Source organism: Bufo bufo, chromosome 6 (genome assembly GCF_905171765.1).
Source record: "Bufo bufo chromosome 6, aBufBuf1.1, whole genome shotgun sequence".
Taxonomy (NCBI): Eukaryota; Metazoa; Chordata; class Amphibia; order Anura; family Bufonidae; genus Bufo; species Bufo bufo.
In genome coordinates, this window is record NC_053394.1 from 399,945,191 (window position 1) to 400,011,253 (window position 66,063).

The 66,063-nt window shown below is 44.4% G+C and overlaps 1 protein-coding gene and 1 long non-coding RNA gene across 2 annotated transcripts; both read right to left on the minus strand.

The window, feature by feature from the left end:
* Positions 1 to 36,964: 36,964 nt before the first annotated feature.
* On the minus strand, positions 36,965 to 39,987 carry LOC121004523 (gastrula zinc finger protein XlCGF71.1-like). The gene is made up of 3 exons (XM_040436791.1): positions 39,933 to 39,987; positions 39,443 to 39,545; positions 36,965 to 38,441 (listed from the first exon to the last, which is right to left on the minus strand). The coding sequence occupies exon 3, from the start codon at positions 38,161 to 38,163 to the stop codon at positions 37,492 to 37,494; it is 672 nt and encodes a 223-aa protein (XP_040292725.1). The 5' UTR covers positions 38,164 to 38,441; positions 39,443 to 39,545; positions 39,933 to 39,987; the 3' UTR covers positions 36,965 to 37,491.
* Positions 39,988 to 40,441: 454 nt separating this feature from the next.
* Positions 40,442 to 45,061, minus strand: LOC121004548. The gene is made up of 3 exons (XR_005779744.1): positions 45,029 to 45,061; positions 40,626 to 40,743; positions 40,442 to 40,496 (listed from the first exon to the last, which is right to left on the minus strand). It is a non-coding gene; the product is annotated as an uncharacterized LOC121004548 (long non-coding RNA).
* Positions 45,062 to 66,063: the final 21,002 nt, after the last annotated feature.

The following is a 66,063-nucleotide window of genomic DNA, read 5'->3' on the forward strand; positions in this document are numbered from 1 at the left end:
GTGTTTGCAAAGTTGTGAATATTTATTGAAGGTGCGGCTGTATACAACGTGACGTTTCGGCCTCACTTGGACTTTATTAAACTACACCAAAAAATAAAATAAATCACATACAGTAAGTGAATAAGGATACAACAGGTCATATGGTTATATGCATGCACAAATGTTAAACAAAATTAATGGAAAAAATAATAGAGAAAATAATAATAGTCAATTTTTATCTTGGTGTTTAAAAGTCCGATCCCCCATGGATACTTCAAGTCAGGTAAAGTTGAGTTAAATTGTAAAATCCATAGGATGAATCCGCATGAGTGACGAGAATAATCCGTAAAATAGTCTAAGCTTATGATGTTTGCTTGCTGCATTTACAAAGTGCTTCTTTTATAAGTGCATTGGAGATATTCAGGAGATACTCAGGAGGTAATCTGGAGGTGGATACAATCTAAAAAAGTAAGATTTATTTGTTTAAAATCTTTCCCCTCTTTAAAATGGCAGACCTGGTTCTGTGCAGGAATTGTTGTGCTTTTATTTCAGGTTCCACTCTTCAGAGGTTTGGATACTGTCTGATCAGTATACAGCTCTCCATAATGCAGCAGGAAATTGCATTTTTGAAATCTGAGATTTGTAAATTAACTGTTAAACTCAGGCTGGGAACGTTGCAATGCCACTGCCACAGAGGCCCCCTAGAAAAGGAAGATGGGTTATTGCAGGTTCTGGTAGACTGAGAGTTGTGGATAGAAGACAAGTCCCACAGTCTGTGGCTCTCCATAATTTATTTGCAGCACTTTCAGAGCGCAAGAGCAACATGGAGGATGGCTCAGGCACTTTGGGTGAGGAACAATCCTCTCCCATTTCTAAAGTATGCAAGACTGCAGCCAAAGACAAAAAGGAGAAGGTGAGGACTGATAGTAAGCAGCTGTTGGTGGGCGATTCTATCATAAGAGGTGTTAAAACTTGAGGAAAATTGTTTTGTGAGATGTCTCCCTGGTGCTACCGCTAGCAGGGATAGACGACGTATCCTTAATATTGTTAGGCAAGCAAAGCCGGAAAGGGAGGTGGATGTTATTGTCCATCTTGGGACAAATGATCTGGCTTGCAATGAGGTTTCAAAGGTGAAGGAAGCTTTTCACACACTTGGAAATGATATACGGGAGGTTGCATCAACTGTTTCATTCTCTGCAGTTTTGCCTGTGCCTAACCTTCAGCATGACAGGAAGATGCGCATTAAGGAATTCAATGTATGGCTTGGTGAATGGTGTCTGAACCAAGGGTTTGGCTTTGTGTCTCATGTTAGCTCTCGTTGGAATGGAAAAGAACTGTACAAGAAAGATGGTTTGCATCTTTCTCTCAAGGGAACAAATGTCCTCAGTGAACAGTTCCAAGTGTAAGAAATATGATTATTGGCAATATTAACGTTAAATAAGATGACAATAACATTGAACAATAAAAATATTCTCACGTAAGTTCTAGGGGACGGTCGGCAAAGAAAGCACACAAACAATAGTGTATATTGAAAAAGAAAAAAATATATTATATACAGAGACAAATGCGCAACATTAGAATTGATACGACGCAAATAAACCAATTATAATACCATAAAGACCACAATAAACAATATAACAGATATTAACCAACCATAGCCTCACATAAATCTTAGGGACAAAACCACAATTAAATCACAAACTTTCAGAAATTCCTGACCAAAAGAATACTAAACGTACATTACAATAACAACCTGTTAACACATCAATATTCTGCAGCCTAACAACAAGACATAATAACCATTCAATAATGTAAAGTCATAGAGGTATAGCTACCAGAATAAGGTTCCCTTGGAACTCTAAAGCCTCCTTCCCCCAGAAGGCTCTCTTTCTCCCTGCCCCCTCTTGACAAATTCTGCCCAAGTTTTATACAAATTTTTTACTCCTCAAACTCACTCCCCCCTCTCATTACCAAATATTATCTACTTCAAAGGCCAGTTTTGATCTCTACCAGGAGAACAAAAGGTGTCACATGTTCCCACACATTGCATATTATGACAGCTCTATTCTCCCAAATGCGCAGGTGTTTCACCTTGTAGCCAAACAATCGGTTACCAGAGGCTGGTGCACTCACGTACACCTGCACCCTAGAGGGAAGTTATAACACAAATAGTGAAGTTCCACCAGGTAATTCCGCAATCAGCAGGTTTTATTCTACTTTCAAAAGGACAGAAAATTTCATCCTTAAAATCAATATGCTTTCATGAAAAGTCCACCCGACCCGGGTTTCGCCAGTCCAGCTTCATCAGGGGCGATGGTATCCTCTCTCACAGGTGCGGTATTTATTAGACCAAGATCTCTTCATTGGACCGCCCATTGATACAAAACTTTTTCCTTTTTTATATTGGACACTCATCCGAACTCAAGCCATAAAGAATAGACAAAGTTTTCTAAAGCCTGCAAGGGCCAGCGGTATTCTAACACAAAATAAAATACTTTCCCTACTTTACAGAGCGTATAATTCACACATAACAAATAACCCTCTATTTTCTATTCATAAAAAAGTCACATGGTGACACTTCGATCACATGGTTCCCCCAAACCAATCACAGCCCACTTTATTCTATTCATTCACAATATGCGGCACAGGTATCCAATGACAGCGGCAATACAGCACTCCCCCCACTTGCAACTCGATTTTACTAGACAACAGTTCAAAGAGAACTTGGCTATTACCTTGCATAATAATCCTAAACAGGTCAGTGACGGCAGCAATACAACCCCCCGCTAGCAACTCTTCCTCATTCCACTAAGCACGGCTTTAGATCAAACTCAGCATTTAACCCTGCTGGTTTCAAGGTCCCCAATCTGTATATCCATCCAACTTCCTTGCGGTTGATGTTGGCAACAGGATCCCCTCCTCTCCAGTTCCCCTCCACCTTTTCTAAACCTCAAGCCCGTCTGATTATTTTTTTCATGCGCAAGCTTGAAGTGTAGTGGAACACTATGATCCTCTTTACCTTTCCTAATATTCCCTATATGCTCCTGCAGTCGGGTTTTCAGTTTACGAAGGGTTCTGCCCACATACTGGAGCCCACAAGGGCACTCCAGCATGTAGACAACCCCCATCGTCTCACACAACATTTCACCTTTGATCTTATGTATCTGCCCTCCTTTCGATACAATTTCCTGCTGGTTTATTTTCTTCTTGTCCTCTCTGTTGCGGTTTCTGCAAGCACCGCAGAAACCGCACCAAGTGAACTGGTCCCTACTTGGTTTTTTGTTTTTCACTATGCAGCTATGTACCAATGCATCTCGCAGGTTTGGTGCTCTTTTATACAATACTCTCGGGGATAACCTGTCCCAGCACTGGGTCATTTTTTAAAATGATCCAGTTTTTCTGCAAGGAGTTCTTTAAAGGTCCTATCTGCGTGTTGTATTGGGTTTTCGCTAATCTGTATATGGCTACTTGTGAAAGGTTAGCGATTGGCCCCCTTTTAAAAACAGTAGGAAGAAGGAGGCACGTTGATTTTGTGGAAGCTCTTTATCGACGATTGCCTGATTATGTGGGAAGGTGAAGGCTGGGGCTTGGAAAAATTTATGAATAGTTTAAACGAGAACACCTACAATCTAAAATTTACAAATGAAATGAGCCCCAGTAGCATCAACTTCTTGGACTTGACCATTTTTTTGGAGGAAGGTCAGCTGAAGACAAAAACATACTTTAAACCAACAGATGTGAATGGCTACATTGATATGCAGACCTGCCACCATGCCCCCTGGAAAAACAATATTCCGAAGGGACAGTTTATACGTGTTCGTCGAAATTGTACTGAGGTCAGAGACTACAGGGAACAAAGTAGTGTGCTTCAGAAGAGGTTTGAAGAGAAGGGATATAACCCCGAGGCTTTGGAGAAGATCAGGAAAGAAGTGGAAGAATGGGATGGGGGGTTTAAAAATTCCAATAGAAAGAAGGAGAATAAAATGTTGGATTTTAAATTTACCTGTCTCACCCAATACAACAAGCAGATAGGACCGTTAAAGAACTCCTTGCAGAAAAACTGGTTCATTTAAAAAAATGACCCAGTGCTGGGACAGGTTATCCCCGAGCGGCCGAGAGTATGGTATAAAAGAGCACCAAACCTGTGAGATGCATTGGTACATAGCTGCATAGTGAAAAACAAAAAACCAAGTAGGGACCAGTTCACTTGGTGCGGTTTCTGCGGTGCTTGCAGAAACCGCAACAGGGAGGACAAGAAGAAAAGAAACCAGCCGGAAATTGTATCGAAAGGAGGGCAGATACATAAGATCAAAGTGAAATGTCGTGTGTGACGATGGGGGTTGTCTACATGCTGGAGTGCCCTTGTGGGCAGAACCCTTTGTAAACTGAAAACCCGATTGTAGTAGCATATAGGGAATATTAGGAAAGGTAAAGAGGATCATAGTGTTCCACTACACTTCAAGCTTGCGCATGGAAAAAATCCGGCGGGCTTGAGGTTTAGTGGTTTGGAAAAGGTGGAGGGGAACTGGAGAGGAGGGATCCTGTTGCCAACATCAACCGCAAGGAAGTTGGATGGATATACAGATTGGGGACCTTGAAACCAGCAGGGTTTATAGCCGGGTTTATTATGCAAGGTAATAGCCGAGTTCTCTTTGAACTGTTGTCTAGTAAAATCGAGTTGCAAGTGGGGGGAGTGGTGTATTGCCGCTGTCATTGGATACCTGTGCCCGCGTATTGTGAATGAATAGAATAAAGTGGGCTGTGATTGGTTTGGGGGAACCATGTGATCGAAGTGTCACCATGTGACTTTTTTATGAATAGAAAATAGAGGGTTATTTGTTATGTGTGAATTATACGCTCTGTAAAGTAGGGAAAGTATTTTAATTTTGTGTTAGATTACCACTGGCCCTTGTGGTCTTTAGAAAACTTTGTCTATTCTTTATGGCTTGAGTTCGGATGAGTGTCCAATATAAAAAAGGAAAAAGTTTTGTATCAATGGGCGGTCCAATGAAGAGATCTTGGTCTAATAAATACCGCACCTGTGAGAGAGGATACCATCGCCCCTGACGAAGCTGGACTGGCGAAACCCAGGTCGGGTGGTCTTTTGATGAAAGCATATGGATTTTAACCCCTTAAGGACTCGGCCCTATTTCACCTTACGGACTTGGCCATTTTTTGCAAATCTGACCAGTGTCGCTTTAAGTGCTGATAACCTTAAAACGCTTTGACTTATCCAGGCCATTCTGAGATTGTTTTTTTCGTCACATATTGTACTTCATGACACTGGTAAAATGAAGTAAAAAAAATTCATTTTTATTTATAAAAAAATACCAAATTTACCCAAAAGTTTTTTAAAATTGCAAATTTCCAAGTTTAAATTTCTCTTCTTCTATAATACATAGTAATACCTGCAAAAATAGTTATTACCTTACATTCCCCATATGTCTACTTCATGTTTGGATCATTTTGGGAATGATATTTAATTTTTTTGGGGATGTTACAAGGCTTAGAAGTTTAGAAGCAAATCTTGAAATTTTTCAGAAATTTTCAAAAACCCAATTTTTAGGGACCAGTTCAGGTCTGAAGTCACTTTGCGAGGCTTACATAATAGAAACCACCCCATTCTATAAACTACACCCCTCAAGGTATTCAAAACGGATTTTACAAACGTTAACCCTTTAGGTGTTCCACAAGAATTAATGGAATATAGAGATACAATTTCAAAATTTCACTTTTTTGGAAGATTTTCCATTTTAATAATTTTTTTACAGTTACAAAGCAAGGGTTAACAGCCAAACCAAACTCAATATTTATGGCCATGATTCTGTAGTTTACAGAAACACCCCATATGTGGTCGTAAACTACTGTACGGGCACACGGCAGGGCGCAGAAGGAAAGGAATGCCATACGGTTTTTGGAAGGCAGATTTTGCTGGACTGTTTTTTTTTTACACCATGTCCCATTTGAAGCCCCCCTGATGCAACCCTAGAGTAGAAATTCCTAAAAAATGGCCCTATTTTAGAAACTACGGGATAGGGTGGCAGTATTGTTGGTACTAGTTTAGGGTACATATGATTTTTGCTTGCTCTATATTAGACTTTTTGTGAGGCAAGATAACAAGAAATAGCTGTTTTGGCACCGTTTTTATTTTTTGTTATTTACAACATTCATCTGACAGGTTAGATCATGTGATATTTTTATAGACCAGGTTGTCACGGATGCGGCGATACCTAATATGTATACTTTTTTTTATTTATGTAAGTTTTACACAATGATTTCTTTTTTGAAGCAAAAAAAATCATGTTTTAGTGTTTCCATAGTCTGAGAGCCATAATTTTTTCAGTTTTTGGGCGATTACCTTGGGTAGGGTATGATTTTTGCGGGATGAGATGACTGTTTTATTGGCACTATTTTGGGGTGCGTGTGACTGTTTGATCGCTTGCTATTACACTTTTTGTGATGTAAGGTGACAAAAAATGGTTTATTTAGCACAGTTTTTATTTTTTATTTTTTACGGTGTTCATCTGAGGGGTTAGGTCATGTGATATTTTTATAGAGCCGGCGATACCAAATATGTATACTTTTTTATTTATTTATGTAAGTTTTACACAATAACAGCTTTTTTAGAACAAAAAAAATGGTGTTTTAGTGTCTGTCATGGTCTTACCTTCCTGCTGTTCTCCTTCGTTTGACATGTGCTGGCGGCCATCTTGGTTTCTGGGTTTCTTGTAGCCTTCCACCCTGCGGCTCCTCCTTCCCACTGGGAGGAGCTGGATGCCTAGCTCATATATATAGGAGGTCTGTGGCTTCAGTTCCTTGCTTGGTCCTCTTGTGTTCACATGCTTCTAAGACTGCTGCTGCTTCTGGTTCCTGATCCTGGCTTCGTCTGACTACCCTGCTGGTTCCTGATCCTGGCTTCGTCTGACTACCCTGCTGGTTCCTGATCCTGGCTTCGTCTGACTACCCTTCTGGTTCCTGACCTCTGGCTTCGCAAAGACTCTGCTCGGTTTCACCATCCGTTTGGACTTTTGCTTTACAGCTTTATTTTCAATAAAGCCTTCTTATTTTCACTTATCTCTTGTTGTACGTCTGGTTCATGGTTCCGTGACATTAGGACCAAGCCCTGAATTCTGATGGTACAGGGCCATCCTCGCTACCCACGCTGGTTGCCAGACTTGATCAGCAGGATCACCTGTTGGGTCGGTTCGCTGTGGCGTTGCAAACCCTGCTTGAACGCACGGCTCATTTCGCTCCCGTTGCCGATGGGTCGGTTGTCGCTCCTGGGCTCGCTCCTACTGCCGCTCCGGTTGTTGCGCCAGAGTCTACCCCGACACCTGTTGTTGCGCCTGCGGTGTTTCGGGGTATGACCGGTTCTGCCCCTCTTCCACAGCGCTTTGGGGGAGAGCCAACTCAGTGCCGAGGTTTCCTTAACCAGGTGGGCATTTATTTCGAGTTGCTGCCACATGCCTTTCCTACTGAGAGATCAAAGGTGGGCTTCTTGATCTCGCTGCTCTCGGACAAGGCCTTGGCCTGGGCCAGCCCTTTATGGGAGAACAACAATCCGGTGGTTGCCGAGTTTTCCGGTTTTGTTGCTTCTCTTCGGAAGGTATTCGATGTGCCGGCTCGTGCTGCCTCTGCTGCGAAGCTCCTTATGTCCATCAGACAGGGTTCACGATCCGTAGCTGAATACGCCATTGAGTTTCGTACCCTGGCAGCAGAGGTGGGCTGGAATAATGAGGCTCTGGTCGCTGCTTTCTCTCATGGTCTCTCGGATGCCTTGAAGGATGAGGTTGCAGCTAAGGACCTACCAGTTGAGCTCGAGTCTCTTATTTCTTTCCTGATTTTGATTGACACCAGACTCAGGGAGAGACCTTCCTTTAAGGAGAACCTGCGGAGGTCTTCTAACAGATTGGTGCCTACGTTTGCTGTCCCACCCGTGCCTCCCTCTCCTCCCACGCCTCCTGGGGATGACTTGTCTGGGGGTGAACCCATGCAGCTGGGGTTTGCTCGCCTGTCCGAGGGGGAGAGGGCACTCCGGAGACGCGAGGGCCGATGCATGTACTGTGGTCTCGGTGGGCATTTTCGGTTGGCATGTCCGAACCGTCCGGGAAAACGCTCGTACCTGAGATCCTGTCGGGGGCAGATCTTGGGTGGAGTCTCCTCGTCCCCGGTTTCCCGTGTTGACAAACCACTGATCACTGTTGTCCTCTCCTGGGTCGGGGGCTCGGTGACGACCCAGGCGTTGGTGGACTCTGGTGCTGGTGGTTTGTTCATTGATAGTGTGTTCGCTGCCGCCAATTCCATTCCTCTGCAGGCTCGAGGTTCCCCACTGGCTCTTGAGGCGATAGACGGCCTACCCCTTCTGCCGCCACACGTGACTCATGAGACCCTTCCAGTGGGGATAGCCATTGGTGCCGTTCACAGAGAGTCGGTCTGCCTCCAGGTTAGTTTGTCTCCACACTACTCGGTGGTCTTGGGGTACCCCTGGCTCCAGAAGCATAATCCGACTTTCGATTGGAGATCGGTCGAGATCCTCTCGTGGTCACCGCAGTGTGGGGCTAGTTGCATCCATGGGTCTGTCAAGTTGCTGTGTACTTCCTCGGACTCTCTGTTGCCTCCTGAATACGAGGAGTACCGGGATGTATTCGATAAGGTGCGCGCGGTTGCCCTACCTCCGCACCGCCCATACGATTGTGCCATAGAGTTACAATCTGGTGCCGTTCCTCCTCGTGGCAAAGTCTATCCACTGTCGGTAGCGGAGAATGAGGCCATGGAGGAGTACGTGAGGGAGGCGCTTTCACGCGGACACATTCGCAAATCTTCGTCCCCGGCAGGGGCTGGATTTTTCTTTGTGAAAAAGAAGAGCGGTGAGTTGAGGCCTTGCATCGATTACAGGGGTCTCAATCGCATCACGATCAAGAACGCTTACCCGATACCCTTGATTTCCGAGCTGTTCGATCGCCTTAAAGGGGCCACAGTCTTTACCAAACTCGACCTGAGGGCGGCATATAACCTGGTAAGGATCAAGGCGGGCGATGAGTGGAAGACCGCGTTTAACACCAGGACCGGTCATTATGAATCCTTGGTTATGCCCTTTGGGTTGTGCAATGCGCCCGCAGTCTTTCAGGAATTCATCAACGATGTTTTCCGTGACCTGTTGCAGCAGTGTGTGGTGGTCTATTTGGATGACATCTTGGTATATTCTGAATCCATGGAGGCCCACATTCTGGATGTCAGACGAGTGTTGCAACGGTTACGAGAGAACAAGCTGTTCGGTAAGCTTGAGAAATGCGAATTTCACCGATCCCAGGTAACCTTCTTAGGTTACATCATTTCCGCTGAGGGGTTCTCCATGGATCCTGAGAAGGTTTCGGCTGTCTTACAGTGGCCCCAGCCCAGTGGTCTTCGTTCCCTGCAGCGCTTTTTGGGCTTCGCCAATTATTATCGGAAGTTCATCAGGGACTTTTCCATGCTGGCCAAGCCTCTCACGGATCTGACCAGGAAGGGCAGTAATTCCCAGGTCTGGCCGCTCGAGGCCATCCGAGCTTTTGAGGCCCTAAAGTCCGCCTTTGTGTCGGCTCTGATTCTGTCGCATCCCAACCCTGGGTTGCCCTTTGTCCTCGAGGTGGACGCGTCTGAGACGGGAGTAGGCGCCCTTCTGTCTCAGCGTAGAACACCAGAGGGTCCTCTGCTTCCCTGTGGGTTTTACTCCCGGAAACTGTCTTCCGCGGAGTGCAACTATCAGATTGGTGACAGGGAGTTATTGGCCATCGTGCAGGCCCTTAAAGAATGGAGGCACTTGCTCGAGGGTTCGGTGGTTCCGGTTCTCATCCTGACGGACCACAAGAATCTGACCTACCTTTCTGAGGCCAAGAGATTGACACCACGTCAGGCCAGATGGGCTCTGTTCTTGTCACGTTTTAATTACGTGGTCTCCAATCTACCCGGTTCCAAGAACATCAGGGCGGATGCCTTATCACGGCAGTACTCCGAGCTGTCCAGGGAGGAGTCGATTCCGACTTCGGTCATACCTCCGAATCAGATCCTGGCCGCCATTCGCACCAGCCTGACCTCTCCCCTGGGTGAGCAGATTTTGGCGGCTCAATCTGGTGCTCCCTCTGGGAGACCCAACGGCAGATGTTTTGTGCCTGAGGAGTTGCGCACTCGGTTGTTGCGAACCTACCATAACTCCAAGACCGCGGGGCATCCTGGAAAGAATCAGCTGTCCTGGGCTGTTTCACGTCTGTTCTGGTGGCCTTCCCTACGTTCCGACATCGCCGCATATGTAGCGGCATGCTCCGTTTGTGCCCAGAGTAAGTCCCCTCGGCACCTTCCGTTGGGCCTTCTGCAACCCATAGCCACCGGGGAGCGCCCATGGTCACACCTGGGGATGGATTTCATTGTGGACCTCCCTGCATCCCGAGGCCATACGGTCATTCTCATGATTGTGGATCGGTTTTCCAAAATGTGCCACTGTGTTCCTCTCAAGAAGTTACCCTCTGCACAAGAGTTGGCCACGATTTTTGCCAGGGAGGTCTTCCGGTTGCACGGTTTGCCCAAGGAGATTGTGTCGGATCGGGGGAGTCAGTTTGTGTCCAGGTTCTGGCGCGCCTTTTGCTCCCAGTTGGGGATTCATCTCTCCTTCTCCTCGGCCTACCACCCTCAGTCCAATAGGGCCGCAGAACGATCCAATCAGGCCTTGGAGCAATTCCTTCGTTGCTATGTCTCCGATCACCAAGACAATTGGGTTGACCTCCTGCCTTGGGCTGAGTTTGCCAGGAACACGGCGGTGAACTCTTCCTCTGGGACGTCTCCCTTCATGGCCAATTATGGGTTCCAACCTGCCGTGTTACCGGAGGTATTCTCTCCCCAGGATATTCCGGCTGTGGAGGATCACCTTTCCGTCCTACGTGCTTCTTGGGTACAGATCCAGAAGTCCCTTGAGGTCTCTGCGCAGCGCCAGAGACTCCAGGCTGATCGCAGACGAGCGCCTGCTCCTTCCTACCAGGTCGGAGACCGTGTATGGTTGTCCACCCGCAACCTCAACCTTCGAGTGCCCACTCCCAAGCTGGCGCCTCGCTTTGTTGGTCCCTTCCGAGTGCTTCGCAGGGTAAACCCGGTAGCCTATGCCCTTGCGCTTCCTCCTGGCATGCGGATCTCCAACGTGTTTCATGTCTCCCTGTTGAAGCCACTGGTGTGTAATCGTTTCACTTCCTCGGTTCCTCGGCCTCGTCCGGTCCAAGTGGGCAATCGTGAGGAATATGAGGTGAGCAATATCCTGGACTCACGCCTGGTCCGCGGTCGGTTGCAGTTTTTGGTCCATTGGCGTGGTTATGGTCCAGAGGAGCGTTCCTGGGTTCCCTCCGCAGATGTCCATGCTCCTGCCTTGCTCCGAGCCTTCCACGCACGCTTCCCTCAGAAACCGTTTTGTGCTCCGCGGAGGAGGGGCCCTTGAGGGGGAGGTACTGTCATGGTCTTACCTTCCTGCTGTTCTCCTTCGTTTGACATGTGCTGGCGGCCATCTTGGTTTCTGGGTTTCTTGTAGCCTTCCACCCTGCGGCTCCTCCTTCCCACTGGGAGGAGCTGGATGCCTAGCTCATATATATAGGAGGTCTGTGGCTTCAGTTCCTTGCTTGGTCCTCTTGTGTTCACATGCTTCTAAGACTGCTGCTGCTTCTGGTTCCTGATCCTGGCTTCGTCTGACTACCCTGCTGGTTCCTGATCCTGGCTTCGTCTGACTACCCTGCTGGTTCCTGATCCTGGCTTCGTCTGACTACCCTTCTGGTTCCTGACCTCTGGCTTCGCAAAGACTCTGCTCGGTTTCACCATCCGTTTGGACTTTTGCTTTACAGCTTTATTTTCAATAAAGCCTTCTTATTTTCACTTATCTCTTGTTGTACGTCTGGTTCATGGTTCCGTGACAGTGTCTCCATATTCTGAGCCATAGTTTTTTTTATTTTTTGGGCGATTGTCTCAGGTAGGGGCTCATTTTTTGAGGGATGAGGTGACGGTTAGATTGGTACTATTTTGGTGGGCAAACGCCTTTTTGATCACTTGCTGTTTTACTTTTTGTGATGTAAGGTGACAAAAAAATGGTTTATTTAGCACAGTTTTTATTTTTTACGGTGTTCATCTGAGGGGTTAGGTCATGTGAAATGTTTATAGAGCCGGTCGATACGGACGCGGCGATTCCTAATATGTATACTATTATTTTTTTCCCCCTATTTTTTACCTATTTTTTTTTAACTTTATTTGGGGAAAATGACGTTTTTGTTTATTTTTACTTGAAACTTTTAATTTTTTGGGGGGAAAACTTTATTTTTCAACTTCATTTTTTCAACTTTTTTTTTCACTTTATTTTTTCAACTTTTTTTTTTCACTTTATTTTTTGTCCCACTTTGGGACTTGAACTTTTGGGGGTCTAATCCTTTACAATGCATTCCAATACTTCTGTATTGGAATCCATTGGCTGTATGAGTAATATTGTGTGTATTACGCATACAGCTTCCGGCCTGTGAGATCCAGGGGGCTGGATCTCACAGGTTCTTCACCGGAAGGCTGCGCGATGCCTCAGGAAGGCATCGTGCTGCCTTATAGAAACATAGAAACATAGAATGTGTCGGCAGATAAGAACCATTTGGCCCATCTAGTCTGCCCAATATATCTGAATCCTATGAATAGTCCCTGGCCCTATCTTATATGAAGGATAGCCTTATGCCTATCCCATGCATGCTTAAACCCCTTCACTGTATTTGCAGCTAACACTTCTGCAGGAAGGCTATTCCATGCATCCACTACTCTCTCAGTAAAGTAATACTTCCTTATATTACTTTTAAACCTTTGCCCCTCTAATTTAAAACTGTGTCCTCTTGTGGTAGTTTTTCTTCTTTTAAATATGCTCTCCTCCTTTACCGAGTTGATTCCCTTTATGTATTTCTATACCATCGGGTCCCCCCCACAGCCCCATGGGGACCTGATGGCACCGCCGACTACCGCCGCCCGCACAATAAAAAGACGCACGGGGGGGGTCACGGGACCCCCCGCGCATTTAGCCGTGGTGCCTGCTCAATGATTTGTATATTAAGCTCTATTCTCCCGCTATTTGCACTTGTGATGAGATCACACTGAATGGAGACGTCACGACTGGTTGTAAAATGGGAGAGTCCATCTGCCCTCAGGATGCCTTTGAAATGTAAATGATTGTAAACATTCCTGAAGACGTCCTGATTAGGACTACAGAAGCCTTCTCTACAACAATTGACCCCAAGAATATTAATTAAGAAACCTTTTCAGCTGCTACATCCATGACTTTACCAATCTGATATAGTCCACTGATTTCATTACACAATAATTAAACATTTTATATGAACGCAAAAGATATTCTATATGTCAATATCGACATTTTATACGACCATCTCTTACACAAGTATTTGCTAAGGAGCATTTAAACTAGGAAAAGGGAGGCAAAAGGGTGATAATCCAGCAGTCCGACTGCCCCCCCGGAACAATGCCAGAAGATGCCAGTAGCACAGAGGTTAAGAAATGACAAGCTCAGAGTCTTGTTTACAAATACTCGCAGTTTAGGGAATAAGATCAATGAACTTGAGTCTATAATGGCATCTGAGAATATAGATTTAGTGGCTGTTACTGAGACATTGTTCAATGGGACTAATGAGTGGGATATAACAAATCCAGGGTTCTCTCTCTATAGGAAAGACAGAGAAGGCAAGAAAGGGGAGGGGTGGCCCTGTATGTGAAAGATAGCATAAAGGGGGCGTGGCCTGCACGCTGATGGGGCCGGTCGCATAGCGATTCTGCGCAGGGCTAAGACACTAACCAGCGGCTCACAGGATCTACTCCTGACAACCTGAACCAGCGATCTGAAGCTCCGCACTGAATGCCAGCCATGGGGAAGGTTAAAAGGCGCCCTGCTCCAGCAAAACTGACTGAATTCTTCGGTAAATAGAGGCAAGCCAGAGAGGGACTTCACCGCCAGCATGCCCGCTGGTCTCTCCGGCGGGAACGCCATTACCGCCTCCCCACAGCTCTGCTGATAGACGCGGGCCTGAGCGGGAAACCTATGAGTCTACCCAACTCACAGCGGACATTATGCGGTCTATGCTGGACAACCTGCGAACCCTGTATGAAAGAGGACATGCTGGGACTTTTGAAAGATCTTAGGAAAGGCATCCAAAGTATTGGAGAACGTACGACTAAACCTAGAGGTTAAGATGGCGGAGTTCGCCACCTCTCACAACATTCTCATTGATGCCCATGAGGCTATGGAGGAAGACCTTGCTAAAATATCAGCTAAGCTACATGACCTGGAAGACAGACATCGACGTAACAATGTCAGAATCCGAGAGATCCCAGAGTCTGTAGAGGCAGGAGAGCTCGAACCTCTCCTCCAACAGCTTATCAAAGCAGCTCTGCCTGAGTCCACAGAAAGAGACTTGACAATTGACCGCATCCACAGAGTGTCAAAACCTAAAGGACTAGACGCATCCCTACCACGCGATGTTATCGCAAGGATCCACTTCTACACCATCAAGGAGGCATTCCTGAGGGTTTTGAGACAAAATCCAACCCCATCGGAGGTGTTTAAGGACATACTGTAGCAGTCTTCACAGATCTCTCCGCAGCAACGCTTGCTGAAAGGAAAGAGTTTGCTCCTATTACTACAGTGCTAAGGCAGCGACAGATAAAGTACCGGTGGGGATTCCCAGTAAAGTTACTTGTCACCTACAATGGAGGTCTGCAGGTCCTCAACTCACCACAAGAGGCGTCTCGTCGTCTATTTGAATGGGGTCTCATCACTGAAGAGTCTCAACGGGTGAAAGACAACGCACCGCGTCCAGACAAGATTCCTCAAGACTGGGACACTGCCTGATACGTGAGTCTGCCATCAGTCGGGAGTAGCTGATTATTGACTGCAGTCAATAGTGTTGGTCCGTAGCAGGGAGCTTTTGTTCTCTGTCCCAACTCGGACTCACCTTGGTCATTTGACCACTAATTTTTGTTCAGGCTTGACACGCCATGATGACCTTATTGTGTTCAGCTTTTAAGTTTCTTTTCACAGTTTTTAGTTTTCTTTTTAAGTTTGTTTCTGCAAAAGCTATGAACGTGCTAAGTGAAATGTACAGCTTAGTTTTAAAGGGCTACTACATTGGGGGGTGGCAGTACATATCACAGGGCGATTATATCTATAGAAAATGGGGATAAAAATTCTCTCACCTAATGTCCGTGGGCTAAATTCTCCATATAGACGCACCCAACTGTGGTCAGAAACCCTTGAATCTAAATGTGATGTGGTTTTCATACAAGAATCACACCTATTGGAAAAGGATGCTTATAGATGTACACGTAAGAATTTCCCTGTAATACATCACTCTCCTACAAGGAAAAAGAGAAAACAAAGTGGAAAAAATAGCTAAGGGTGAAGTTATAGTGGGAGGGGACTTTAATATACCGGTTAACTCAGACTTCGACTGCAAGACTGTGCATGAGAGTCGCCGTACAGACCTTCAAGCAACTTCATGAGTCAGCTTTTCATGATATTTGGCGCTATCAACATAGTGACGAACGGGACTTCACATTCATGTCGACGGCGCACTTATCTCAGTCTGGTATTGATTATATACTAGTCTCAAAAAACCTTTTGCATAGGGTCCTGAGATCCGACATTGGGGGAGCGACGTGGTCTGACCACGCACCTGTGAGCATAGTTATAGAAGATGATCTACCTAACCTTCCCCGCCCACAATGGAGATTGAACACTTATCTTCTCAAATGTCCTGAAAGAGTTAAAGGGTTTTCTGCTAAACTACAAGAATTCCTGCACTTTAATGATGTACCTGACACCAATGCTAACACATTATGGCTCACACACAAAGCATTTATAAATGGGATCCTACTGCAGTCAGCTGCGAGATTGAACAGAAATAGGAACAAAGCAATGCAAGACGCTTTATCCCGTCTACAAACTGCAGAAAATCACAAGCTGCTTAACAACCCCCTAACGTTAGCCTCCCTCCAAGAATGCAGATCTGCTCTGAGATCTTTACTCTTATACCGCCAAGAACTGGGTATGAAGCGATTGCAGACACATTTCTACCACACAGGCGATAGAGCAGGTGCATTACTGGCACGCAGACTAAACAGCAGGAAAGCTGCAGCTAGAATAACTAGTCTAAATTATGCTAATAAATAGGGTTGAGCAAACCTGAACTTTAGGATTTTTGGACCCCGGACCTGAACATTTCTGTAAAAGTTTGGGTTCGGTGTTCGGCGGTTTCTTGGCGCTTTTTGAAAGGTTGCACAGCAGCCAATCAACAAGTGTCATACTACTTGCCCCAAGAGGCCATCACAGCCATGCCTACTAATGGCATGGCTGTGATTGGCCAGAGCAGCATGTGACCCAGCCTCTATATAAGCTTGAGTGACATAGCGCTGCACGTCACTCTGCTGTTACAAGTGTAGGGAGAGGATGCTGCTGGACTTGTGATTTCAGGGAGAGAATAGGAGAGAATCTAACTCAGCGATCTACAGAGAAATTGCTGTGTGGGTGCAGGACACAATCGTTTTACCCTGCCCTGAGGCTATTGACCAAAAAATACTAACTTTTAAAATTCTGTTAGTTAGGTGGGTGGCGGTGGCGGCCATTTTATGCATGCTCAGTGCACCAGCACTGCATCTGAGCTTTTGGGACATTGCAAATCACCATTTTTTGGGGGCAAACTACAACATCTGGATTAGTCAGTGTGCAATTTAAGGTAGAAATACACCCATTATTTTCTGAGGTTTTAAAAACACACAATTTTTTTCAAAAAACAGTATTTTACATATGTGCAAGTGTTAAATTCAAGTTTAATATATACAGCTTTCATATTCTGTTAGCAAAACAAGACTTTTTTTTGGCAATATACAACATCTGGATTAGTCAGTGTGCAATTTAAGGTAGAAATACACTCTTTTGACAAAAAATACTATTTTCAGGCCTTGCAGCATCAGCACGTGTGAAATTACAAGCTTATATACTGCTGTCAAATTCAGTTTTTAAACAAACACTCATTTGGGCACAAAATAATTAGTTGGCAGCCTTTGATGCAGATGTCATTGTGAGATACACCCTTAATACATTTGGGTTACATTCAGAGATTTTAAATACCGCCATTTGGTGCACCAATATTGAATTCAGGCCTACACTGGTTCAGGCCCTGTGAGATACCCCCTCTACATACAGGGGTTTGAATTAGGCATTTGAAATACAGCCATTTGAAATACAGCCATTTTGTGCAAAGATATATTTACTGCAGGCCTACAGAGGTTCAAACGGCCCTCTGAGATACTACCTCTACATACAGGGGTTTGAATTAGGCATTTAAAATACAGCCATTTTGTGCAAAGATATATTTACTGCAGGCCTACAGAGGTTCAGGCCCTGTGAGATACTACCTCTACATACAGGGGTTTGAATTAGGCATTTGAAATACAGCCATTTGAAATACAGCCTTTTTGTGCAAAGATATATTTACTTCAGGCCTACAGAGGTTCAGGCCCTGTGAGATACCACCTCTACATACAGGGGTTTGAATTAGGCATTTGAAATACAGCCATTTTGTGCAAAGATATATTTACTGCAGGTGTACAGAGGTTCAGGCCCTCTGAGATACTACCTCTACATACAGGGGTTTGAATTAGGCATTTGAAATACAGCCATTTTGTGCAAAGATATATTTACTTCAGGCCTACAGAGGTTCAGGCCCTGTGAGATACCACCTCTACATACATGGGTTTTAATTAGGCATTTGAAATACAGCCATTTGAAATACAGCCATTTTGTGCAAAGATATATTTACTTCAGGCCCTCTGAGATACTACCTCTACATACAGGGGTTTGAATTAGGCATTTGAAATACAGCCATTTTGGGCAAAAAAATCTTTTATTGAGGCCTAGTCTGGTTCAGATACCCCCTTTATATACTGTCGTTCTATTCTACTATTAATTAAACACCCATTTAGGGCAAGATCCTAAATTTAAAAAATATGAGGAGAGTGTCAAATAAGTGACGTGGCCCAGGTCGTGGTGCTGCTGGTGGAGCTCCTGTTGCAGGGAGAGGACGTGGTTGATCTGTGCCAGCTACACGCACAAGTAAAACCCCTTCTTCAGGTGCAAGTAGGCGACAAAACCTGCAGCGGTATTTGGTCGGGCCTAATGCTGTTCTACGAATGGTGAGGCCTGAACAAGTACAGGCGATAGTAGATTGGGTTGCTGACAGTGGATCAAGTTCCTTCACATTGTCTCTCACCCAGTCTCCTGCTGAAAGACCACAGTTGGCACCTGCAGCCGATGTCCATCAGTCTTTCACCTCACCCCCTTGCAAATCAGCCAAGCAGTCTGAGCCCCAAGTCATGCAGCAGTCTCTTCTGCTTTTTGATGACTGTTAGCAGAGTTTCTCAGGTTCTCAGGGCCATCCACCTATCCCTGCCCCAGAAGTGGAAGAGATTGAGTGCACTGATGCCCAACCACTTATTTTTCAAGATGAGTACGTGGGAGGACCATCGCAGCACGTCTCGGATGATGACGAAACACAGGTGCCAACTGCTGGGGCTTTCGAAAGTGTGCAGACCGACAAGGAAGTCAGGGGTAAAGACTGGGTGGAAGATGATGTGGAATCAAGGTCATGCGAGTGACCGATGTAGTTCGGAGGAAGAGCCGGTGGTCGCACAGAGCCACTAGCACAGCAGAAGAGGGAGCAGGGTGCAAAAGCGGAGCGGCCGTCCTCTAGACAGTACACCTCCTACTGCCCACCGCAGCAAGGGACCGAGCACACCAAAGCCAGCTCCAAGGAGTTCCCTGGCGTGGCAGTTCTTCAGACAATGTGCTGACGACAATACACGAGTGGTTTGCGCGCTGTGCAATCAGAGCCTGAAGCAAGGCATAAACGTTCTCAACCTGAGCACAACCTGCATGACCAGGCATTTAAGTGCAAAGCACGAGCTGCAGTGGAGTAGACACCTCAAAAACCAAGAAAGATCTCTGGCTCCTCCTGCTTCCTCTTCTGCTGCAGTCGCGGCCTCTTCATCCACCTCTGGAGTGACAGAGGATCTGACAGCAACACCAACACCTGGGTCACCAAGCATCTCCACAATGTCACACGGAAGCGTTCAGCTCTCCAAATGCCAAACGCTGGAGAGGAAGAGGAAGTACCCCCCTACCCACCCGAGATCCCTAGCCCTGAATGCCAGCATTTCTAACTTACTTGCCTTTGAAATGCTGTCATCCGTCTGGTGGAGACGGATAGTTTTAAAGGCCTTATGGCGGTGGCTGTCCCACAGTACGTCGTGCCCAGCTGCCACTACTTTTCAAGGCGAGCCATCCCTTCCCTTCACAACCAAGTAGGGGACAAAATCAGGTGTGCACTGCGCAACGCCATCTGTGGCAAGGTGCACCTGACTACGGATACGTGGACCAGTAAGCACGGTTAGGGCCGTTATATCTCCATAACAGCACACTGGGTAAATGCAGTGGCAGCTGGGCCTGAGGCGGATGGGCAGTTTGGCGCATGTCCTTCCACCACCAAGGATTGCAGGTCGCTTCAGTTTGCCTACTGTTGCTTCCTCCTCCTACTCTGCTTCCTCATCCTCTACCAGCTCCTCATCCGGTCAGCGTAACACCTTCACCACCAACTTCAGCACAGCCAGGGGTAAACGACAGCAGGCAGTTTTAAAACTTATCTGTTTGGGGGACAAACCCCACACCACGCAGGAGCTGTGGACGGGCCTTAGTCAACAGACCAATAAGTGGTTTGTGCCAGTCAGCCTCAAGCCCGGCCTGGTGGTGTGCGATAATGGGCGAAATCTCGTAGCAGCTCTGGGACTGGCCGCTTTGACGCACATCCCTTGCCTGGTGCATGTGCTGAATTTGGTGGTGCAGAGATTCCTTAAAAATTACCCCGACATGTCAGAGCTGCTGCATAAAGTGCGGGCCGTCTGTGCGCGCTTTCGGCGTTCTCACCCTCCTGCTGCTCGCCTGTCAGCACTGCAGAGTAACTTCGGCCTTCCCTCTCACCGGCTCATATGCAACGTGCCCACAAGGTGGAACTCCACCTTGCAAATGCTGGCCAGACTGTGCGAGCAGCAGCAGGCAATAGTGGAGTTTCAGCTGAAGCACGCACGGGTGAGTCGCTCGGCGGAACAGCACCACTTCACCACCAATGACTGGGCCTCCATGCGAGACCTGTGTTCCTTGTTGCGCTGTTTCGAGTACTCCACCAACATGGCCAGTGCCGATAATGCCGTTCTCAGCGTTACTATCCCACTTCTATGTCTCCTTGAAAAAACGCTCCTGGCGATGATGGAAGAGGATGTGGCACAAGAGGAGGAAGAGGGATCATTTCGTAGGGTTTCCGGCCAGTCATTCCCAAGTGGCTCCGAGGGTGGGTTCCAGCACCCACAAACCCAAGGTACACAATTGTCCAGCCAGGGCACAGTTCTGGAGGATGAGGAGGTGGAGGATGAGGAGGAGGAGATGCAGGAGGAGGAACCATGTTCACAGCAGGGTGGCACCCAGACCAGCTCATGGCCATCACTAGTGCGTGGATAGGGGGATACAGAGGACACAGACGATACACCTCCCACAGAGGACAGCTTTTTGTTGCCTCTGGGCAGCCTGGCACACATGAGCGATTACATGCTGCAGTGTCTCCGCAACGACCGCCGAGTTGCCCACATTCTAACTTGTGCTGATTACTGGGTGGCCACGCTGCTGGATCCCCGTTACAAGGACAACGTACCGTCCTTAATTCCGTCACTGGAGCGTAATCGTAAGATGCGCGAGTACAAGCGCACACGCTGGTAGATGCGCTGCGGATGGCATTCCCACCTGACAGCGGGGGCACAGTGGAAGCACAAGGCAAAGGCAGACGACGAGGTAGAGGTCGCCAACGCAGCTGGGGCACCGCCAGCACCTCAGAAGGCAGGGTTAGCATGGCCGAAATGTGGAAAAGCTTTGTCAGCAGGCCACAACAACCAGCAGCACTAGCTGATATGGAACGTCTTAGCAGGAGGCAGCATTTCACCAACATGGTGGAGCAGTATGTGTGCACACGCCTACACGTACTGAATGACGGGTTTGCCCCCTTCAACTTCTGGGTCTACAAATTGGGCACATGGCCTGAGCTTGCCCTTTATGCCTTGGAGGTGCTGGCCTGCCCTGCAGCCAGTGTATTGTCTGAACGTGTATTTAGCACGGCAGGGGGCGTCATTACAGACAAACGCAGCCGCCTTGTGCAGAATAGACATTTATACCACCATCAAACATACATTCTTGTACTCAAGTCAAGTGCAATGATTCTTTGTTTTCTTTTTTTTTTATTTGTCCCAATATTTTGGGGGCTACCTACCCCAATAAAATAAAATATAAAATATATTGTTGGCTACCTCCTTCTCCTCTATTGCTGCCTCCACGTACAACACCACAGTCACCGCCTCCTCAACCTCTGACTCCATATTCACCTCCTCCTCTGAGTTGCAGGTTAATTTAGTTATTTTATTTTGAGTTATTTCCCTATCCACATTTGTTTGCAGAGCAGTTGCCATGCTCTTAAGCACATTTTACTGCCTTTTACATCCCTCTAGCCTTTTGAAGGACTATTTTAGAGCCATTTTAATGCAAAAAAGTGCCCTAAATTGAAAAAATTCTTATTTTTAATTGTCGGGTGACATTTTACAATTTTTGGCGTATACAAACCCCTGCTGTGCCTGGGTGACAGGGGCCTAAATCTCTCAAAATCCTCTGTTCTATTGCTGGGTGACATGAAGCTAGTTTTGCCGTGAATGAACCCCTGCTGTGCCTGGGTGACAGGGGCCTAAATCTTTCAAAATCCTCTGTTCTGGGGGTGCGGAGTCAAGCAGCCGAGCCGGATGCAGCACATGTGAAGAGCTCTGCTGCTGACCGTGCCTTCTGAGCCTTTCACAGCTAATATTACTCGCTGAAAATGGGCAAAACAGGCAAGGATAAGCCAATAGACACTCCAGGTAGACTTAAAGCTTCTGCGAGCCAGAGCGACCTGGATAAATAAGTTTAAAGAGCCGATCCCAGAGGCGAATCCAAGATGGCGCCCGCGTGCCGCACAGGCCTCGTGGAGGACAGAGATCCCGAGAGAGAAGGGGACAGTGATCAGGAGGAGATTGTGCCAGCTGAGGACTTACCTCTCTCACAGGACTTCATGAGAGACCTCCTGCAAGATGCTCTAGAACCGATGCTTCGCAATCTGCCTGAAATAAAAAAAGACATGCGTCAGCTGAATTCCAAAATGGAGGCGCTAGAGTCGACGCTGCAAACCATTATCACCTTCAACGAACAAGTCTCCTATAGCCTGGATGAGGCACAGGCACATGTCAACTATTTATATTCACTGGTGGAGGACCAGGACAACAGGGGACGAAGGAATAACATTAAAAGGTGTCCCCGAATCGGTGTCATAAGAGATCCTGAAACAGAAGGTGGTTCAGCTGTTCGCCCGCCTGGTGCCAGATCGCCAACCAGAGAACTTTGAGTTAGATAGAGTCCACAGGGCCCTGCGTCCAGCACCAAGACCGCAAGATCCCCCGAGAGATGTTATATGCCGGCTCAACAAGTTTGCTGTAAAAGAGGACAGCAGCACGTACCAACAGAACTGTCGAGATTGAAGGATCCACAGTGTCTCTATACCACAATCTGTCGCCAATGACCCTCAGGAAAAGGCGACACTTTAAACCTTTTCTGGATATTCTCCTTCAGAAAAAACTGTCATATCGCTGGCTCCATCCGTTCGGCTTACTTATAAATACACTGCTGCGTAAACAAGTAATAAGAAGCCATGCTGATCTTCTACGAGTCTGTGAAGTCATGGCCATACAGGGGCTGGATATCCCTGACTGGTGCCAGCGCGAAACCTGGCGAATTTACCTGAGTTGCCGATGCAGGAATCCTGGCAAACTGTTGTGCCGAAGAAACAACGTCCCCAGAGGTCCAGGAAATTTCCCACCTGAAGGAAAATATAAAAGTCAAGGACTCTGAATAACCTTCCTTAGATCTGAGTACTATGCGGTTTTTATGTGTATAACGCTCACTATTTCTACTGCTATTTCTTGCTCTGATCTCGACTCTATTCTCTTTCTCTACCCTTCTCTTTTCAATCACTTATTCCTCCAACACATAGAAACATAGAATGTGTCGGCAGATAAGAACCATTTGGCCCATCTAGTCTGCCCAATATACTGAGTACTATGGATAGCCCCCGGCCCTATCTTATATGAAGGATGGCCTTATGCCTATCCCATGCATGCTTAAACTCCTCCACTGTATTTGCAGGTACCACTTCTGCAGGAAGGCTATTCCATGCATCCACTACTCTCTCAGTAAAGTAATACTTCCTGATATTACTTTTAAACCTTTGCCCCTCTAATTTAAAACTATGTCCTCTTGTAGCAGTTTTTCTTCTTTTAAATATTCTCTTGATAATTCCCTTTATGTATTTAAAAGTTTCTATCATATCCCCTCTGTCTCGTCTTTCTTCCAAGCTATACATGTTAAGGTCCTTTAATCTTTCCTGGTAAGTTTTATCCTGCAATCCATGTACCAGTTTAGTAGCTCTTCTCTAAACTCTCTCCAAAGTATCAATATCCTTCTGGAGATATGGTCTCCAGTACTGCGCACAATACTCCAAATGAGGTCTCACTAGTGCTCTGTAGAGCGGCATGAGCACCTCCCTCTTTCTACTGGTAATGCCTCTCCCTATACACCCAAGCATTCTGCTAGCATTTCCTGCTGCTCTATGACATTGTCTGCCTACCTTTAAGTAGGCAGACAATGTACGTTTTTCTATTCTCCAGAAAAATCTATACTAGCTAGTCTCTTTGTCTTACCCTCTTTACCTGATATTCAGGGTATCTCATAAGCTTATGGCATAAGGGGAGACACCGGTATGCTATATAGAGTTATATGCTGTACTCTCTTTAGTAGGTTTATGGTTGTAGTGCGCTATCTAGTGGTTATATAATTTATTGCTGAAGTTCTCACTAATTCCATAAGGTTAGAATGCAATTGCTGCATTGCTGACAGAAAACTAAATTTAGTGAAAACATCTGTTACTGATCGGAAGATGCGCGATTACAAGCGCACGCTGATGATAGCATTCCCACCTGACAGCGGGGGCACAGTGGAAGCACAAGGCGAAGGCAGAGGAGGAGGAAGAGGTCGCCAACGCAGCTAGGGCACCACCAGCACCTGAGAAGGCAGGGTTAGCATGGTCAAAATGTGGAAAAGCTTTGTCAGCCTTGGAGGTGCTGCCCTGCCCTGCAGCCAGTGTATAGTGTGAACGTGTGTTTGGCATGGCAGAGAGCATTATCACAGGCCGCATCCAATGTGGACAAGCTTACATTTATTAAAATGAACCATGCATGGATCCCACAGGACTTGTCCGTACCTTGTGCAGAATAGACATTTATACCAGCCTCAACCATCCATTCTGGTACTCAAGTGCACTTATTCTTTGTTTTATTTTGTTATATGTCCCAATATTTTGGGGGATACCCTAATAAAAAAATAAAAATAACACAAATCAGTGTTGGCTACCTATTCCTCCTTCACCGCCGCTTCCACCTACACTGCCACATCAATCTACACCGCCACATCCACCCATCCACCGCCTCCTCCTACTCCTAGATCCAGATTGTTATTTTTTATTTTTCTGTATTTTATGTTATTTTAAGTCATTTCCCTATCCAATCTTGACTTCTGGGAACATCCCTACTGAAATGTTAGCGGCCACAGTGGTCACTCTGCCCAATCCTGGGAAAACTCCTAATGCCCCAGAGAATTTTAGACCAATTTCCCTGTTAAATGCTGACCTCAAATTATTTGCTAAAATTCTAGCCTCTCACATCAATACTGTGTTACCTGCTCTAATTAGCCCTGATCAGGTCGGCTTTGTGCCAGGAAGGCAATGTAGGGACGGCACTAGAAAAATGATCAACTTAATCCAAATTGCGGAATGGACCAGGGCCCCCACGATCTTTGTCTCCCTAGACGCTGAAAAAGCGTTTGATAGAGTGCACTGGGGGTTCCTGGACCAGATCCTTAGGAAATTTGGGTTTAGTGGGCATATTTTGCAAGCTTTACTAGGATTGTACTCAGCTCCATCAGCGAATGTGTTGGCATCGGGGTTCCTGTCAGAACCCTTCTCGATCACCAATGGCACTAGACAGGGGTTCCCATTATCGTCCCTGATCAAGCGTTGGTTATGGAGCCATTGGCAGAAAAGATACGTAATTGCAGCCAGATTTCAGGGATTATGGTGGGAAAACGTTCACATTGCATTAGATTATACGCTGATAATGTCATCCTAACGCTTTCAGATCCCCTAACTTCACTAGAGGCAGTCACTGAGATACTTCGCCAATACTCCCTGGTATCATATTACAAACGAAATGTTAGCAAAACGAATTTACTTCCCATTAATATACCATATAGCCTGAAGCACGAGATCAGCAAGCGTCATCCTTTTAACAGGGCTACTGAATCAATTAGATACCTAGGGGTAGACCTAACAAGCTCACTATCTTAACTTTAAGAATATAAGGTTTGAACTTCAGGAAGATTATTCTAAATACAACAAGGTACAGATTTCATGGATAGCAAACATGAACACAGTCAAGATGTTAATACTCCCAAAAATCCTATGTGTTTAGATGTATCTCCCTTAAGTTTCCCAAAACTTGTATCTAGCAATTGCAGGATGATATGCTAAGTTTTATCTGGGGCAATACCCGTCCTAGAGTCAACAAGAAAATTCTATATACCTCCCTACGTAAAGGAGGTCTGGGGGTTCCAGATCTGAACAATTACTATTTAGCCAACTTGTTAGACCAAGCCATGGAATGGTGGTCCCCATCCTCGCCACATCAGTGGCTACACATCGAAGAGCACTATGTTAGAAGGAGATCCCTAAAATCACTATTAGCAGCATACCTATTAAAACCCTTTACTTTCTCCCTGCCTTTAAACACAATGCAAGCCATCATATTTGCTTGGGCACAATTGTTCAGACCTAAAACACTCTTCCCCCTAGATCATAAACATTTTCCTATCTCGGTCATAGAATACCATATTCCTACACTCCTACTTACAAACTGGATAAACTGTGGGATGGGAAGCCTATTTGACCAATCCATTTTGAAGCCTTTTGAAACATTACATTCCACCTACAACCTGCCTAAATCTCTATTTTACCAGTACCTGCAGATTCGCCACTTTCTCTCCTCTCTCCCAACTCATGTGAAGGGGAGAGACAGCGACACACTCTGCGGCCTACTCAAAGAAGGCGCCACTCTTCACTCTAGTCTTTCATTTTGGTACTCGTTTCTTATGTCAGTATACAAAGAATACAAAAAACCTTTTATGACTAAATGGGAGGCTGAGATGGGAAAAGAGCCTAGACACCTGGTCAGACGCTATGTACTGGTCCATGAAATGCTCGAGATGTATAAATCATACAGAGCAGAACAGGAATATTCAATTAAGGTGGTACCTAACACCAAACAGATTATCTCATACTATCCCGAACTATTCTCCACTGTGTTGGAGGGGATGTGGTCAAATAGGCACCCCTCTCCATATGTGGTGGTTGTGCCCTTCACTCACACATTTCTGGACTTCAATATCCAGAGTCATAGAAGAGGTGACAGGGATAAAGGGAATATTAAGCCCGGAATTAGCTGTTCTAAGCATTGGTTTGGCGGAAATTCCTCACAGTAGCAGGGGCATTGTAGCCCACATCCTTTCCGCCTCAAAAAAGGTAATCGCGCGCCAATGGAAGGGAATAAAATCCCCTTCAATCAGTGAAGTCCTCAAGTTGGTAAATTACCATATGCAGTGGGAGTTCATTTTCGCCTACTCGCTGAAACATAGGATAGCAATGCACAACACATGGCTATTATGGCTGTCTAGCTCGTATGCTGAACCGCTTCCTTATTATCTTCTATAATTGGAAAATATGGGGAAATTAACTGTCTGTAACTGTATACCGCACAGGATTACTGTATACTGCATATGACTACTGTATATTGCACATGACTACTGTATATTGCACATGATCACTGCAAAAACCTTCAATATGTCACAGCAACGTGTACTTTGCATAAAACCTTTCTTTATTTGTTTATAATTGTGTAATTACTCAACTTGCAAAATTATCTTTCAATAAAAACTTTATTGATGAAAAAAAAAGAAAGATAGCATAAAATCTAATTTAATACAAGTTAGCGAGACCAATTTTGAGTCAGTTTGGGTTACCTTGCAGCTTGATAATCATAAGGTAACTCGTGTAGGTGTGATATATAGACCACCTAGCCAAGTCAAAGAATTAGATGATCTACTAGTTGAGGAAATAGCTAAAATGACATTGAAAGGGGAAGTTATCATTATGGGAGACTTTAATCTTCCTGATGTAAACTGGAAAACCAAAATAGCTAGTTCTGCCAGTAGTACAGATATTCTAAATTCCCTACTGGGATTATCTCTACAGCAAGTAGTTGAGGAGCCAACCCGGAAGGAGGCCATTTTAGATTTAGTATTCACAAATGGGAATTTGGTATCTGATATTACTGTAGGGGAAAGCTTGAGATCTAGTGATCACCAGTCAGTGTGGTTTACTATAAGTACAGTGACTGAGTCACACCACACAAAAACAAAAGTTTTAGATTTTAGAAAAACTGACTTTTCTAAAATTAGATTAGTGGTATACAAGTTCCTATCAGACTGGAACAGTTTAATTGGATTCCAGGAGAAATGGGACTACTTAAAAGTGGCACTATTGAAGGCAACAGAAAATTGCATTAAAACCAATATAAAATTGAAGTGTGTAGTCACTGGCTTTTTTCTCTTCCTAGCTGCAGTCCTGAATTAAGGAGTAGGTCCTATTTTCCTCCAAGTTCCAATAAAAATAAATAAAGTTCAGGTCCACGCTATTCACCACACCGTAGACACGTGAACTTAGAAATATAACATCCAAATTCAGCGTTTTCTCAGCAACCTCATCACAGATTCCAACCGGTAATCTCCAGTCACCAAGGCATCCTTATATAAAGATAAAACATATTGTGCAATACCCCAAGTGTATCGGAAAAAAACACTTTTATTGTACTCACAAACGCAGGCTTGTATTCAGCATATCAATTACAGATAAAACGCCCAAACCCGGGTTTCGCCTCTTGCTTCCTCAGGGGCTCCTAACAAACCAAGCACCTAAGGCAATTTTATACCTGTGTGCTTAATCACATGATGTGAGTCTATTTGCTGCTTCCCTCGGTCAAAGGTCACATAATCCAACATATTACAAATCTTATAAATAACTCAATATATTCAAACAAGCTATGATAAAACAACAAGTCATATAAAAATATAATAAATAATCTCTTCATTACATTAATCAAATTGTCCATACATTAAAATATTTCATGGCTAAAATAGATAAAAAGAATAAGCCCACATTTGTTTAGTACCTTCTATCAATTAAATTAAACTAACGTAAAACGAGGTCCCAATCTATTTATATACCAAAAAATCCTCTTCTATCTCCAATATTGGAGGGGAGCAGACGTGGTGTTACCGCACACCTTCTAAACTACTAGTCTATCGTAATCCTCCAAAGTGCTGCCCATACTCTAATCCTCCTACACAGAATCATATAAGGGGGACAGAAACCTGACTGGCTACTATGTCTATGCTTTTAAGATCGGGGAGACAAGTGGTAAGTAAATATCATGCGAACCCTAGTGCCTATTTATTCTTTCATGTTCTACATCCTTAATTCGGGTATCTAAAAATTAATAAATACTAACTGATTTAATGTCCCATTCTATATTCATACCAAACGGCTGCAGGGTACCCATTTCGTATATACATTGTGCCTCTTTTTTATTTATTTGCTTCACAGGGTCCCCTCCTCTCCAATATTTTTGAACATATTCAACTCCATAAAACCTCAAACCGCTTGGATTTTTTCCATGGTGTTTTTTAAAATGAGCGGGTACACTATGCGTTTCTAATCCTTTCCTTATGTTCCTTACATGCTCAGCTATTCTAGTTTTTAACTTTCTCAGCGTTCTTCCTACATATTGGAGTTTACAAGGACATTTTAATACATAAATCGATTCGCATGATATATTTCCTTTTATATTATAATCTTTTTTCTTATTCGTGGATCTAACATTCTCTTTACTCATCAATTTCTTGTCCACTGCCAACCGATTTTTACAACCTATACAGAAACCGCACCATGTGAATGCGTTTCTAGTACATTTCCGGGGATTGCTGTTTGCTTTTAAAAAACTTTGGACCACTTTATTTTTAATTGTAGGTGCCTTCTTATTCCGTATTCTGCATTGTGCCCGAGTATAAAACAAGTCATCCAAAAAAACTGGAACATTTTGAAAAATGATGCGGTTTTGGGAAAGATAATTCCAAAGAGACTCCCCTTTATTTATAAGAAGGCACCTACAATTAAAAATAAAGTGGTCCAAAGTTTTTTAAAAGCAAACAGCAATCCCCGGAAATGTACTAGAAACGCATTCACATGGTGCGGTTTCTATATAGGTTGTAAAAATCGGTTGGCGGTGGACAAGAAATTGATGAGTAAAGAGAATGTTAGATCCACGAATAAGAAAAAAGATTATAATATAAAAGGAAATATATCATGCGAATCGATAGGAGTGATTTATGTATTAGAATGTCCTTGTAAACTCCAATATGTAGGAAGAACGCTGATAAAGTTAAAAACTAGAATAGCTGAGCATGTAAGGAACATAAGGAAAGGATTAGAAACGCATAGTGTATCCGCTCATTTTAAAAAACACCATGGAAAAAATCCAAGCGGTTTGAGGTTTTACAGAGTTGAATATGTTAAAAAATATTGGGGAGGAGGGGACCCTGTGAAGCAAATAAATAAAAAAGAGGCACAATGGATATACGAAATGGGTACCCTGCAGCCGTTTGGTATGAATATACAGGGTGGGCCATTTATATGGATACACCTTAATAAAATGGGAATGGTTGGTGATATTAACTTCCTGTTTGTGGAAGTTATCTGACCCCCTTAGACTTTTATCTTTGGGGTCATCTGAAGGCAATTGTCTATGCTGTAAGGAGACGAGATGTGCAGCACCTGAAACTACGGATACTGGAAGCCTGTGCTAGCATTTCTCCTGCGGTGTTGCTATCAGTGTGTGAAGAGTGGGAGAAGAGGGTTGCATTGACAATCCAACACAATGGGCAGCACATTGAACACATTTTATAAGTGGTCAGAAACTTGTAAATAACTCATGAAAGAATAGAGTTACGTTAAAACCAAGCACACCATTGTTTTTCTTGTGAAATTCCCAATAAGTTTGATGTGTCACATGACCCTCTTCCTATTGAAAAAACTAAAGTTGGATTCAAAATGGCCGAATTCAAAATGGCCGCCATGTCACCGCCCATCTTGAAAAGTTTCCCCCCTCACATATACTAATGTGCCACAAACAGGAAGTTAATATCACCAACCATTCCCATTTTATTAAGGTGTATCCATATAAATGGCCCACCCTGTACTTTGGCGGCGGAAATGTGTAAGACTTAAGCTAGAGCATTTTTATAAGCCCTTGGAGAGAGGAGGAGTTAATCTCCCTTGCTTCAGGGGTTACTTTTTAGCCGCACAGTTCTGTTTTTTCCGTGAGTGGACTGATAGTCCACTCTGTAAGTATTTAGTTAATAGATCTCCGTATGATAATTTTTTCACACTATTGGAGTCTGGGCAATTGACCGACTTCGATAGAGAATTTAAATCCGCCAGGAATCTTTTTATGAAGTCATGGTATTCGATCAGACTTTGGTGCGGAGTGAAAAGTTCAATTGGATGTACTCCGCTGTGGCATAATAAGCATTTGCCAAATTTTGTTGAACTAAATAGAGATTTATACTGGCAAAAAGGTAATATTTTGTATTTGACACAGGTACTAGGAAATGGGGATATTGTTTTATTCACGGTGTTATCACAAAGACAAAATGTACAGAAATTATCATGGTTTCGGTACCTACAGTTAAGATCTGCACTATTAAAAATTTAAGAAAAAAATAGGCTTGAAATTCACTCTTCTACACAATTTAATGAACTGATAGAGAATTTGGGGCAAAGGATTAAGATTTCTCAACTTTATAAAAGATTACTTATAGCACGATTCGTGATATTTTGTCTCCTGGACAGAGGGCTTGGCAAAATGAATGTTTAATGACTCACGTGGAGGATCAGGAGAAGCTATTTCAGGATCTCAAACTGGTTTCACATAATTTCAATCACGTTTTGGTGCAGTTTAATATCCTACATAGACTGTATGTTACTCCGCTTTGGCTTAATAGATGTGGTATTAGGAATCATTCTAATTGTCCTAGGTGTGATGCTCCTGATGCAGACTATTTGCATATGTTTTGGTCATGCTTAAAGTTGAAACAATACTGGTGGGCTATTTATGATTATATAGAGAGAAAATTGAATGTGCGGATTCCTTTTACTGTTGATTTTTGGGTATTGGGGGATCTTGCCAGGGTGGGTTGACATCAATATAAAAAAATCTTCTGTTTAAGATAATCTTCCTGGCAAGACTCCTAATAGCACGCTCTTGGTTTGCGCGAGAGGTTCCAAGTATTAATACATGGTTAAAGTTGGTAGATACCAACAAGAGATATGAACATATCCTGTATAAGAAAAGAGATACTGAGAAAAAATTGAGCAAAATTTCGGGAGACTGGAATCTATAGAGCTCCCTCCGCTCTCCATCCTTCTACATCTTTCCTCGGTCCGGTTACGGAGGGTTGGTGGCGAAGGAGGACACATCAGGGGATGGGAGGGGAAGGGGTTTGGGGTGGGGTATATGGAGTTTGAAAATAAAGTTAATATATATATGTGTTTATAAAATTGTTTGTTATTATTGGAACTTTAATAAAGAAAGTTAAAGATAAAAAAGGATAACCAATTAGATTTTGACCTAGTTGTTTTCCTCTTTATTGTTGGTGCAATTTTTAAGCCTAAGTTTGGGGCTTTGGTATATGTTATTTGGGGGGCAATTGGTAATTCCGATCCAATGACCTTATCTCTTAATAGATGGGGCCAATGTTTATGAATTATTTTTTCAACCATCTTATACTGAGCATGGCATGGTAAAATAATACTGAAATTATTATCTTGACTAGTTTCCCTTTTAGTAACTGTAAAAAAAATTATCCCTATTCATAGCTCTAACTTTATCTAAAGATATTTCCAATGACCTGTTAGGATAATTTTTCACTAAAAATTGTTGTTTAAAATCTATAACTTAATTCTCAAATTGTTCATTATTTGTACCGTTACGTTTAATTCTCCTAAATTGACCGGTTGGAATGTTTAAAAGCCACCTAGAATCCAACACAATGTTTTCCGGGATATCATGCATAAAGATTACATGGCTTAAACAGAGAAGACAACTCTTTCGCACCAGGCGATTGACTGAGAGAAACAAAATGACACATCTTGTTAAATCTATCTATGACTACCTAGACCACCATTTTGCTACCTCTGTCTTCATTTGACAGTCCCATCGGCCTGTTGCGTAGCATCACTCCTCTACAGTGTCATATACAGTATATTTACTGTCTGTTGCGAAGACTAATACCATGTCAGAATACATAAAGTATCTGTGTCATGTAATTACTTGTCCACTTTCCCGTGGTGAGCCCAGCCTCTGTATGGCAGTGCTCCTGGCATAATTTCATTGCTGTGGCAACAAGCCCCGCTGACTCAGAGAGCAGGGATATACAGGGAGGCCCACAAAAATTAGCCTCCAGCTATAGTATGATCAGATGAACGAGCAAGTGGATTTTTTTTTTTTAATTACCCACCAGTCACAAAAGATGCTGAAAGTGGTGCCTGTTCAGGTCTCTGCATCTTTGGGCAGGTCGGAATTATGGTGTCGGATACTGCTTGCAGCTCTTCAGCACTGATGCTGCAGGTAGTGTTTTGTTATGTTTTCCTTGAGTTCATCCAGGGGATGTGGATTATTAGCAGACACTTTCTGTTTTAAATTTCCCCAGAGATAAAAATCACATGTGGACAAGTCTGGCGAACATAGTGGCCATAACCCCTTGCTCACAGTTCGCTCTTCCATAAACAGTTCATGAACCCAAGCCAGTGAGTTCCATGAGATGTGGCATGTTGTCCCATCTTGTTGGAAAAAGCAGGACATTTTATCTTCTGCAGCATCACTGTTGACGAGCTACAAGCAGTATATATAATATAATCCAAGTCCAAAGATGCATAGATGTGAACAGGGACCACTTTCAACATCTTTTGTTATTGTGGTTAATTTAAAAATCTTGTCATACTATTTTAATCTTGTCATACTATTGCTGGAGGTAGGCTACATTTTTGTGGGCCACCCTGTAGAACCAATAAGGTTCGGCTCCGGTGTTTTATGCTTCCTGACAGCAGGGTATTTAAACAGATGATTGCTGGCCTCAGTTAACTGTGATTGGTCTTCCTGCCTCAGTAGTGTTATTAAATGTTTCCTGGATGGCTGATCACTGACCCGCTGTCTGTTTAGTGACCTAGCCTCTGATTGCTTATTTCTGCCTCTGACATCTACCCCTGATTTGACTTAGCTTGGTATTTGACTCTGCATTGTCTCTCCTTTGGTTCTGGCATGGTCTCTGGTTTTGACCTGGTCTATCTGTCTACCCTTTCACTCTCCCATGTTAGTTCCTGTGCACCTAGCCAGGTTAGGGACCATCACCCATTTGGGGGCCACTAATTAGGGCAGATCAGTCAAGTAGGTAAGAACAGTGGTGTGGGTGGAAGTTAAGGTTGCACTGTTCCCTACCTACCATGACTGAATCACATGCTGTACCAACATTTCTCAGTGGTATTTTCCTTTTTCTCAATGGATCTAATGAGGGCCTTGGTGGGGCAGATGTCCCGCCGTTAGTTCAGCACCTTGCAAAAAGGGTCCTACATCAGGAGACTACTTAGTTTCCACCCCTAGCAACTGTTCACTCACATTTCCTAGAACCTCAAGTTAAGTTGCCTGTTCGATTTGCAGGTAATAAAAAGCAGATTGTGTCTTTCAGGGAGAGTTGTAAATTAAACTTTCAGCTCAGACCTCTCTTAACAGACAGAACACCTTCTAGGGTGACCGCCTACACTGGTGAACCTATGCAGTTAGGAGCTACTATGTCTCCCCAAGACAAAATGAGCATTTGGAGGAGCAAGGAGTTATGCTTCTATTATGGAAATGCTGACCATCTACTATCTGAAACGGCCACAGCCAGAAAACGGAAGTACTTAGGTGGTTCTTAGGAAGACTACCTAGCCAAGCAGGTATTTCCTAAAATCTCTAAAAAGGTCTTATTACCAGTATTTATTACCTACAAATCCTGTAGACAATCTACTGTAGGTATGCTTTTGTAGATCCTGGATCGGCTGCCAATTTTATTCAGTTGAATGTTGCTGTTTCTATGGGTCTTCCTTTACTTGCTCTCCGTGACTCTGTAGGGGTCACCACTGTAGAAACTACACCTTTGGCCAAGGGTTTATTTACTGCTGTATACCCAATATCGCAATGCATATTGGTGCTATTCATTATGAGGTTTGTTTTCTACCAGCTAACATTATCTTGGTTATGCCATGGTTCCAATTCAATAATCCAGTTATTAAATGGACTTCAGGAGAACTGGGGAAGTGAGGACCCAAATGTTACAGTACTTGTCTGTCAATGTTCTTTGCTTTTCTTAAAGTAAAAGATGGAACACGTTCCTAAATATATCAAGAACTTTTGGTGATGCTTTTGCAAAATCTACCTCTGACTCCCTTTCACCACATAGGTCATACAATTGTGCTATTGATCTATTACTCCGGGATAAATATCCAATGGGCAGGATCTATAATCTCTCTGATCCAGAACACCAGATCATGGGGGATTTTATCCAGGAAAGTCTACCAAACAGGCATATTTGGCTTTATATGTTTATTTTATATTAGCAAAAAGTATGGAGGACTCAGACCACATATCCATTATAGGGAGCTGAACAAGATCACAGTGAACTATCAGTATCCTTCGCCACTGATTCCGGACTTATTTAACCAGATTCTGGGGGTGCAATGGTTAATGAAACATGACCTCAGGGGTGCTTATAATCGTATTAGAATTAAGGAAGGGAATTAATGAAAAACAGAATTTATTACCCCATAGGGTAATTTTGGATACTTGGTCATGCCTTTAGGTCTGAGTAACACACGGGTGGTCTTTGAGAATCTGGTAAATAATATTTTAAGGGAATATATTGGGATGGTTGTTGTGGTATATCTTGATGATATATTGATTTATTTTCCGGATCGGACATCCAATATACAACATGTCAAAACTGTGTTACAGATTCTTTGTGATAAACAATTGTATGTCAAACTTGAAAAGCGTGCGTTTGGGGGCATTTGGTATGGATCTGCAAAGGTCCATTCTATTATTGATTGGGTCAGCCTCTCTTTTCTTAAAGCATTACAATTTCTCGGCTTTCTGAAATATAACCATGAGAAATTTCTCTATAATAACGAAGCCACTAGCAGACATGACTGGGAAGAAGGCAAATCTACTACAATGACAACCTGAGGTGCTTTCAGTTTTTGATTTGCTAGAAAATGTAATTTTAATGGAAGCTCCAGTTAGGGTCCAGATGGATCAGACTAGGCCATTTGTGGTTGATGCCTCTGAGGTGGAGGTGGGAGCCGAGTTGTCTCAGGGAATATTTGAATGTACTTACCTCTGAGAAATTACCATAGTGGTAACCGCAAGCTCCTTGAAATCAATTGGGCCTTCTAAGAATGACGACACTTTCTGGAGTAACGGTCCTTAGAGATCACAAGAATTTGATGTTCTTGGCAAAACATCTGAATTCTCATTGCCAGGATGGATTTGTCCCCTGAGAATCTTCCTGAAGCCAGTGCTGTCTATGCCTTCTGAGCGATTTTCATGATGCAGGATTTTTGACACAAAAAGACTTGTCATTAGCTATTACTTTTGGCCCACTATGTCTAGAGGCATTTCAGCATATGTATCTGCCTGTGAGGATTGTGCTTGTTCCAAGACCCTCAGGACATGCCCCCATGGTGAGCGTTGTCCTCTACCCATTCCCAAGAGGCCATAGTCTGATCTTTCTATGGATTTTATCACAGATTTGCCATCCTCTCAGGGGAGGCTGCAGTAGATTTAAAGAGGACCTTTCACAACTCCTGACATGCCTGTTTAATAGCTTAATGCATTCCCCATGTAATAGCGATTCTGGAGCATCTACTCTTATGGCTCTATGTTGTGCCATTCCTGCATTATTTCTACTAGAAGTTATGAATGAATTGCTAGCAGTCTGCAGTAATGGTGCTGAGCGGTGGTAACAAATTGGGGGTTTGTACCTGCACAGACTTACTCTATCCAATCAGTTCTGCCATTGTCAGACTGTGCAGGTACACCCCCCCAACTGGTTACCTCTCCTCTGTACCCTTACTGCAGACTGCTAGCAATTCACTCATAACTTCTAGTTGAAATAATAAAGGAAAGGTACAACATAAAGCCATAAGAATAGATGCTCCAGAATTGCTTTTATATGGGGAATGCATGAAGCTATTAAAACAGGTAGGTCAGGGGTGGTGAAAGGTCCACTTTAAGTGTGTCATGTGGTCGGAAGATGCTCTAAATCTATGAGAGGCGTGCACGTCTGAATAAATTAGGCGCATCCTCCAGCTGCACAGGAGGAATCAAGACCAGCGTTACCAGGTATACTGCAACTCCATAGGTTTTCAAGCTACAGTGAAAAAATTAAGAAATTTAGGCCAAGAATATAAGTTTTAAAAGCAAATGTTTATTAACAATCAATGTTTTTTCATGTGAAATATTCTATGCACATGGTGGATCCATAGGTGTGTTATATGGATTGTCAGTTTTCGGATAACAGACATTTGTTGGTAATTACAGACATTTCTTAATCATTATTTTGTGCTCCTAATTGCTTTCCTGTTAAGGCTGGATTCACATATGAGTTGTAAACTCTGGCAGCATTTTTTTCCAGTCAGAAGTCGGCATATTTTTTGGAAAGCGGACGTATCCCCGCCAGATCCCATTATAGACAATGGGGAACTGGTGATGCACGGCGGTACTGGCTATGCCCGATACAGTGTTCTTCAATCTCCAGCATTATGTTTCTCTGCCAGATTAGACTGCTAGAGTTCACAAATCACACAAGTTTACAAAGCATAAGTGAGCACAGCCTAACATGACTTTACTTTGACCGTAACTGAAAGTTATGACAATTTCTGAGTTCAAAGGTGTTTAAAATAGGTGCAATTTCTGGGTAAAACACTGAGAACATGAAAATGGCCTTTCCCTTGTGTAGCTCTGATAGGACTCAAGATTTTATTTGTATTAAAACATTACTCCTTCTGGGCAGGAAAATGGATTCTTCGCTGTGTGAACTCTATGATGTGTAAGAAGAGATACTTTCTGAGTAAAACTTTTCCCACATACTGAACATGAAAACGGCTTCTCCCCTGTGTGAATTCTCTGATGTAGAACAAGAGCTGATTTATGAGTAAAACATTTCCCACAATCTGGGCATGGATATGGCTTTTCTCCTGTGTGACTTCTCTGATGTGTAACAAGACTTGATTTATTAGTAAAACATTTTCCACATTCTAAACATGGAAATGGCTTCTCCCCTGTGTGAGTTATTTGATGGGCAGCTAAAGACGTTCTGAAAGAAAAACATTTCCCACATTCTGAACATGAATATGGCTTCTCCCCCGTGTGAACTCTCTGATGTATAACAAGAGCTGATTTATGAGTAAAACGTTTCTCACATTCTGAACATGGATATGGCCTCTCTCCTGTGTGAATTCTCTGATGTCTAACAAGATCTGACTTCAGGGTAAAACATTTCCCACATTCTAAACATGGAAACGGCTTTTTATCCGTTTGAAGTCTCAGATAGTTAATGAGATCTGATTTCTGGATAAAACATTTCCCACAATGTGTACACAAAAATGGAGTTTCATTCTTGTGAATTCTCTGACGTTTATTGAGATCTGATTCCTGCATAAAACACTCTCCACATTGTGAACATGAATATGGCTTCTCTACTGTGTGAGTTCTTGGATGTTCAGTCCATTGTTGTTCTTTGTTTTGCTTAACAGTCTGTGATGAATCAAAAGATCGGACCCATTGAAAAAGATCAGATGATTGATTAATGCTATGATGGGTTGAGAGTATATCTGGGACAACGGCATGCTCTTTAAATGTATCCGCTGTGATACCACAATCATTTGCTGTACAGTCTGAAGATATCAGGTGTTCCTCTGAGCTTGTGGTACAGTCATCTGCCAAGAATAAAACTAACTATTACCTTTCTATAACATAACCTTCAAAGCCTAATTCCATTCTTGACTAACTATGACAGTGGTGGCAAAACAGATCACAATCTAACAGTAGATCTCAGAACAAGGGCCAGCAGATAAGGATGTCAGGTCATCAGGCTGCTCTTTTGTAGGTTTCCACTTTTGTGTTGAAGTCAGAATTTTCATAGGTTCATGTTTGTGTGTCTATCACCTCTCTTTTTAAACGCAATGCTCAGTGGAGAATCAGAAAGGTTCTGTAAGTCAGTGCTATTAGGTGGCGTATGTCTCACATATTCTATGACAGCTACATGCACTTTAGCATAGTGAAGGGCATATGGGAGTAGCAGTATGGTCATGTACAAAGAAGTCCTGGCAATGAACTAGCGCAGATTTGCATTATAATTTATGCCATGACCTATCTTGGTCATGTTGCTCCTTGAGATTGCTAAAGCAAAAATCTGCATTATCTGTATTATTTTTGTGCTTAATTTCCTTAAGTCCTCCTTTTTTTCTTATTTTGGATTGATACTTTGGAACTAATTACTCCATAGAGTTATGATTTCAACATACAATGGTTGTCTAGGAAACAATAACTATTGTAAATTGAGGAATCAATACCAGGTCGAAAAAGTTCACAAATTCCCCACTGTGAACTTGTCGGGGCAACACTATACAGAAACTTGAGTATGGTTTCATAAAATTATTATGTCAGCTTTTTACAGCTATGTTTTTGTAGACTCACAACAATCTCATTGTGATTGGCGACGAGTAATGTCTGTGCATGTTTCCACATCCCATTACAAGAACGTCGGAGCAGTTTATAAATGGATTAAACCTTTTCCTAAGGGCAGAGAAAGGCTTCTCTCACACGAGCGTCGCGGATGAAGGCCGGATGCGTTGCGGGTGCATTGCGGGAAACCCGCGCGAGTTCCCATGCAATTTCATTCAGTTTTTATTCCCTTTATAGACTGATTACTACTCACCTGGGCGGTTACCTGTAGGAAGGTCCTCTATACTCTGCTCATCAGCCCTCACATATGTCTCTGTAACATATATAATGTTCAGATCTTCACCCGGATTCACAATCTGGGAAACAAATATTGTAAAAGTCATCAGACGGTTGGAGAAGTCGTGTGGAATGTTTTATATGACCTGAAAAGATAAGTAATTAGAATGATGCCCAAAAATGACAGGACATCAGGAGTTATCTGACCCAAATATCTGCAGGTCTCCTGTATAAATCCAACCTCTTGGTTCCTTATTCCGACCAGCAGTCTCCATAACTAGAAAACAATGAGAAGATCCAGACACCACGTAATGTCTATGGTCAGCTGTAATCCTGCCATCTCCACCTTTCTCATTATACAAGGATAAAACATATAACACTGGTGGATAAAACAAGACCGAACACAAAATCTTCACAGCCTTCTACAGATCATAGGGAACATTTTGTGAGGACTCATCTCCATCTACCTGATCATCCTGTGAGACATTGTAATGTTCTTCTGAACCATCCTGTGGAAGAAGAGGATTGGGACATCTCTCCGGTGTTCTTCTCTCTTCCTTAACTATAGGAAACACATCCAGTAACTGAATTCATTCCTTACATACAGATAATGAGAGGACGTGTGTATTTAGTCATGTCTATTACCTGGTGATGTGAGAGGCCTGTGATCCTCCATCATGACGTCCTTGTACAGATCTTTGTGCCCGTCTAAATACTCCCACTCCTCCATGGAGAAATAGACGGTGACATCCTGACACCTTATAGGAACCTGACAACACAATGATACAGTCATCACCCAGATCCCTTCATAGCGTTCCTGTATAATGTCCCAGCATTCCCAGCAGTGTCACCTCTCCAGTCAGCAGCTCAATCATCTTGTTGGTGATCTCTAGGATCTTCTCTCTATTGATTTCCTCATGTATCAGGGGGTGAGGTGGAGGCCCCACGATTGGGCTCAGGGTTCTTCCCCGTCCTTCAGACACAGGGGCCTGACAACGCTCACTAGAGGTCTTCTTCACTACTGTGTAGTCCTGGTTATAGAAAGACACAGTAATAAATATCACTCCATACATCTCCAGAGTCCCTCACCTCTCCAGTCATGTCCACCTGTTAGTAACATAGATAAGATGATGTAATGTGACATCATCAGAATCTCTCACCTCTCCAGTAAGCCGGAAGAGGATCTCTAGGGTAAGCTTTATTATACTCTCCGCCATCTTGTCCCTGTTCCTATCCATCCTTGAGGGGTCAATCAAGAGAAGGATCTTATATATCAACCTGAATGGAAAGAAGATGAGACAATGTAAAATCCTTCAAAATCCCATGTAAAATACAATTACAGTAGAGCCCCTCAGGTACCAGTAAGTGGATTCCTTTCTATTTGAGTCAAAGTCTGATTTAATTTTTCCACTTCCTCAGAAAATGTAACATTAGGATAAAATAAAGAAGTTGTAGTCCAACCTGCATTTACAGGTTGGACTTGATGGACTTTTCTCTTTTTCCAACCTTAACTACTGTACTATGTAAGTGTGTAATATGTTCTTTAAATAATGTTGTGCCCCTTCCCATTACAGCATATTTTTCTCGGAAGGATCTACCAAACAAGCTCTTTTCTTCTACTTGATCTGTCCTTCTAATGCCATAATATTGTTATAGGCTTCTTATAAAAGTTCTCACAGTGTTCCTGACAGTATTTAGGCTAAGGGCTCTTTCACATCGGAGTTATTTATATCTATTCTTCATTCCTTTATAGGAGCAGAAGAATGAAAATAACAGAAGTGCTGGCACATAACTGACAGGAATGGAGCCTAAAAGATCCCAGTGACCATAATAGGATCCATTAGGCTTCCATTCGGAGATCTTGCTTGCAGGACTTTTCTCTCCGCTATTTTTGACAAACACTGTGATGGAAGTCCTGAACGGAGCCTGTGATGTTGATGTGAACGCAGACTTACAGAGGTTATCCAGTTGGTTTTTAAGTATTTCCTGATTTTTCATTATTTTTTGTGAATGTGTTTGGGTGCCGTATGGAAGATGTAGGGAAGAACTTCGAGTGTAGATGTCGTAATCTTAACATTCTGTTTTAATTGTGACATGAGCTGTGAATAGCTTGACGAGGCAGTTCCTCCATCTTTAGGGTCTAGTGGTCAATGTGCATACCTCTCACCACTCTACTATAACTTCTGGAAAGACAAGTTCTTTTACCTCCAGCCGCCTCTCCCCGTTTCCGTGTGTTCTAGAAAGACCCTTGTTCTCCTTTGTTGCTGTAAACTACGAGGGCAGTGCTCAGTATGGCTTTTATTGATATGTGTTTAAAAACACAGATGAAGAATATATGTGGATATTACTCACTCCCAAAATGGTGGACGGAGCGCAGTCAGGTACAAAAACGTAGAAATGTAGGTTACCAAGAATGTTAAAGAGTGCACAAAAGCTTACAACAAACACTGTTAATTCCCTATAATTGAACTGTTCATTAAATTGATGAGTAAAGAGTTGAAAAACCTACCTAGGAACATCCAGTATGACAACAGATGAAAGCGTTGAAGGAATTGGAAGAATTGATGGATATTGCCTTAAAAGCCAAACAAATAAAGATGGTCTTGCCCATTAACCCCTTCCCAACAAGCACTGTGCATTTATGGTGCTAGTCGGGTCTTTCATGGTGAAGCCCGCTCCAAAGCAGAGCGGGTTGCGATAGCCAGAGGGTATCACACAGCAGAGTTCCAGGGCTAATGTCCGTGATCGGTAATGACACCGATCACAGGCATTTAACCTCTCAGATGCTGTGGTCAATTGTGGCATACTGTACTATCTAAGGAGGAGGGGCCAAATTGCTCTCTTGTGCTGCGACGAGGGGAGCCATTAATTTCTCACGATAGCCTCGGTTCCCTCTGAAGGATTAGTTCCCTCTGAAGTTATCACAGTTGTCCTTCCTGTGAATGCCTGCCTGTGGAAAACATTAAAACTCCCATAGGCTGCAATGGTAATTCATTGCAGTCTATGGGGCAAGCGATCTAACTATCACTTGTGAAAGTCCCCTAAGGAGACTTAAAGGGGTTCTGCACTTTCATTTAACTGATGATCTATTCTCTGGATAGATCATCAGCATCTGATCGACGGGGGTCCGACACCCGGGACCCCCGCCGATCAGCTGTTTGAGAAGGCAGCAGCGCCGCGGCCTTCTCACTGTTTACCGCTGGCCCACTGACGTCACGACTAGTATCAACTAGCGTGGGCGGGGCTAAGCTCTGTTCACTTGAATGGAGCTTAGCCCCGCCCACGCTAGTTGATACTAGTCGTGACGTCAGTGGGCCGGCGGTAAACAGTGAGAAGGCCGCGGCACCAGCTGATCGGCGGGGTTCCCGGGTGTCGGACCCCTGCCGATCAGAAGCTGATGATCTATCCAGAGGATAGATCATCAGTTAAATGAAAGTGCAGAACCCCTTTAAAAAGGACCTTTCAACACTCCTGACATGTCTGTTTTAATAGCTTCATGCATTCCCCATGTAATAAGAATTCTGGAGCATCTATTCTTATGGCTCTATGTTGTGCCATTCCTTTATTATTTCTACTAGACGTTATGAATGATTTGCTATCCGTCTACAGTAAGGGTACAGAGGGGAGGTAACCGGTTGGGGGGGTGTACCTGCACAGACTCACTCTATCCAATCAGTGCTGCCAGGTAACCCCCCCAACTTGTTACCTCCCCTCTGTACCCTTACTGAAGGCTAATAGCAATTCATATATAACGTCTAGTAGAAATAATAAAGGAACATAAGAATAGATGCTCTAGAAATGTTATTACATGGAGAATGCATGAAGCTATTAAACCAGGCCTGTCAGGAGCGGTGCAAGGTCCCCTTTAAAATATGTGTAAAAAAAAAATGTTTTAAATATAAAAAAAATCCTACTCACTCCCCTTTCCCCACAATAAAAATAAAATAAAAACATAAAGATCATTTGCACCGCCGCATCCCAAAACGCCTGTACTATTAGGTTTTATTCATCCCGTACGGTGAACATCGCAATGAAAAAATAACATCTCCCCTCACAGCTCCATAGACATAACTACAAAAACGGTATTGGCGTCAGAATATGGCGATGCAAACACGCATTCATTTTTTCCACACTTTTTATTGTATTTTTTAAATTATAACAACACAAGAAAAACGATATAAATGTAGTGTAATCGTACTGACCCAGAGAATGAAGATCAGTTTTACCGCATGGGGAAGGTTGTAAAAACGTAACCAATAAAACTATGGGGGAATCCAATTTCACTCCATTGGGATTTTTTGCCAGCTCCCCAGATATTAAAGGGGTTGTCTGCTTTTTGCTATTGATGGAGGGGGTCCGACACCTGATCTCCATTGACTCTTATGGGATCCAGCCACTTTCCAACATTAATTTGCGGCTTTTGGCTCGACAAAGTCCTGCGTGTAAGATTTTTCTGTCCGTCAGTTCACCAGAATGTGGCTGGATCCCATTATAGTCAGTGAATGTCAGTACCCGGCTATGGTGAAATCCGGTAGTCTATCCCTCTGCCGGACCAGGCAACCGATTCCTGAACGCATAGGTGAACCTACCCAGAGAGCACAACTGTCTGAGATTTCAGAAGTAGGTGTCATCAATAGGAGATATTCTGGAAGAATCCCACAGGGGTAACGTTTTACCTCTCGCCATATTACTCAGCCCCCGGACGACCGATAGTGTCAGGCGTGAACAACCAACGCGCGTCTGCAAATTAATAGAGCATTTCTTCGCTCCATGGAGGAAACATTTCCATCTTATCTAAAAGACTCGAAGGATGTTCTACAAGAACGGGATGGAATACAGCATCAGAGCCTTGTGATGTGGACGACTCTAACCATCGAGCGGTGAAAATAAGATGTATCCTCTGATGTCCGAGAATACAGGGTGCGTTACGTCATCTTCGAGGTTACCCATCATTTTTTTATATGTCGTGAATACAGCTCCAAGGAACAGCGATGGGGCGGCTTGTGCACCCTCAGATGCAAGTCTGTTCCTCAGGCTTTGGGAGAGGGCGGTCTATCAAGGTCGTCAGGGGACAGTGGAAGAACTGGACCAGTCCCTGTATCACTTAAAGGGGATGTTCAGTGGGATCATACTGATGATCGGTCCTCAAGATAAGATAAGTCACCAATATTAGATCGGCGGAGGTCCGACTCCTGGTTCCCCCGCCATTCAATTGTTTGAAGCCATAGCGGTGCTTCCGCAGCAAAATTGCCTGCGCGTCGCTTCGGTGTAATTACAATATATTCACTTGAATGGGACGAGCGGCTGTAATTACACTGAACCGCCTCTACAAGAAGCAGAAGATATCACACGAGCACCGCCATCTCTTCAGACAGACGATCCGTGGGAGGAGGGTGGGGGTCAGGAGTGAGACCCCCACTGGCCTGACACCGATGACCGATTCTGAGGACAGATCATCAGTACACCAGCTCTGCACATCCCTTTAAGATAACGGTTCCATTACAAAATACAAATCATCCCACAAAAAAACAACAATCCCCCATATCAGTGACAGTACACATACCTCCACCGCAGGACACTACATGTATGGGGGAGGGGGAGACTAGTGGGCTAAAGGACCTTTCATGATGTCATGACCATGTGACTATATATGGGAGGAGTCAGGCTGTGCTGCTGGAGGAGATAAAGGACCTGAGATGATGTCATGACCATGTGGCCATGTGTGGGAAGAGTCAGTCTCCAGGCTGTGTTGTTGGAGGAGAAAAAGAAGGACCTGTGATGATGTCATGACCATGTGATCCTGTGTGGGAGGAGTCAGGGATCACATGACCGAGTTTATCTCCTCAGTGTGTGTAGGACTCTACTGTGCTGGATGAGGGTGAAATTACAGTGTGCAGGTAGCAGAGCTGTGTCCAGTGTCGGACTGGGGTACCTAGGGCCCACCAGCAAAATTTATTTTGGGGGCCCACAGTACGGATACATTCAAATATAATAAATAATCTAACAAGTTTTTTTTATATGAACATAGGCTGGTTGAGGTGCTGCATATTGAATATATGTTTGTAGTACAGTAAGTCTACTGTGTTATGCGCCACTTGTGCAGGGGGTGGGAGACTAGGGGCCCACCGGGGGATTCCCCTGTACCCCTGTGGGCCAGTCCGAGCCTGGTTGTCTCTGTGTGACGTGTATGTAGCGGAGCTGTCTCTGTGTGATGTGTATGTAGCAGAGCTGTCTCTGTGTGATGTGTATGTAGCAGAGCTGTCTCTGTGTGATGTGTATGTAGCGGAGCTGTCTCTGTGTGATGTGTATGTAGCAGAGCTGTCTCTGTGTGATGTGTATGTAGCAGAGCTGTCTCTGTATGATGTGTATGTAGCGGAGCTGTCTCTGTGTGATGTGTATGTAGCAGAGCTGTCTCTGTGTGATGTGTATGTAGCAGAGCTGTCTCTGTGTGATGTGTATGTAGCGGAGCTGTCTCTGTGTGATGTGTATGTAGCAGAGCTGTCTCTGTGTGATGTGTATGTAGCAGAGCTGTCTCTGTGTGATGTGTATGTAGCGGAGCTGTCTCTGTGTGATGTGTATGTAGCGGAGCTGTCTCTGTGTGATGTGCATGTAGCGGAGCTGTCTCTGTGTGATGTGTATGTAGCGGAGCTGTCTCTGTGTGATGTGTATGTAGCAGTGCTGTCTCTGTGTGATGTGTATGTAGCAGAGCTGTCTCTGTGTGATGTGTATGTAGCAGAGCTGTCTCTGTGTGATGTGTATGTAGCGGAGCTGTCTCTGTGTGATGTGTATGTAGCGGAGCTGTCTCTGTGTGATGTGTATGTAGCAGAGCTGTCTCTGTGTGATGTGTATGTAGCGGAGCTGTCTCTGTGTGATGTGTATGTAGCGGAGCTGTCTCTGTGTGATGTGTATGTAGCAGAGCTGTCTCTGTGTGATGTGTATGTAGCAGAGCTGTCTCTGTGTGATGTGTATGTAGCAGAGCTGTCTCTGTGTGACGTGTATGTAGCAGAGCTGTCTCTGTGTGATGTGTATGTAGCAGAGCTGTCTCTGTGTGATGTGTATGTAGCAGAGCTGTCTCTGTGTGATGTGTATGTAGCGGAGCTGTCTCTGTGTGATGTGTATGTAGCGGAGCTGTCTCTGTGTGATGTGTATGTAGCAGTGCTGTCTCTGTGTGATGTGTATGTAGCAGAGCTGTCTCTGTGTGATGTGTATGTAGCAGAGCTGTCTCTGTGTGATGTGTATGTAGCGGAGCTGTCTCTGTGTGATGTGTATGTAGCGGAGCTGTCTCTGTGTGATGTGCATGTAGCGGAGCTGTCTCTGTGTGATGTGTATGTAGCGGAGCTGTCTCTGTGTGATGTGTATGTAGCAGTGCTGTCTCTGTGTGATGTGTATGTAGCGGAGCTGTCTCTGTGTGATGTGTATGTAGCAGAGCTGTCTCTGTGTGATGTGTATGTAGCGGAGCTGTCTCTGTGTGATGTGTATGTAGCGGAGCTGTCTCTGTGTGATGTGTATGTAGCAGAGCTGTCTCTGTGTGATGTGTATGTAGCAGAGCTGTCTCTGTGTGATGTGTATGTAGCAGAGCTGTCTCTGTGTGACGTGTATGTAGCAGAGCTGTCTCTGTGTGATGTGTATGTAGCAGAGCTGTCTCTGTGTGATGTGTATGTAGCAGAGCTGTCTCTGTGTGATGTGTATGTAGCGGAGCTGTCTCTGTGTGATGTGTATGTAGCGGAGCTGTCTCTGTGTGACGTGTATGTAGCAGAGCTGTCTCTGTGTGACGTGTATGTAGCGGAGCTGTCTCTGTGTGACGTGTATGTAGCAGAGCTGTCTCTGTGTGACGTGTATGTAGCGGAGCTGTCTCTGTGTGACGTGTATGTAGCAGAGCTGTCTGTGTGTGATGTGTATGTAGCAGAGCTGTCTCTGTGTGACGTGTATGTAGCAGAGCTGTCTCTGTGTGATGTGTATGTAGCGGAGCTGTCTCTGTGTGACGTGTATGTAGCGGAGCTGTCTCTGTGTGACGTGTATGTAGCGGAGCTGTCTCTGTGTGACGTGTATGTAGCGGAGCTGTCTCTGTGTGATGTGTATGTAGCAGAGCTGTCTGTGTGTGATGTGTATGTAGCAGAGCTGTCTCTGTGTGATCTGTATGTAGCAGAGCTGTCTCTGTGTGATGTGTATGTAGCAGAGCTGTGTCTGTGTGATGTGTATGTAGCAGAGCTGTCTCTGTGTGATGTGTATGTAGCAGAGCTGTGTCTGTGTGACGTGTATGTAGCGGAGCTGTCTCTGTGTGATGTGTATGTAGCGGAGCTATCTCTGTGTGATGTGTATGTAGTGGAGCTGTCTCTGTGTGATGTGTATGTAGCGGAGCTGTCTCTGTGTGATGTGTATGTAGCGGAGCTGTCTCTGTGTGATGTGTATGTAGCAGAGCTGTCTCTGTGTGATGTGTATGTAGCAGAGCTGTCTCTGTGTGATGTGTATGTAGCGGAGCTGTCTGTGTGATGTGTATGTAGCGGAGCTGTCTCTGTGAGATGTGTATGTAGCAGAGCTGTCTCTGTGTGATGTGTATGTAGCAGAGCTGTCTCTGTGTGATGTGTATGTAGCGGAGCTATCTCTGTGTGATGTGTATGTAGCGGAGCTGTCTCTGTGTGATGTGTATGTAGCGGAGCTGTCTCTGTGTGATGTGTATGTAGCGGAGCTGTCTCTGTGTGATGTGTATGTAGCGGAGCTGTCTCTGTGTGATGTGTATGTAGCGGAGCTGTCTCTGTGTGATGTGTATGTAGCGGAGCTGTCTCTATGTGATGTGTATGTAGCAAAGCTGTCTCTGTGTGATGTGTATGTAGAGGAGCTGTCTCTGTGAGATGTGTATGTAGCAGAGCTGTCTCTGTGTGATGTGTATGTAGCAGAGCTATCTCTGTGTGATGTGTATGTAGCGGAGCTGTCTCTGTGTGATGTGTATGTAGCGGAGCTGTCTCTGTGTGATGTGTATGTAGCGGAGCTGTCTCTGTGTGATGTGTATGTAGCGGAGCTGTCTCTGTGTGATGTGTATGTAGCAGAGCTGTCTCTGTGTGATGTGTATGTAGCGGAGCTGTCTGTGTGTGATGTGTATGTAGCGGAGCTGTCTCTGTGTGATGTGTATGTAGCGGAGCTGTCTCTATGTGATGTGTATGTAGCAAAGCTGTCTCTGTGTGATGTGTATGTAGCAGAGCTGTCTCTGTGTGATGTGTATGTAGCAGAGCTGTCTCTGTGTGATGTGTATGTAGCAGAGCTATCTCTGTGTGATGTGTATGTAGCGGAGCTGTCTCTGTGTGATGTGTATGTAGCGGAGCTGTCTCTGTGTGATGTGTATGTAGCGGAGCTGTCTCTGTGTGATGTGTATGTAGCGGAGCTGTCTCTGTGTGATGTGTATGTAGCGGAGCTGTCTCTGTGTGATGTGTATGTAGCGGAGCTGTCTCTGTGTGATGTGTATGTAGCGGAGCTGTCTCTATGTGATGTGTATGTAGCAAAGCTGTCTCTGTGTGATGTGTATGTAGAGGAGCTGTCTCTGTGAGATGTGTATGTAGCAGAGCTGTCTCTGTGTGACGTGTATGTAGCGGAGCTGTCTCTGTGTGATGTGTATGTAGCAGAGCTGTCTGTGTGATGTGTATGTAGCAGAGCTGTCTGTGTGATGTGTATGTAGCGGAGCTGCCTCTGTGTGACGTGTATGTAGCGGAGCTGTCTCTGTGTGATGTGTATGTAGCAGAGCTGACTCTGTGTGATGTGTATGTAGCGGAGCTGTCTCTGTGTGATGTGTATGTAGCAGAGCTGTCTCTGTGTGATGTGTATGTAGCAGAGCTGTCTCTGTGTGATGTGTATGTTTCGGAGCTGTCTCTGTGTGATGTGTATGTAGCAGAGCTGTCTCTGTGTGATGTGTATGTAGCAGAGCTGCCTCTGTGTGACGTGTATGTAGCGGAGCTGTCTCTGTGTGATGTGTATGTAGCGGAGCTGTCTCTGTGTGATGTGTATGTAGAGGAGCTGTCTCTGTGAGATGTGTATGTAGCGGAGCTGTCTGTGTGATGTGTATGTAGCGGAGCTGTCTCTGTGTGATGTGTATGTAGCGGAGCTGTCTCTGTGTGATGTGTATGTAGCAGAGCTGTCTCTGTGTGATGTGTATGTAGCGGAGCTGTCTCTGTGTGATGTGTATGTAGCAGAGCTGTCTCTGTGTGATGTGTATGTAGCGGAGCTGTCTCTGTGTGATGTGTATGTAGCGGAGCTGTCTCTGTGTGATGTGTATGTAGTGGAGATGTCTCTGTGTGATGTGTATGTAGCAGAGCTGTCTGTGTGATGTGTATGTAGCAGAGCTGTCTCTGTGTGATGTGTATATAGCGGAGCTGTCTCTGTGTGATGTGTATGTAGCGGAGCTGTCTCTGTGTGACGTGTATGTAGCAGAGCTGTCTCTGTGTGACGTGTATGTAGCAGAGCTGTCTCTGTGTGATGTGTATGTAGCAGAGCTGTCTCTGTGTGATGTGTATGTAGCGGAGCTGTCTGTGTGTGATGTGTATGTAGCAGAGCTGTCTCTGTGTGACGTGTATATAGCGGAGCTGTCTCTGTGTGATGTGTATGTAGAGGAGCTGTCTCTGTGTGACGTGTATGTAGCGGAGCTGTCTCTGTGTGACGTGTATGTAGCGGAGCTGTCTCTGTGTGATGTGTATGTAGAAGAGCTGTCTCTGTGTGATGTGTATGTAGCAGAGCTGTCTCTCTGTGATGTGTATATAGCGGAGCTGTCTCTGTGTGATGTGTATATAGCGGAGCTGTCTCTGTGATGTGTATGTAGCAGAGCTGTCTCTGTGTGATGTGTATGTAGCGGAGCTGTCTCTGTGTGATGTGTATGTAGTAGAGCTGTCTCTGTGTGATGTGTATGTAGCAGAGCTGTCTCTGTGTGATGTGTATGTAGAAGAGCTGTCTCTGTGTGATGTGTATGTAGCAGAGCTGTCTCTGTGTGATGTGTATGTAGCGGAGCTGTCTCTGTGTGACGTGTATATAGCGGAGCTGTCTCTGTGATGTGTATGTAGCAGAGCTGTGTCTGTGTGATGTGTATGTAGCAGAGCTGTCTCTGTGTAATGTGTATGTAGCAGAGCTGTCTCTGTGTGATGTGTATGTAGCAGAGCTGTCTCTGTGTGATGTGTATGTAGCAGAGCTGTCTCTGTGATGTGTATGTAGCGGCGCTGTCTCTGAATGATGTGTATGTAGCGGAGCTGTCTCTGTGATGTGTATGTAGCAGAGCTGTGTCTGTGTGATGTGTATGTAGCAGAGCTGTCTCTGTGTGATGTGTATGTAGCGGAGCTGTCTCTGTGTGATGTGTATGTAGCAGAGCTGTCTCTGTGTGATGTGTATGTAGCAGAGCTGTCTCTGTGTGATGTGTATGTAGCAGAGCTGTCTCTGTGTGACGTGTATATAGCGGAGCTGTCTCTGTGTGATGTGTATATAGCGGAGCTGTCTCTGTGATGTGTATGTAGCAGAGCTGTCTCTGTGTGACGTGTATGTAGCAGAGCTGTCTCTGTGTGATGTGTATATAGCGGAGCTGTCTCTGTGATGTGTATGTAGCAGAGCTGTCTCTGTGTGATGTGTATGTAGAGGAGCTGTCTCTGTGTGACGTGTATGTAGCGGAGCTGTCTCTGTGTGACGTGTATGTAGAGGAGCTGTCTCTGTGTGATGTGTATGTAGCGGAGCTGTCTCTGTGTGATGTGTATGTAGCGGAGCTGTCTCTGTGTGATGTGTATGTAGCAGAGCTGTCTCTGTGTGATGTGTATGTAGCGGAGCTGTCTCTGTGTGATGTGTATGTAGCGGAGCTGTCTCTGTGTGATGTGTATGTAGCGGAGCTGTCTCTGAATGATGTGTATGTAGCGGAGCTGTCTCTGAATGATGTGTATGTAGCGGAGGTGTCTCTGAATGATGTGTATGTAGCAGAGCTGTCTCTGTGTGATGTGTATGTAGCAGAGCTGTCTCTGAATGATGTGTATGTAGCGGAGCTGTCTCTGTGTGACGTGTATATAGCGGAGCTGTCTCTGTGATGTGTATGTAGCAGAGCTGTGTCTGTGTGATGTGTATGTAGCAGAGCTGTCTCTGTGTGATGTGTATGTAGCAGAGCTGTCTCTGTGTGATGTGTATGTAGCAGAGCTGTCTCTGTGTGATGTGTATGTAGCAGAGCTGTCTCTGTGATGTGTATGCAGCAGAGCTGTCTCTGAATGATGTGTATGTAGCGGAGCTGTCTCTGTGTGACGTGTATATAGCGGAGCTGTCTCTGTGATGTGTATGTAGCAGAGCTGTGTCTGTGTGATGTGTATGTAGCAGAGCTGTCTCTGTGTGATGTGTATGTAGCAGAGCTGTCTCTGTGTGATGTGTATGTAGCAGAGCTGTCTCTGTGTGATGTGTATGTAGCGGAGCTGTCTCTGTGTGATGTGTATGTAGAGGAGCTGTCTCTGTGTGATGTGTATGTAGCAGAGCTGTCTCTGTGTGATGTGTATGTAGCGGAGCTGTCTCTGTGTGATGTGTATGTAGCGGAGCTGTCTCTGTGTGATGTGTATGTAGCAGAGCTGTCTGTGTGATGTGTATGTAGTAGAGCTGTCTCTGTGTGATGTGTATGTAGCGGAGCTGTCTCTGTGTGACGTGTATGTAGAGGAGCTGTCTCTGTGTGATGTGTATGTAGCAGAGCTGTCTCTGTGTGACGTGTATATAGCGGAGCTGTCTCTGTGATGTGTATGTAGCAGAGCTGTCTCTGTGTGACGTGTATGTAGCAGAGCTGTCTCTGTGTGATGTGTATATAGCGGAGCTGTCTCTGTGATGTGTATGTAGCAGAGCTGTCTCTGTGTGATGTGTATGTAGAGGAGCTGTCTCTGTGTGATGTGTATGTAGCGGAGCTGTCTCTGTGTGATGTGTATGTAGCGGAGCTGTCTCTGTGTGACGTGTATGTAGAGGAGCTGTCTCTGTGTGATGTGTATGTAGCGGAGCTGTCTCTGAATGATGTGTATGTAGCGGAGCTGTCTCTGAATGATGTGTATGTAGCGGAGGTGTCTCTGAATGATGTGTATGTAGCGGAGCTGTCTCTGTGTGATGTGTATGTAGCGGAGCTGTCTCTGTGATGTGTATGTAGCAGAGCTGTCTCTGTGTGATGTGTATGTAGCAGAGCTGTCTCTGTGATGTGTATGTAGCAGAGCTGTCTCTGAATGATGTGTATGTAGCAGAGCTGTCTCTGTGTGATGTGTATGTAGCGGGGCTGTCTCTGTGTGATGTGTATGTAGCAGAGCTGTCTCTGTGTGATGTGTATATAGCGGAGCTGTCTCTGTGTGATGTGTACGTAGCAGAGCTGTCTCTGTGTGATGTGTATGTAGCAGAGCTGTCTCTGTGTGATGTGTATGTAGCGGAGCTGTCTCTGTGTGATGTGTATGTAGTAGAGCTGTCTCTGTGTGATGTGTATGTAGCAGAACTGTCTCTGTGTGATGTGTATGTAGCGGAGCTGTCTCTGTGATGTGTATGTAGCAGAGCTGTCTATGTGTGATGTGTATGTAGAGGAGCTCTCTGTGTGATGTGTATGTAGTAGAGCTGTCTCTGTGTGATGTGTATGTAGCGGAGCTGTCTCTGTGATGTGTATGTAGCGGAGCTGTCTCTGTGGGACGTGTATGTAGCAGAGCTGTCTCTGTGTGATGTGTATGTAGCAGAGCTGTCTCTGTGTGATGTGTATGTAGCGGAGCTGTCTCTGTGTGATGTGTATGTAGTAGAGCTGTCTCTGTGTGATGTGTATGTAGTAGAGCTGTCTCTGTGTGATGTGTATGTAGCAGAGCTGTCTCTGTGTGATGTGTATGTAGCGGAGCTGTCTCTGTGTGATGTGTATGTAGCAGAGCTGTCTCTGTGTGATGTGTATGTAGCGGAGCTGTCTCTGTGTGATGTGTATGTAGCAGAGCTGTCTCTGTGTGATGTGTATGTAGTAGAGCTGTCTCTGTGTGATGTGTATGTAGCAGAGCTGTCTCTGTGTGATGTGTATGTAGCAGAGCTGTCTCTGTGTGATGTGTATGTAGCAGAGCTGTCTCTGTGTGATGTGTATGTAGTAGAGCTGTCTCTGTGTGACGTGTATGTAGCAGAGCTGTCTCTGTGTGATGTGTATGTAGCAGAGCTGTCTCTGTGTGATGTGTATGTAGCAGAGCTGTCTCTGTGTGATGTGTATGTAGCAGAGCTGTCTCTGTGTGATGTGTATGTAGCAGAGCTGTCTCTGTGTGATGTGTATGTAGCGGAGCTGTCTCTGTGTGATGTGTATGTAGCAGAGCTGTCTCTGTGTGATGTGTGTGTAGCAGAGCTGTCTCTGTGTGATGTGTATGTAGCAGAGCTGTCTCTGTGTGATGTGTATGTAGCAGAGCTGTCTCTGTGTGATGTGTATGTAGCAGAGCTGTCTCTGTGTGATGTGTATGTAGCGGAGCTGTCTCTGTGTGATGTGTATGTAGCAGAGCTGTCTCTGTGTGATGTGTATGTAGCAGAGCTGTCTCTGTGTGATGTGTATGTAGCAGAGCTGTCTCTGTGTGATGTGTATGTAGCGGAGCTGTCTCTGTGATGTGTATGTAGCGGAGCTGTCTCTGTGTGATGTGTATGTAGCGGAGCTGTCTCTGTGTGATGTGTATGTATCTGAGATGTCTCTATGTGATGTGTATGTAGCAGAGCTGTCTCTCTGTGATGTGCATGTAGCAGAGCTGTCTCTGAATGATGTGTATGTGATGTATATGCCCTATTACTGCCAGAGTTATGAAGAGTCATAACTTCGGAGAATCCACTGCTGCTTCTAAATCTAAGACGGCTTCCTTGCATTTAGACAATTTTCTACACCTAAAACAGTCGTAGAAAATGGTATATGAGACAGGCCTGCATGATGTCCCCGCCCACGCCACTCCCACTTTTATAGACCTGGCGTGAGAGCGGGGAAACGTCAAAGATTGCGGTGCAAAAGACTTTTGCGCCACAATCTGCACCAGAAAAACGCCTAATTTAGGCATATTTCTGTTTAATAAATGGCCCCCAAGTTGTCTAAAAGGACATATTGGGGGACATTTACTAAGCATGTTGCGCCAGCACGCCAAAAAGAATGGTCTTCACGCCAAAAATGAGTTATAAATGTCCAGGTGGGCGGGGCTATCAATTTAGCGGATATTACGCCTCATGTATCACCCTCTTATCGGCAGAAATGGCTCAGATTGTTGCGAACAATTAAGTTAGCTTATGTGGCGGAAGAAAGATGCGACGTTTTGTGCGCTGTTCTCCTCATATTTAATCGTACTCTGTATTATTAATTCTTATTTCACCATGTTGTTTCTATGTATTGTTCTGTTACTGCCATCTGCTGGCCAGACTTTGTATGCTGCACGCCTCTGCTCTTGCTAGTAACGTTTTTTCCCTGCTGGGCGTGGTTTTAGGCAGCCTTGGTCCACGTCACTTCCTGCAGCCATTTTCAGTGTTGCATAGCTGTGTGACCGGATATACAAACACTTTGGGCTTGTGAAGGCATCAGTTTTTGACCAGCAGTTAGCCTCAGGAAAGACATCAACAGGACAGCATCAATACCACTGCTACATTACACTATTGTATCATCGTTGTCGCTGTATTTGGATCAAATAAACCCATGTTGATGTCATTCCTGTGTCTACGTTTGGACCCATCTAACCTGAGCATCTGCCGGTCCGCTCCACTGCTTGGTCACGAAGGTAGGAAGTCACGCAGCCATTATTAGTTATATCTTCATTCGCCTTTATGTGGGGACAGAACAGTCAAAAACTGCCTTAAATGGAACCTGTCATCAACTTTATGCTGACCGTACTGAGGGCAGTATAAAGAAGTGACAGAAATGCTGATTTCAGCGGTGTGTCACACATCAGGTAAAAGTTAGTGGTTGCCGAGAACCAACATCACAATTATTGCAGACTGGGCCTGGAAAAGAGTCACGGCCACCTGAGAAGAGTCATGGTTATTCATGAATTCCTGCTCTCCCTGCCCACCTGATGATGATTGACAGTCTTCTACCTAGTTTTCTCCCTTTCTCTCTAGGAGAGAACTGCCAATCATCAGCATGTCCACAAGGTATATAACCTTTCTAAAATACTCTAATACTGATGAAGCCCTATCAGAACTGAGCAAGGCAGAATCTATAGACAAAGAGACGCCATGATGCTGGATGTTAAAGATATAGCGGAACTCCGTATCTCTCATTTGCAAGAAACTAGATCACACAGATCAAATTCATCTAAACATTCTCGTGCTCAAGAAGCTCAGCCCAGAGTGACAGAATACTAGAGGCCCGCATAAATGCAGAGCAATCCAAAGTGAGACGTTCCTTTATGGAAAAAGAAGCTCTTGCAAGAGCAAAAGCGGAAGCCAAGAGGGCAGAGGCTGAGGCCAAGAAGGTGGAAGCAGAGGCTTGAATAAAGATTCTTGAATCAGAGATGGAAGAGGAAATTGCATTAGCTAAAGTAAGACTACTTGAGCAAGCATTGAGCCAAGGTCTTGATCCAGTCTTCTCGCCACCACAGGAGCTAGATGATCCAGTTGATCGCACCAGTGACTATGTGCCACCCCCAGTTTGCAGTACTGTCCAAACCGACTACACTGAAACCTCCAAGGCAGGTCTACCTGCGGTGCCAGTGCCACCCACAAACCTCAGCAACCTAATAACCATAACCCGGATGTGCCCTCTCAAGGACAGTTATTACAGCAAGATCGCTATCAGGTGTTTTCTGGCCTACCTCCACAGCTCAAGTAGCAGTCATCAGAATCTACAGAGGTTAAACCACAGCTCAACCCTGCAACAACATCATTCTACCCGGAAGCATCTCACCCTTTCACGCCAGGCAGCCCATATGCCCCAGGGGCATCACAAGTTGTCATTGCAACAAGCAGTGAGAAATCATATATGTCTTAGTTTGCCAAGTTTATGATGAGCAGAGAACTAATCAACAATCTCAAAATTTGCTAACCGTGCCGAGAGCTACAGAGCTTGGAAGGCAACCTTCAAAGCCACCATTGTCAACCTCAACCTAACTGCAGAGCAGAAGCTTGACCTCTTGATCAAATGGCTGGGCCCAGGCTCCACAAATTGTATCAAGAGCTTCAGAACTGTCTACGTGGGACAAGCAGAAGCAGGTCTCGCTGCTGCCTGGCAGAGACTCGAACATACCTTCGGCAGCGCAGAAGCAATAGAGAAGGCCCTAGTCAAGAAACTGCAGAAGGTCCCAAATATCAATCTCAAGGATGTCCATAAGCTTCAGGATTTAAGTGATCTGCTCATGGAACTGAAGCTTGCCAAAAGAGACCCCCGTCTGTCTGGGCTGTGCTACCTGGATACAGCCCATGGAGTGAACCCAATCGTCATGAAGCTACCATACAGTCTGCAAGAAAAGTGGGCGGCATCAGTCTCAAGGTAAAAAAGAGCGCATGACTTCACCTTTCCCCCATTTATTTATTTCTGTAGGTTCATCAATGAACAGTCCCAGATGAGGAACGACCCCAACCTTGACTTCCTGGAGTTCAACACTACAGCTTCAGCGACATCATCATCAAGGTATGAAAGTGTCATGCATAAACACAGAGACTTTAAGAGCAGCGTAAATGTTAGAAAGACCAACTTACCATCACATGCAGTACCCACTGGTAAACAGTACACTACCTCATCATGAGACAAGTCCTTCAATCGTGAATGTCCCATTCATAAAAAACCACACTCCCTGAACAAATGCAGAGGGTTTAGATCCAAAACCATACAGGAGCGCCAAATCCCTGAGACATGCCTCAGCTATGCACCAAATCCCACTCGCCAGATATTCTCAGACTGCCGTCGCCGCCAGTCCTGCTCCAAGTCATGGCGTGGAGCCCCAGGATCACGCTAATACAGCCACCGCTGTTTCCTGCTCATGCTTGGACGTATGTGGGGAGGGCCAGAGTGAGAAATGTTGTGCCCGAATATGCCTAATCAAGGTCTACCCAGAGGGACTACCAAAAAAGGCAGTAAAAATGTATGCCATCATCGACGACCAAAGCAACTGGTCCCTAGCAGGACCTAAATTCTTTGAAGCCTTTGGAATAAAGGGACCATCAGTACCCTACATTTTTAAACACCTGCTCGGGCCGCATAGAGACTAGTGGCAGGAGGGCACAAGGATTCATCGCTTCTCCCATCGGTGGGAATACGGAAATACCCCTATGAACACTGATCGAATGCAATCAAATACCCAACCATAGGGATGAGATTCTCACCCCGGAAGCTGCATTTCACCAACCACACCTAAGGCACCTAGCCAATGTTATCCCACCTATGGACATCAACGCCAAGATTCTACTCCTGTTCGGCAGAGACAATCTAAGAGTGCACAAGGTGCGTCAACAGTGTAATGGTCCCGACTATGCGCCATACACCCAGAGACTGGACTTGGGATGGATAGTCATAGGAAATGTATGTTTGGATCAACCAGTATACAGCTCTTTCAAAACATACGTGCGTGGAGATGGACACACAACTTGCATTAAGCCGTGTCCTCATCACTATTAGGTGAAAGAGAAGTCTCCAGATCTCATAGAACCACCTGACGTCATTTCTCCCCTCTTTGCCGACAACTTGGGGAGATCAGTCTTTCACACAACCAAGGACGACGATAAAGTAGACTTGTCAGTAGAGGACAGAGAATTTGTCAAGATAATGGACAGTGAGTTCTTTAAAAACTAAACTAATAACTGGGTTTCTCCATTACCCTTCCGAGCTGCCAGGGTAAGACTCCCGGACAATCGGGAACAAACTCTTTCAAGATTTAACTCTTTTCAGCGTACCATGAACAGCAAGCCTGAAATGAGAGAACAGATCGTTGCCTTTATGGATAAAATATTTCGTAACAACCATGCAGAACCAGCTCCATCCTTAAGGAAGAACGACGAGTGCTGGTACTTGCCTTCATTTAGAGTATATCATCCACGGAAACCTAATCAAATTAGGGTTGTTTTTGACTCAAGCGCCAAACATCAAGGTGTATCTCTTAATGATGTCCTTCTCACAGGTCCTAATCTGACGAATAACCTAGTCGGAGTGCTGATAAGGTTCAGAAAAGAGCTTGTTGCCATCACTGCTGACATTGAACAGATGTTCCACTGTTTCGTAGTCAGAGAGGACCACCGGAATTTCCTCAGGTTTATGTGGTACAAGGACAATGACACCAACGTAGAGATGGTGGAGTATCGAATGAGGGTACACGTATTTTGAAACAGCCCTTCACCTGCCGTAGCACCTTACAGCCTTCGGAGAACTGCGTTAGAAGGAGAATCCGAGTACGGTACAGACGCCAGAGACCTTGTGTAAAAAGACTTCTACGTAGACGATGGACTCAAATCACTACAGACTGAAGAAGCAGCTATCAATCTGCTCAAAAGGACTCAAAGTATGTTGTACCAAGCTAAACTTAGACTATGCAAAATTGCTTCAAACAGCCTGGCCATAATGAGAGCCTTCAAGCCAGGTGATCATGCATCTGGATTCAAGGACATTAACTTGGGACTGGACAGTTCACCTGTTCAGAGGAGCTTGGGTCTCAGATGGGATCTCTCGGCTGACTCCTTCAGTTTTCAAATAAGTTGTGCAGACAAGCCATTCACAAAACATGGTGTCCTATCAGTGGTGAACAGCCTATTTGATCTGCTGGGATTTGTAGCGCCCATCACCATACAAGGTAAATCCCTACTGAGACATCTTTCTGAAACCATCAAGGATTGGGATACCCCACTTCCCTCTGATAAAGAGCAAAAATGAGAAGCCTGGAAGCAATCTTTGTGTGCCTTGGATGAGATCCTCACCCCGAGATGCCATATTAAAACCTTACTTACCTCTAGCATAAAGAAGTAACTCCACGTGTTCTCGGATGCCTCCACAGAGGCCATAGCAGTGGTTGCCTATCTGAAGGTCACAGAACCCAACAATCAAAATCACGTTGGATTCGTCTTTGGTAAGGCTAGCCCGATCATACTATTCCCAGACTTGAACACTGTGGGACTGTGTTGGCAGTGGAGATTGCGGACTTCATACAAGAACTGGGTGTCGACATAGATGAAGTTCAGTATTACACGGACAGTAAGGTCATTTTAGGTTACATCCACAATCAGACAAAATGATTTTATGTGTATGTCAGTTAACCAGAGGTCTTTCAAACCTGAACAATGGCACTATGTACCATCCGAACTTAATCCAGCAGATCATACCACTAGGCCTATGTCTATACACTGCGTGCAGAATTATTAGGCAAATGAGTATTTTGACCACATCATCCTCTTTATGCATGTTGTCTTACTCCAAGCTGTATAGGCTCGAAAGCCTACTACCAATTAAGCATATTAGGTGATGTGCATCTCTGTAATGAGAAGGGGTGTGGTCTAATGACATCAACACCCTATATCAGGTGTGCATAATTATTAGGCAACTTCCTTTCCTTTGGCAAAATGGGTCAAAAGAAGGACTTGACAGGCTCAGAAAAGTCAAAAATAGTGAGATATCTTGCAGAGGGATGCAGCACTCTTAAAATTGCAAAGCTTCTGAAGCGTGATCATCGAACAATCAAGCGTTTCATTCAAAATAGTCAACAGGGTCGCAAGAAGCGTGTGGAAAAACCAAGGCGCAAAATAACTGCCCATGAACTGAGAAAAGTCAAGCGTGCAGCTGCCAAGATGCCACTTGCCACCAGTTTGGCCATATTTCAGAGCTGCAACATCACTGGAGTGCCCAAAAGCACAAGGTGTGCAATACTCAGAGACATGGCCAAGGTAAGAAAGGCTGAAAGACGACCACCACTGAACAAGACACACAAGCTGAAACGTCAAGCCTGGGCCAAGAAATATCTCAAGACTGATTTTTCTAAGGTTTTATGGACTGATGAAATGAGAGTGAGTCTTGATGGGCCAGATGGATGGGCCCGTGGCTGGATTGGTAAAGGGCAGAGAGCTCCAGTCCGACTCAGACGCCAGCAAGGTGGAGGTGGAGTACTGGTTTGGGCTGGTATCATCAAAGATGAGCTTGTGGGGCCTTTTCGGGTTGAGGATGGAGTCAAGCTCAACTCCCAGTCATACTGCCAGTTTCTGGAAGACACCTTCTTCAAGCAGTGGTACAGGAAGAAGTCTGCATCCTTCAAGAAAAACATGATTTTCATGCAGGACAATGCTCCATCACACGTGTCCAAGTACTCCACAGCGTGGCTGGCAAGAAAGGGTATAAAAGAAGAAAATCTAATGACATGGCCTCCTTGTTCACCTGATCTGAACCCCATTGAGAACCTGTGGTCCATCATCAAATGTGAGATTTACAAGGAGGGAAAACAGTACACCTCTCTGAACAGTGTCTGGGAGGCTGTGGTTGCTGCTGCACGCAATGTTGATGGTGAACAGATCAAAACACTGACAGAATCCATGGATGGCAGGCTTTTGAGTGTCCTTGCAAAGAAAGGTGGCTATATTGGTCACTGATTTGTTTTTGTTTTGTTTTTGAATGTCAGAAATGTATATTTGTGAATGTTGAGATGTTATATTGGTTTCACTGGTAAAAATAAATAATTTAAATGGGTATATATTTGTTTTTTGTTAAGTTGCCTAATAATTATGCACAGTAATAGTCACCTGCACACTCAGATATCCCCCTAAAATAGCTAAAACAAAAAACAAACTAAAAACTACTTCCAAAAATATTCAGCTTTGATATTAATGAGTTTTTTGGGTTCATTGAAAACATGGTTGTTGTTCAATAATAAAATTAATCCTCAAAAATACAACTTGCCTAATAATTCTGCACTCCCTGTAGGTTCATTTAATAACTCTACTTGGCTTACAGCAGATCCCAATAAAAAGCCCTCTCACCAACTTAAGTCCAGTTATTGACCGGTTTGACTTGCTCAGAGTTGGTGGTCGTTTGAATCAAGCTCACCTAGGAGTTGCAGAACAAAATCCTCTCGTCATTCCCAGCAAACATCATATCACCGTCTTGCTGATCCGACACTACCACAAAAAGACTGAACACCAGGGCAGGCAAATCACTGAGGGCAAGTTACGGTCTGCAGGCCTTTGGATTATAGGTATGAAAAAACATGTGGCCCAAGTACTGCATGACTGTGTGCACTGTCGCAAAGCGAGAGGAAAACTACACCCACAAATGGCTGACTTGCCTGCGGATAGACTATGTACAGAGCCGCTTTTCACCTACATTGGCCTAAACGTCTTTGCACCATGGATGGTGTCCGCATGCAGGACCTGTGGCGGTCACGCAAACAGTAAGCGTTGGGCTGTACTATTTACTTGCATGAGTGTGCGAGCCGTTCACATACAGGTGATAGAATCCATGGACACATCCAGCCTTATTAATGCCTCAAGACGGTTCTTTGCAATCAGAGGACCAGTGAAACAGTTGAGGTCTTTACCTTGGAAGCAGTTTCATCGGAGCCTGTAGAGAAATGAACATCGACACCAAGCCCATTCAAGATCAGTTGGCGAAAAAGGGTTGCACCTGGATTTTCAATCCTCCTCATAGTTCCCACTCCTGGAAGCGAATGTTGATGGATGTAAACTCTTTTTCCCTTTTCGTCCTATGGCAGCACATCATTGGTTAAGCTTGTCTTCATTCATTTCCTAGGGCCGCCCACCTAGACAAAATAGATAATTAATTAATTAATTAGCTAAATATTATATAGGGACCTCCCCTAAAATGCATCTCTGTGTTTTTTTTTATTGTCCTCATCCATGACAATGAAGCCCACCTAGGATTGTCAGCCTTGAATACCTTGTTTATCCAGGTTTTCGGGCCCAAGAGTGGTTATAGCCATGTATGGTTCCTGGCTCCACTCTTATCCGCTCAAGCGCCCACAAAAGAAGGACTTCAGAACGGGAGAAAAGTTCTTTGGAGGCTGGCGTGCGATCTTTACTTGCGGCCAGAGGTTAAAAGTCCTGACTTCCGTTTTTTCGTGCGGTGGAATGCACTGTGGAACGCAGGCACAGGGCGTCTGACGTCACACACACGCCATCTCTCACTTTCGTTCGCGCGCATAAGTTAAGTATTTATTGCGGATTACTGCAGAGCTCGGTGCCCGTTGTGCTGGGCAGCCGAGCTCTAGCAGAATAAGGTACTTAAACCTGTCTTTGGTCAGGCAAACCTTCTCTCATGCTATACATATTGTTTTTTGTCTGGTTCTTATCTGTGTTTGTTTCTTCAGATACCGAATTCATCCAGCAAAGGGGGCAAAGATCTCATAAAAACAGGCATAGATGATGTCATTCATGCGAACAACCTCTTCCAGATGATTTTTTGGAAGAATTGTGTGTACACTGTAAGGTGGATTCCCAGAGGACCTCTCCAGCTAGATCTAAATTCAGATCTACCAAAAAACTGAAAACTAAACAGGCCCTGTGTATCTCATGTATACAGCCCTTACCAAATAATTGCTCCTCTAATATATGTGAGGATACAGAGACAAGAAGATTGATGTCTCTCTTCAAATCCTTTTTGTCCCAGTCCAAAAAGAAGAAAAAAGAAGCATTTCTCATCTCCGTCCTCCTCTGAACAATCCTTGCGTACCGAGGGAGAAATTTCTTCAGATTCTGAATCAGATCTTCCTATTTTAGAAGATAGTTTTTTATTTAGTAAAAGTGATGCTAATAATTTAATTAAAGAAGTAAAAAATATTATGGAATCTAATAAGGAGAAAGCATCCAATCAGGATGAAGAGAATCTCTTTTATTTTCCCAAAAAGAAAGCTTCTGTGTTTCCCAGTCATCTGGTGTTAAACACTATCATGCATAAGGAATGGGAACAACCAGTTGGGAAAATAAATTTAGTATCCAGATTTAGGGCCACATACAAGACGGATCCTTCCGAATCCACTAGCTGGGAAGCTCCTGCCAGGGTAGATCCTGTAGTCGCCAGACTGGCTAAGAAATCCCTTTTTCCCAGTGATGACTCTTCCTTGCTCAAGGATCCCATGGAGAAAAAGGCTGATAGTCTCCTGAAAAGATTACATACATACCTAGCCTCTCTGAATAAGGCTGCTATGGCGACAGTTCCAGTAGCCCTTGCACTAAGAGTCTGGCTAAGTCATTTCAGCAGAGATATAGAGGATGGAGTTTCAAGAGAAGAACTACTCCAACAGTTACCAACTCTAAAACTGGCAGCGGAATTCCTATGTGATTTCCCTGTGGATTCTATAAGATTAATTGCAAAAAATATGGCTCTTACCAATTCCATCAGAAGATCTATCTGGCTGAAGTTATGGTCTGGAGACCCAAACCTCACTGCGATTTGAACCCGGAAGATTATTCGGATCCCATTTAGACAAACTGCTTGATCTAACACGGAAGAAAAAGTATTAAACTTCCCTCAGTTTAAACGCAAAGATAAAACAAGGTTTTTTCATCCCTATAGAGGACAAGATTATATAAGATCTAGTTTTAGAGGATGCCCCAACAGGGAAAGATCTGACCATAGATTTGGGACAGCTTCAGAGAGATCGAAGAAGAAGTCTGATGATGCTAAACCACCGAAGATAGAGTTCTGACTCCAGAAGTCAAGAAGTAGGAGGTCGTCTCACACATTACTATTCAGAATGGCAGCAAATCACTACAGACAGATGGTCTCTAGAGATCATAAAAGAAGGGTATACGCTGGAGTTCGACCATTTTCCAAGAGACGGATTCCTTTTAAACAAGAGAAAAGATCTACAAGTAGTCCAGCTTCTAGAAGACTTTCTAGAAAAAGGTGCTCTAGAGCCAGTGCTAAATCATCAAAAAGAATACGGGGTATACTCCAGGATATTCCATGTTCCCAAGGTTGACGGGAAAAATCAACTCATTATAGATCTACAATACCTCAACCAATATATAAAGAAAACCCACTTCAAGATGGAGACAATAAGATCCATCACAGTGGTACTCAGGAAAAAACAGTACATGATATCCCTATATCTGAAGGATGCTTACCTTCAAATCCCAATAAAAGAAGCATCGAGAAGATTCCTAAGAATTTCCATTATCATAAATAGGAAGACTTTACACTACCAGTTCAAAGCACTCCCCTTTGGCCTATGTTCGGCTCCTAGAATATTTACAAAAGTCGCGGTCATAGTAGCAGTGAAACTTCGTCTTCAGAATATCCAAGTTTTTCCTTACCTGGACGACTGACTGTTAGTAGCCCAATCCAAGGACCTGCTACAAATACATTTCAAAAGGACTGTGGAACTTCTTCAGTCGTTAGGCTTCCTGATAAATTGTAAAAAATGATCCCTACCACCTCAAAGGTTTTTCTAGGTCTCCTAATAGACACGTGTTCCATGATACTATACCTGTTCTGAAGATCAAAGCATTGAAGAAGGAAATAAGAACTCTAATATCATTACACCTGCCCACAGTCCACAGAATAATGAAGACGCTTGGGCACCTGACAGCAGTTTTAGATGCAGTCCCATGGGCAATGATTCACACCAGAGACCTACAACAGAACATGTTACAAAGTTAGTGTTACTGCCATCACAATTTAGGAGCAAGAATGAGACTAAAATCCTCCACAATTCAGAGTCTCAGATGGTGGTTGCAGACCAAGAACCTTACCAAGGGGAAAATATTTCAGTTTCTTTCCCCTGTGATAATTACCACAGATGTGTCTGGCCACAGCTGGGGAGCGCATCTTCAGGACAAGTGGGTACAGGGACAGTGGTCCTTCCAGGACAGAAGACAGTCCTCGAATTTCAAAGAACTGAAAGCTGTACAACTAGCACTTTACCAATTCGCAACATATGTAACAGGAAGACCAGTTTTGATTCGCTCAGACAATCTTCCAACAGTTTTTTTTATCTGAACAAACGGGGGAACAAAGAACAGTTCCCTCCTGAAATTGTGCAAACAGATCTTCGCGTGGGCAGAATTGCATCTCTTAGACTTGAAAGCTATGCATATCAGAGGCTGCTGCAATACTCAAGCGGATCAGCTGAGTTGCAAGAGGATCAAGCCAGCAGATTAGGAACTGTATCCTGTCATCTTCCAGCAGATTGTAACCAAATGGGGATGTCCCACCTGGGACTTAATGGCATCCAGGAAGGACAAGAAACTAACCAACTTCTGTTCCCTAAACAGATTCGACAACCCCACAATTGTGGATGCTTTTTCTATCAGCTGGAAACACCTGTTTGTGTAAATTTTCCCTCCAGTACCCCTCTTCTTGAGAGTTCTTCGGAAGATACTGGTAGAGAAGCTTCGGGCAATAATATTAACTCCTTTCTGGCCAAGAAGATCCTGGTTCCCTCTCTTACTCCAACTATCCAAGGGGGAGTTTTGGAAGCTTCCCCTAGTCCCAGACCTATTACTACAGGACGGTCTCTATCACCAGAACCTGAACAAATTGCCCCTTACAGCCTGGAGACTGAAAGATCTAGATTAGAGGAGAAAGGTCTCTCTGAGTCAGTCGTGAACACATTACTCTGTTCCCGTAAGGACTCGACTACTAAGAAATATGCCAAGGTCTGGATGAAATTTGCAGACTGGATGTCTGAAGCAAACTATGTAAACATAAATATGTCTTCTGTTCTACAATTCCTTTAGGAAGGA

Bases quoted from the DNA above. Each gene is read 5' to 3' on its own strand.
- LOC121004523 (XM_040436791.1), bottom strand. From the start codon at position 38,163: ATGCAGGAATCAGATCTCAATAAACGTCAGAGAATTCACAAGAATGAA.